Source organism: Perca flavescens, chromosome 12 (assembly GCF_004354835.1).
Source record: "Perca flavescens isolate YP-PL-M2 chromosome 12, PFLA_1.0, whole genome shotgun sequence".
Classification (NCBI taxonomy): Eukaryota; Metazoa; Chordata; class Actinopteri; order Perciformes; family Percidae; genus Perca; species Perca flavescens.
In genome coordinates this window covers 2,174,445-2,246,533 of record NC_041342.1, presented here as the reverse complement: position 1 = coordinate 2,246,533, position 72,089 = coordinate 2,174,445, and the positions used below count along the sequence as shown (strand labels likewise).

General features: G+C 41.8%; 2 protein-coding genes across 4 annotated transcripts in view; one reads left to right on the top strand and one right to left on the bottom strand.

The window, feature by feature from the left end:
• LOC114565286 (arylsulfatase I) overlaps positions 1-7,353 on the top strand; it is a 19,833-nt gene extending 12,480 nt beyond the window's left edge. Inside the window, exons 8-11 of the mRNA XM_028593236.1 lie at positions 248-394; positions 3,423-3,570; positions 4,939-5,543; positions 6,478-7,353. Of these exons, the coding sequence (XP_028449037.1) occupies positions 248-394; positions 3,423-3,570; positions 4,939-5,543; positions 6,478-6,897 (1,320 nt within the window). The 3' untranslated portion in view covers positions 6,898-7,353. The remainder of the gene's footprint in view (positions 1-247; positions 395-3,422; positions 3,571-4,938; positions 5,544-6,477) is intronic.
• Positions 7,354-27,115: 19,762 nt separating this feature from the next.
• LOC114565112 (enhancer of polycomb homolog 1) lies at positions 27,116-70,218 on the bottom strand. 3 transcript variants are annotated; one of them, XM_028592969.1, is made up of 15 exons: positions 69,890-70,218; positions 66,197-66,286; positions 53,330-53,489; positions 42,800-42,954; positions 42,078-42,284; positions 39,706-39,854; positions 39,115-39,250; positions 37,496-37,660; positions 36,366-36,455; positions 35,557-35,705; positions 34,908-35,344; positions 30,927-31,048; positions 30,271-30,409; positions 28,957-29,344; positions 27,116-27,495 (listed from the first exon to the last, which is right to left on the bottom strand). In XM_028592969.1, the coding sequence occupies exons 3-15, from the start codon at positions 53,427-53,429 to the stop codon at positions 27,423-27,425; spliced, it is 2,310 nt and encodes a 769-aa protein (XP_028448770.1). In that variant the 5' UTR covers positions 53,430-53,489; positions 66,197-66,286; positions 69,890-70,218; the 3' UTR covers positions 27,116-27,422. The 3 variants fall into 3 exon arrangements, with proteins under 3 accessions (XP_028448770.1, XP_028448768.1, XP_028448769.1); XM_028592967.1 differs by lacking the exons at positions 66,197-66,286; positions 69,890-70,218 and adding an exon at positions 64,648-65,159; XM_028592968.1 differs by lacking the exons at positions 66,197-66,286; positions 69,890-70,218 and adding an exon at positions 64,648-65,159 and having other exon boundaries at positions 42,809-42,954.
• Positions 70,219-72,089: the final 1,871 nt, after the last annotated feature.

Here is a 72,089-nt window from a genome sequence, read left to right as displayed (position 1 = left end):
TTTTACAGTTAAAGAAACATGTATGCAGTCCTTCTTATGCCAAATTATTAGGAGTTTACCTATTAGTGTGAGATGTTTAAATAACATTTATCTTGGATTCCCCCCCAAAAAATAAAGTAATATTCATCACATTATCCTCAAGTGCCTGCAGATATTCACATGATGGGATATATGCATTAAGCGATCTTGGCCAACAAACGGGACTGGCTTTGCCAACTGTAGCTGAACTTCCTGCCTGTGTTTCCAGGGTACGTATTGGGAAGGTGGAGTCCGTGGCGTGGCGTTTGTTCACAGCCCCCTGTTGAGACGCAGGAGACGGGTTTCCAAAGCTCTGCTCCACATCACCGACTGGTTCCCCACACTGGTGGGCCTGGCCGGGGGAAACACCAGCCAGGTCAGTGCAACTCACTACCTTTACTCGAACATTGTAGCAGGACTCGAAGCCATCGTGGGTTACCCTCGGCATAGTGTCGCATTGCCGGACCTCCACAGTGCTGTGGAGGAAGGGTGGCTAGTCCACACAGCATTCTGGGATGGGAGAAAAACCTGCTCTGGTTTATTGGCATTTCTGTAAACCAATCACAATCACCTTGGGCGGTGCTAAGCACCGGACGGAGCCACGGGGCCTCTGCTAAACAGCCTCGGGAAGGAACTTGTTTTGGTGGAACATGTGGACGTTCAACTCAGATTGGACAGATAGTCTAGCTATCTGTCTGGGTTTACCCTGCAGAGATCTGAGGAGCCGTTAACCATAGTCCTCACAAATCCACCGGAGGTTAGAACGCCAACACAAAGAAAGCCCAAAGCAATGGATATCCGGCCTAAATGAGTGAAATCTGGTGGAATTTCTGTCGGCAACGGAGCAATCTTGGAAGTGGAACGTTGTGGATATAGACTACACTCAGCTCAGATCACAGCCAAGACAGACGATTTCTGAGCAACAGTATTTATTTCGACTGTTCACACACTTTAAACATAACTTTCCAACCATAAACGGTGCGCCCCCGTCTGCCCGGATATTGCCCATTGCTCATAACTTTATAACAAAGAAGAAACAAAACAATATCTCACAGTCCAGTGTCCTGTCATCTGAAGGGCCAGCACGCTACTCCATTTAAAGAGAGAGTGTAATTAGTACAACAACAATCAGCTGAGACAATTAACTCACCTGGCACTGCTCTCATCACCTGTTTCCACTGCAGCTGAGTGCAGACCACGCCCACCTTTACAAACATATGTAGCTAATACGCTATTTGCTCCCATTTTTAGCACTTTTGAACGCTTCTGTCTTTGTACTTAGTTTTTTGCTTGTAACTTGTATGTTTGTCATTAATGCTTTCTTAGCCAGGTCTCTTTTGTATCAGGATATTAAAGGTAAGGTAAGGGAAAGGTACTCTCACTGAGTGCATTAGGCCCCATTCAGACTGCCTGCGTCGGCCGTCGGACGGCTCGGCAAAAAAGCAGGTCTTTCCATTCATGTTGAATGGGGGTAGTGCGTTTAGGTTGCGGTGGGGGTTGGAGGGGGGCACGCTAAAATAAACACAGCGGGCCTGCAGCGAAAAGTTGAGATGGTTTCAACTTTTAGAGAAACGCAACCCAACATCACGCAGTGGTGGCCATGTCATGTAACCGGAGATGAGACTGGTCGGTGAGTTTTGAGAGTCCCGTACAGGAAACAGGAAACATCACTGCCTCTATCGCTGCCACAAGAACGTGTCAGAACACTATAAGGGTAAAAAAAATAACTAAAATGAAACCCGAGAACTGAATCACTCGGGAGTTTGTGTAATAGCTGGATGTTTCCTGCAACAACAAAGCACTCACTATATCTCGCTGCGGCAAATCGCCAGATCGCTGTTTCTGAGGCAGCCTTACCCCCATTTTCCACTGAGAGCATCTGTGCTGCGTTCCGTTTTCGTTCCAACCTCCGCCATGCGCCATACCACACTGGGAGAGTCTCAGAAGCGCAGAGTCTTGCTGCCTGACTCGCAGATTATATTGTCTATATCGTCTCGTGTTTATTGAGCTAGTATCTACCTTCCACTCCAAGCTCTCCTACAGTTAAACTCCAAGCCTTCTCTTTTCTGGTGTTGTCTTTATAAAAAAGATCTGTGATGTCTATTGTGTTTTTCCACCTCCAAGCTGAATCTCTCGTCGTCCGTGGTGTTATACAGGAGACATAAATGATATTTGGGGGGTGTATTTTGGTAAACTGACTGGATACTCCCACTGTTTCCTGCCCGGCTGTCTGAACGCCCCGCAGCTCGTCTGAAAATAGACCTGGCGCGTATCTTTAGCGGAGCGGAGAGCCGCTTCCCACTCTGGGACGCGCCGTGACGCAGCTGCTGGAATATCACGCATTGACGTGAATGGCCGCGATTGCTCGCGGGGGCCGCGGCGCCTCCTGAACCTGAAGGGGTAACTGACCATTTGATAGTGCTGTAAAAGATTTAGTGGCAAGTGGCAGCAGATCAAGCATCAATCATCACATCCATACATACAGTATATTAAATAGATCCATCAAGACAATACAGTAATAAAAAAAAATATATTAAGATTGGCATCTGAACCATTTTTTCAGTGCCTGCTTAAAACCTAAATTACCTAAATTAATCTTAACTCTAGGAGGTACAAAATCAGTGGAGCTGCCCCTGGTGAAGTAGCTGTGAACATCTCTCACTCTGTTAAAATAACTGATTAAATATTTGGGGACAGCCCCATGCACAGTCCTATGTACCATGCACAGGTGAATCAGAGAGACTCAATCTTCTACTTGTAACCACGCAATAGTCTCAAATGAGAAATGTGAAGACGAGATCTCATGGGGAGGTTCAGAATAAGCCTCATAACCTTATGACATTATTCATTGTCACGGTTAGAGCTGAATGTGAACCTCCGTCTACGTTAACCGTCATTTTGGCCTCAGACTTTACCAGATTAGAGCGCTACTGTAAAACTGTCCATCTACTATCATGTAGATACATTTGCTCTTGACCTATTATGATAAGTGCACAACTGGCCACATATCCACTTTGTGTTTTAGTCCATGAATTACTTGTATTGGCAAGTCAGTGCAGTCTGTGTACAGCTCCCAAAGAGCTTTTTTGGCATAGTATGCAAGTAGGTTTGCATTGCCAAAGCAGATAAACAAGGATAAACAAGTCTATCTTGGCTACAATCAACAGTACCTGACTAATCCAGAAGCTCAATAGCCACTATTACCAAATAAATTCATTATTATTTCTGTGTGGTAAATTAATGAATTCATTATATTAGAGTATTTCTTCTGGCACCATTAATGCAGGGAACACGTGGACTGTAATCAGAGTTTCAGAGTTCCTGCTGGCACACATAAGAGCTTCTCATCACTCTCCAGAGGACCTTTCCTGTCTATTCTCTGAGTGTATTTGTGTCCCTGTCAGAGTCCCGGCCTGGATGGTTTCGATGTTTGGCCCACCATCAGCGAGGGGAAGGAGTCACCTCGTCAGGAGATCCTTCACAACATCGACCCTCTGCACAAACCCCCCGCTCACACCATGAAGTGGGACGTCAGCCCAGAGCAGCCATCAGGTGACTACCAAAATAAAATGTCAAAAGGTGGCGTACTAAAAGCTACTTCAGTCAGGGCATCACAACATTTCACTTGTGAGATAAATTACAAATCTGCCCATGCATGGCAACAGGCTGGTAACCGGGGGTACATGTAGGATTCATCGTACTGTGTTTTTTGGTGGAAACCACATGGTGAGTGATAAGCAGGGTCGTTCAAAGGCATCGTTACATTTAACTTGTTCTTGCATTGTTATGGCACTGAAAAGTACAGTTTGATTGTTAAGCGTGAATTCAGATTAGGGTTTGCACGATATTGACAAAATGTGATATTGCGATATCGATTATGAATTTGGCGATATCTGTATTAATTACAATATTTTTAAGTTATGGGAAAACATATCAAAATAGATTCATAACAAATTAAACAAGTTTTCTTACAACACAAGGTTTATTTCAACTGACCGTCATATTGGTCTGCTACAACATGAATAAATAAATAACAAACATGTCTAAGATAAGATAATAAGATAAGATAGACTTTATTAATCCCACACGGGAAATTCCTGAAAGAAATACAAATATGAGAAATACAAAAAGCAAATACAACAAAGCTCAGAGCTGCTGCAACAGGCTACCACTCACACGGCAGCATCTTGCTTCAAGCTACAGAACAGGACATATTAGAAACAATACAAATAAATGTAAAAAGATATTGCATACTTATCGCGACACTTTCGACATAATATTGCGCAGCGTGATATCGCGATAACGATATTGAGTCGATATATCATGCACCCCTAATTCAGATCAAGCTTTTCACCGCATCTCACGGTGTCATCATTGCTCAGTTGTCATGAATATTAGTGATATGTATTTATTGAAGTATATGTAATATTTGTATCAATTCTTACCTTGCACTTTTAATGTAGCGCCATCAGGTCAAATATTTAATGTCTCCAACACTTTATGTACAAATACCTGCAAAAACTAATGACATTAGTTCAAAAAGACACTCTAGAGATAAACAAACAATACATTTATATAAGCAACGAGAATTAATAGTTGTATAATAAATAAACAAACAGTTGTATTTAACGTTACAGTATTGCACAGTCAATTATTGCATGGTTTATCAGTCCTGGTGTGTGGGTTTAGTCCATCTTTCTCATGGAAGAGAGACATTTGGCGCCAAAGAAAGAAGGAGGACAGAAATTAAGATGAAAAGGGAATAAGGTAAGGAGGGATGTATGGAAGGAAGACATCTAAGTAGCAGCTCCTCTTACAGAGAACTAAGCAATATAAAAATGGAATAAAAGTAATTTGGCTAGTGTTGACTTTGTATTCCTCATTCGTCTAACTTGTGTATTTTCTTTGATTTGTCGGCAGGCAAACCCAAACGCCCAAAGAAGCCAAAGAAGAAGAAGATCCTGAAGCAGAAACCAAAGCAGAAGGCAGCGTTCAGGTTGAAGACCACCAAGAAACCTCGGACGTTTTCCCATCATGCTGCTAAGCCTAAAGCCAAGCCCCTTCCTAAAGCCAAGCTTAAGCCCGTCCCGAAATCCAAACTTAAACCCAAGACCAAAGTCTACCCTCAGAACCAGAGACCGTCCCATTATTATCCACATCTGAAGTCCCACTCCAGCAAGTCTCCGTCAGTGTCAGGAACATCCCGCCCTAAATCTCAGCCTCCCGTCCAATCACGTGTCAAGTCAAAATCCAGACGCAACACATCCCAGAACCTGTCCCGGGCAAGAACACCTCGACCAAAATCCAAGACAGAGCCCAAGCTACATTTAAAGTCAAAGTCCAGGCGGACATTACCCCAACACCAGAACATGTCCCAGCCGGGGACGCTGCAGCCAAACCCCCGTCCCACTCTCCAGCTCGGTCTCCAGCCGGTGTGGGACGCGTCGGTCCAGGCGGCCATCAGAGTCGGAGAATGGAAGCTGCTGACAGGAGACCCAGGACACGGAGACTGGGTCCCCCCACAGGTACTGCAACACATGAGGGCTGCTCCATTATAGAAAAAAATCAATATTAATATTTAGTTCAATATTAAAATCAGGATTATTTAACACAGTAACTTGTTGCATTTATTAAAGTTAAAAAACAGTTCAACAAATCAATAGGGAAACATTGTGACATGTCCCTTCATACTTTTCTGTAATCACCTTAAAATAAATAATAAAAAAATAAATAAAAATAACAAAATAATACAAATATAAAAGAAAAGCAAAAATAAATTAAATCACAATACATGTGTGTCATAAATTTGTGTAATTCAGCAAACAAGACAAAATAAGAGTTTACTTGCTAAACTTAATGTGCAAAATCATTGTTTTTGTGATCTTTCAGACTGATGTCATGAAGTGGCGTATGTATGACACACCAATTCGTATGCCATTATTGGCGTGTTATCAAAACACATACTTTTTAGCGTGTATATCAACGCCGTTTGGCCTCCATTGACTTACATTAACTTGCGATTGCGTGTGAATTTACGCTGTAGCGAGTAGTATGAAATCCACGTAGGGAGGTTGGTCGGGGTGGAGGATGGGTAAAACACAGGACTTTCACCCAGGAGAGCAAGAATCGTGTCCTGCGTGTGGCGTTTCCTTTCCACGTTTGTTCTTTTCCTAAACCCAACCGTAGCCTCGCGATAACACGTAGCCTCGCGATAACACGCCACGTGGCTTTAGAAAGTGGCGTGCATGTTTAAGCTGTGACGTTGAAGACTCAATAAAAATCAATAAAAGTTGTGATGGAGAGATGCAAAAAACCCTCAGAGGAGCTTAATCTGGGCACGCTCCAATGCATACTCCAATTAAAATAGAAAGATAACCTAAACTTGTTCTTACCATGTACTATATATATGCTAGCGTTCTCTGATGGTAAAGCATTCCATGTCATTTAAACCCTCCCCAGGTACTTCCCACTCTCCCGGGACGCTGGTGGAACCTGGAGCGCGCCGCCTCGGCGCTGCCCAAACCCTCCACCCTGAAAAACGTCTGGCTGTTCAACATCACGGCCGACCCGTGCGAGCGCCGGGACCTGGCCGACCAGAGACCAGACGTGGTCCAGCGGCTGATGGCCCGGCTCGCCCACTACAACCAAACCGCCGTGCCGGTTTATTTCCCGCCCGACGACCCTCGAGCCGATCCCAGCCGGCACAGGGGGGCCTGGGTGCCCTGGGTGCACGGAGACGAGGGCGAGGAGGGCAAGTACCACGGAGTGTACAAGAAAGGGAAGAACAAGAAGAAGAGGAAGAAGCCCAAGTGCCCACTGTGCAAGCTGCAGGCGTTCTTTCTGAAACTGAACACCAGGATGATGTCCAATCGGATCTGAGGCGTCGACTCCAGCCGTGAAACCATTGTGTCAAAGACGTTGCATCGTTGTTTTCCTAAAAACCAGGGAAAAGTGGTAGCCAGGGGAGTTAATTCCACTAAACATGTCCTTTCACTGGCTTCACTTTTCTACACGCTCCTCTAAAAATCAAGTCCAACCAGTTTACGTACTGTCACATATCTCATCTGAGGGGACACTGCCCAGATCAGTAAGAACCTCATGTGTAACATTTTCTTTCACTGACTTTTAAAGGTTCAGTTCCCTCAAACCAGAACATGTTCTCTGACTTATCCCTTGTGATATCTGGCCATGCAGTAGGGCTGAACGATTTGGGAAAAAAAAAAAAAATATCTGCCAGATATAGCCTTTTTCACAGTAGACATGTCTACATGTCATAGTAGGAAAAGCACAGGTGTATTCAAAACCATTACTGATGGCTGCATTCCACTTAGGAGAGGCCCTGGTATTAAACCATTAATGATGGCTGCATTCCACTTAGGAGAGGTCCTGGTATTAAACCATTACTGATGGCTGCATTCCACTTAGGAGAGGCCCTGGTATTAAACCATTAATGATGGCTGCATTCCACTTAGGAGAGGTCCTGGTATTAAACCATTACTGATGGCTGCATTCCACTTAGGAGAGGTCCTGGTATTGTGCATGCAATGCACACTTGATGGAACTGAGCCATCATTAAGGTTATCAATCTCAGCTGTGCTTTTCCTACTATGACAAGTCAACATGTCTACTGTGAAAAAGGTCCATTGCGATTACGATTCGATTTGTGATTATAATTTTTTAGCTACATATTGCACCTTCTACGGTCATGTTAAATAAAGTACAAAAAAATAGGACATTTCTGTAAACAATCATGTATATGTAGCATCATTCCAGCATTTATCTAATGAAAAAAACTGTAAGCATAATAATGAAAAGAGGAATAAAAAAATGTTAAACCAAATGTTACACCAAACATTCAACCAGGGATTAGTCGACTAATCTAACGATTAATTTTCCGATTGATCTAACGATTATTTCTTCAATTAGCGATTATTTTCCCATTGCTCAATTATTAACAATTTACACAAAAGAAATTTCAATAAGGTTCAAATCTCTTTATTAAAATTGTTTAACGCTACACTGTTCAAGTAAAATGAATTAGTAGTGCAACCTGAAGCCAGATGTAGGCTATCAATCCAACAACAAAATAAATTCACTTTCAGGAGGAATACAAAAATAAAAACTTGAAGTAAACAGCAAGTGCAAAAAGAGTAGCCTGTATTTGCTTTTTTTTAACAGTAGTAGGTGAAATAATGAATAAGCTCTTGTTTAACATCCAAGCCCTTCTCCCTTTAATCTTACAGTAAAAAAGTGCAATTTTAGCAACATATGAAATCAGATATATCAAATAAATCCAACAATAAAACAAATTAACATTTCAAGTCACTTTCAGGAGGAATACACAAATAAAAAACTTAAAAATAAAAAAAAACAGTAAAAAAGTGCAATTTCTCTCTCTCCTTTCTAAGGGAATTATGAGCCCGAGCCCGATTTAAACCCAACAGTTTTATTAATACGTGCGCCGTTATAACTGATGTTATAAAGGACTGGTGAGATATCTGAAACAACCTGGCCTGTTTGCGCAATTATGGAAGAGGCAAAAGTGAGCAGAGCTTACGGTGTTTTGCTGCTGTTATCCTGACTCAGGGATCATTTTACAAAGTCTACAGACTACCACGTTGTTGTTGGCATTGAGAGTAAAATACTCCCACACTTTAGAAAGACCGTGTGCGAGCCTTTGTCTCAACGTGTTGTGGATCTTGCGAGGAATCCATACTTGCGCTGTCGCTGGAGGCAGCCATGTTATTTTTAGATTTCTTCGCGTGACGCGTCGACGCAAATTATTTGTGTTTGTATGTCTGTAATGTTATTTTTGTTGTATTTTGTTCAGGACCCCCTCGAAAACGAGATGGTACATCTCAAGGGGTTATCCTAATAAAAGAATTTCAAAACATTTCAAAACATTTGTGCTGATGCATTTACATAATTGATGACGTTGACGAATCGTCCCAGCCCTTCATTAAACTAAATATTTCATTTTCGATTGATCGTGGTCTTCACGATTCAGCTAATCGCATTCTTTCAAATCGAACATGTGTAGAAAACAGTAGTGATGTGAAAGTATCTGCATGGCAAGATAGCACTTACAGTGAGCATGAAAACGTGTTTGCGATTTGGGTGATCTGATCCTTTGAATTCCTAGCTCAATTTTCATTTTCCTTCAGTACGTCGTCTGGGTTTGCGGTATATTCTTGGGTTTTCTCCGGTCAATTCTTTGGCGGTCCAATAGAGAGCCAAAGTCACGCCCCCTCCGGTGGACCTCATGGGACCTTAACTCGGAAAAAAATATGAACGGTAGTGAACAGGGACAGAGGCAAATTATTTTTTTATCCCCTTTGAATTGAGCCATAAATATGATGTTCGTCAATTTAAAAGATATTTTTTCAACCGTAGAAAGTCTCAGTTAGCCGTAGGTTTGTCATATGACCTCTTAGTTTAGTGTGAAACAGCTGAGTGAACTACATCTCTCGTCTTACACAATTTACGTCACCTAGCTTGATGCTCAACTTGCTCGCTAGCTAGCTAGCTTAGCTCTGTTCCACAACACATGTGATGTTATCTTACCTGATAAGTTTTATCCAGTGAAGGGTTTTCAGCAGATAAGCAAAAGAACAAGCGAGATCCTCTGCTCATTATGGTGTAGACACATATAGCCGACGGCCGACCGTTGACAGAAAACCCCGTCGACATGATGGGTTTGTTTTCTCCCCGGAAATTCAAAGCCAGACTGTCATGGCGGCCGTTCAGAATACGATCTTATATTGGACTAAAATAGTTCACTGAAACTTGTTTCTGAAAACATTTTAAGAGAGAAATGGGCCGTGCAGTTGCTGAATATGTCTTAATTTCAGCTCAACAAAAGTCAGTTTAAAAGATTTTCGTCAGATTTTGGGAGACTCTAGTCACCTCATCCCGCTCGTCATTTCCGGGTGAGTCCCGACGGCCCTGCTCCCCACGGGGTTCGGGAACAGTTTGATTTTCCAGCTCGCTCCGTTAGTGGTGAAGGAGTTGGCTAAGGCTAAACGCTAGCGATGCTAAGCCAATAGTTGTTGTCATCTCCCCTCTTGTTAGCCTAGTCCTACCCATAGGTCCTACCACACAGTATGTAGGAGGGCGGAGCCAGGCTACCAGAGTGGCTCTGGGCAGATCCAATAGTTTTAAACTTCAACAGAGTACCCGCCTTCAAGGAAGGTAACACTTGTCAATGAAGAGTGGCCAGACTCTCTGTACTAATGAAATGGACCAGCGTCTGGTAGGACCAGGCTAGTGTACCAGAGTCTGGTAGGACCAGGTTGGTGGTAAGGTGTTTTTTTCTTTACTAATGTGACCAATGTTACACTCCTCAGCACCTGATTGATTATGTGATTTTATTAATTGTGTGTCAACTGTTTTCTCATTATTACGTCTGTTATTCCTTTTGAATTGTTGTCACTCACAAACTGACAGAGTTCTTGACACAAGGACCGACGCTGTGTGGTAGTAAGATGTATGTACCGGTACACACTGTCACTGACTTCATTATGTTTCTTTAACTTGGAGCTAACTTTAGATATGGGTTTTGAAGCAAATGTGCAATTGTTTATATTTTACAGTGAAAGTGCATGATCGTGATCATTATTTCTATAATTCCGTAACTGTTTTTGTTTGTTGTCAATATATATGGAACAAAATAGGACGAGGTTTTAATATTTTCACATTTTAAGTTGCACATTCCAGTGAATACAGATGTGTTTCTAATATGTGTTGTCATATACTTGTATTGTGTTGGTTTCCCTTATGTGTTACTGTGGCTGAAACAGGCCTTTGGATACTGTGGTTTGAATGTATTGCCAGTGGCAAGCATATCTTGACTATGAATTTACAGTACGTGTTTTTATTTCACTACGTTCTACTGTGAACAGCAGAAACTGACATTGGAACATGTTATGTCACAACTTATTCAGCCTTATACAGAACTAACAGTAGAATTACTTCAACGTTTCTAAGCTTTTTTTTTAATACATTAAGAGACCCAATCCTACAAGAGAGACTTTCTTTAAATTCAAATATATTCAGTGGAAAGGTTACGTTATTTAAACTAGGTTTTCATTTGTTTTAAGGAGTAGTCAAAAGAAAAGGATTAAGATTAATCCCAGAAAGGGATGGTATAGGTTGACAGATAAATGTTTTAGGAAAAACCCCAAATACTAAAAGGACTGAAATGAACCTAGGGGTTAATAACGCGTGTGTACAGAGTCGACCGTCCTCTGGCATTTGTTTTCATGCTAATCGAATGTTCGACCAGTTTTGGGGCCAACCGCTCATTAGCTAATAACGCTAGTCGTACAGACCGTTTATTAAAAAGATAGTTTATAAAGACAGTACCATTCACTATACAGGCAGGCGCCATCTTTGGAAAACAGTCATGACCAGTCGAACCACGAACGCCGTGTTTGTTACTGGTTACTGGTTGCACAGCGTTCGTGGTTCGACTGGTCATGACTGTTTTCCAAAGATGGCGCCTGCCTGTATAGTGAATGGTACTGTCTTTATAAACTGTCTGTACACTTACAAAGTTCTAAATGCTTCAGCCTTGTTAGTGGTGTAGAAATAGAGATTTCTTTTTACTTTAGCTGTACCGTGACGACTAGCTTTATAAGCTAATTAGCGGTTTTCCCTAAAACTGGTCACATACGATTAGCATGAAAACATATACCAGACAACGGTCGAACTCGGTAAACATGTATTGTTAACCCCTAGGTTCATTTTGCGCCGGATTTGTCCTTTAACATAAACCAGCTGCCTTTCTCTCCTGCTATCACAGACACTTCACAGCCAAAGTCCTAATATTTGTAAGTTGTAACATTTTTTTTTTACAAATTAAGAGAAGGTAATTATAATTTAAGATGGTTCTCTATTTTCGGAAAATGGTAAAGTTAGGGACTAATGTATAATATAGACGTGTTTCAGTTTTGGGGGTTCAATTATGGAATGAACTTGAGTTGAAAATGTGTGCGTCTCTGTTGAGTTTCAAAAAAGCTTTAAAATCTAAAATAATAAAGGGTTATGAAGTGATTTGATCTAGGAGTGTACTCAAGTGTGTAGTTTCATTTAGTTTTGTTGGATTTCTGGCAGATTGTATGGGGGATATGTTATAGGATAAGCAAAAATAAGCCTTGGCTTCAGCCTATATCTTTTTCGGTTAGCTATGGTGGCAAATTGTGGAAATTAATAGTTTCTTTCATGTATGTTAAACAAAATAAAGTTATTCATCATCATCATCATCATCATCATCATCATCATCAATTGTCAATAAAAGCTTGTGTGTTCAGAAAACAGGAGGAAGTAAAAAGGTTTTGCCAGCATTAGAAACCTCTTTGAAGTAAGATGTTGGTTTTCTACCCTTGAGCAAGACACCTAACGTCTAAATAGTTCAGTGTATTTGCACACTTTCTAACAAAGGGCGCCTGTGGCTGCCGTGCCACACCGCGGCGGCCGCCAGAGTGAGAAACCCTTCCAATGAGAGGGACGCTTGATGTCTCCACCCTGAGCAAATAAAGGTGAAATAAGATGACCCATGACTCTGTCCTTTTATGTTTACTGGGAACAGCGTACCAGTCATCGTGGGTGTTTTAGTTCAGTGTTTTAATGTTTTTTAGGGAACGCCCAGGCCAAGTCACAAGTCTTCATAAGCAAACTGCAAGTCTTTCATGTCTCTGAATGTTCTTCATTAAAATGGCGCAGCACTGGAACACTTTATTTTAAAACTTGTAACAAATAAGTCTTTTCAGTGCACATGCCTAATAAATAACACATGCATATGCACATATGGCTGTAGAAAGCCTGCATGTTACTGTGTAATTTAGTTTTTATTGTACTGGGATTTTTCCAGGTCCAAACTTAAGATAAGTCAAGTCTCACGCCCCTCTTTTTGTGACCGAAGTCTGACTTAAAGTCCCAAGTCTACAGCTCTGATACAAACTCTGACCATTGTTATCAATGGATATATATACTGTATTTCATCCTAATTGTTTCAGATACATGTTTGTCATACATAATTGAAGATATAGAATTTCCTTCTTTCATATCAGAATGCACACAACAGTTTTAACCACTAGGTGGGGCCAGATGTCTACAATCACTGCAGATTGGCAGTCCTGAGTCTACGGAGCCTGTTGCCATTTGAAACACACACACATACACACACACAAACACACACAATCCAGGAGAATATGAGATCTACAGACCAGGAGCATGGGAACTCATCAAGAACTCAGAACTGAGTTCTGTTCTCTGGTCATGTTAACACAACCGTCGGTTCATAGGCCTACTCTGAGAGTAGATCCAAAACACACACACACACACACACACACACACACACACACACACACAAGTCAAAAGGCAGAATGTTCCCAATGGCACGCTGAATAATGATCAGGACTGAATACACATTGATGGGACGTTACAGCATGACACGTGCTGCAGGAGTTCAGTAATGTTCTAGTCAGACCAGTCTGACATTAAAGCATCAGAAGTCAACATGCGACTCCACACTGGGAACATTCTGCCTTTTTTTCCCCTCGTGTTTCATTTTTTAAAGCCCCTTGAGGCAAATTGTTATTTGTGATACTAGGCTATATCAGCGGTCAGTAACCTCTACTATCACAAGAGCCATTTTTGGCAAAAAAAACAAAAACAGAATCAAATCTGTCTGGAGCCGCAAAACTCATTTACAGTTTATTTTTGATTGCTAGACGACAGCGGGCGCAACTGGAGCAGCAGTTCATGTGGACCAAACTAGTTCTTTTTTTCATTGCTTGAACACATTTTTCAAAACTCTACACACTTATCCCATGGCTTTAACCGTAGGATTGGCCATCGAGAACCGATTCCTACTTGGAATCGTTTCAAAAATTACGATTTTATAGGCATATGACCCGTTTCAACTAGCCTGACGTGGTCATACTCAGATTCTAGTCAGAATGACCTCGAATTTTGTGGCCGGGGCTAAGTTCGGCTGGCATCCAGGCTACGTTTCAACTCCACCCCTCAAAGAATCAATAAGAACCAGAATTGAGGGGCAGCCTCTAGCTCACCCAGTAAGAGCGTGCACCCCATGTAGGCTGAGTCTTCTACAGCAGCCTGGGTTCGAATCTGACCTGCAGCCCCTTTGCTGGGTGTCATCTCCTCTCTTTCTCTCCCCCTTTCCTGTCTGTCCACTGTCAATTAAAGGGAAAACCCCCAAAAAATAATCTTAAAAAAAAAGGAAGAATCTGAATTGTTAAAATGCAAACGATGCCCAACCCTACTTAACCACAAAAAAATTGCATTTATAGTTTCCTTTTCCACTTGTTTGGTGTAACAAACAAGTAGATTTAATTCACAATCCAGAGCACGCAAGCCTGCATGATGAATGCTTCACTTTGAACTCAAAGAACAAAGACGGAGACACTTTGACCGGGGCTCAGAAAGCAGACAGATATTTGGGCAACGTGATCAGGTGTTCTCAGACAACCTTGATCATCCCTGTTTGCCCCCCCTGACTCATCAGCCCTAATGAGGCTGCCAGTCCAGCCGCCGAGTGGCCTGCTTCTGCTGTTCATTAGGGCTCTCTAACGGTAATTAAAAGCAGCGTCTGCAGATGGAGATATGAAGGCGTCTGGGAGAGATAAAGTCCGTGTACACGCAAAGCAAAAAGCAGCAGCTAATGAGGCCGGGGTGTGAGAGCGTCTTTGGGATTCACTCTCTTTGGCTTTTGATCGAGCCCTATAGAGATTAACCTCGCTCAAAGCGCCGAGCAGCGTCCCAAAACGCTTCTTTGACTACAGCGGCAGCCGGGCTTCCACAGCAACAAACATGACTGACAAAACTGACCATTTTTTCAAAGTTTTTGTCGCCTTTTGAACTTTAGGACGGGTGTTTTTTCCCCGATAATTTATTCAAGGTTTTTGTCACTTTTTCAAGTTTTTTTTTTTTAAACAATCTTTTGGATGTTTTTGTCACTTTTTTTAATACACGATCTCAACACCCCCACTAATGTTGAAACCAAAGTTACGCCCTTGAGTGCATTCATAAGGTACTTGTAGCCTGGGAAAACCCTGACCAACTTCTGGCAAATTTGAGATTTGCTCTGCAAGTCAGTCTGGCTAAGAGCCCATTCAAGCCCATTTCCAATTTTTCCAAATCGAGGCACCAATCACAACCGAGGCAGGCTTTACACGATGACGACAGCGCAGCGACGGCGAGCAGCTTTTTGTTTACATTCAACATGGCGGCCACCGAAGCGCAGCAACCGTTGATGCCAAGGGGTTCAACTCTCTCCACAACACGTACCTCCTATGGCGCCATTTTGATGCTACCAAGCCATCACCTCCCGTTAGCATCCCATTGACTGCCATTCATTTTGACGTCACTTTGACAGAGAATAATTTTACATCTGATGCGTTTAAAGACTCTATTTGTCCGTTGTTTATTTCTAAAGAAACACGACAATGTATAAAAGGTTACATTACCTTGTATCTCACGTTGTGGCTCCGTAGCAGACGCTTTTATAAAAATAGACTAATGATTGTGTCATAACCACGAGACTTACTGTCACACAGTAGAGGAATTACCGCATAGTACAGGAGAAGCTCACAGGCAGTTTCGACTTTAGCTGTTTAAGTTTAATTACTAATGTTAACTAGCATGTTAGTGATCAGTAATTAGCCTGTGTCTATGTTATCTCCTTACATATACCTACACTATCCGTCTCTGTGAGATGGGAATGATTGAGATTTCTCTCAGCACAGCTACCAGAAGACTTCACACTTTCAGACACGTTGCTCACATCACATCTACGTCTTCAAGCTCAGTTGGAGGCTGCTCAGTAACACTCAGCCAGCACCGGGAAAGAGACTTCTGATATCCTTCACTGGTCTCAGACCAGAGACACAGGATCCTTTGGAAATGGGCTGCGAATGAACCAGACCCACTCTCAGTTACATCTGAGAAGGATCTGGTGTCTACTTTACTCGGGTATTTCCATTTTATTTGACTTTATCAGGGTACCCGCGGGGCCTTTAAAGTCTTTAAAAAAAAAATCTTAAATATTATTTTCGTTAAAGAGGGCCTTAAAAGTCTTACATTTGCTTCACAAAGGTTTGTATTGTCCTTTCATAAGTTTATATAACTCCTTCATTATTTCGTCACAAAGCATTATTCAAGTACTTGGTAAACAATTATTTTCATAGCCTAAAACCCTTTCTGATATTCCATTATATCCTACATACTTTTGCCAGTATGTTCATGTAGTTGGTATTACATTTCATTCTAAATGGTATTAAAACAGTCTTAAAAAGTCTTCAATTTAACCTGGGGGCACCTTGTTTATACTTGTTACTCCACGGCATTCATTTGGCAGCTTTAGTTACTTTGCAGATTCAGATTATGAATACAAAATATAAATCAACTAATAAATGATGATGTATTATCAGAGTTTGAGTTACCCAGCAGAATGAGCTCCACCGTCACCAGCTGCAACATTAAAGTGATGAACACATTAATGCATCACTAATTATAATCCAGTAATATTATATATAGGATTCTATGGTGGGCCAATCTGCATAATGACAAGTACTTGTACTTGTGGTACTTTACATATATTTTGATGCTCATACTTTAGAATATTTACTAAATGACTAAAAATGGGAAATGCAGGGCTTTTAATTGTAACAGAGTATTTCTACACTGTAGTATTGTTACTTTTACTTAAGTAAACTATTCGAATACTTCTTCCACTGCTGCAATGTTGGAAATATTTGCTAATTAGCACTTGTTTGGTCATAAACTAAAGTATCACAGAAGGCTTGAATCATGTGGATGCGCCAACAGTGTTGTCATTACTTAGAATTCCTCACGACAGAAACTACACACTATAGCTTTAATGCAGCCCCGTCAGTTATATTTTTAAACCGAAATAATCTTTTTTTAATTTATTTTTTTAACAGTGTTATAAAGCACTTGACAAAGATATTAATAGCTTCAAACAAACTTCCAAACTGCTTTCCTTTCAGAAGGCTATTTCATCATTTCTCTGCTAAAACGTGCATTAGCTTTGCTGTAGTATATCACCACATTCAAACTGCAGCCAGATTGCTTTCAGACTATTTCACACCAGTCTTGCACACTTTCCTAAAGAACCTGATATCAGCTTCTCTTACATCCCTAAAAACTTTTTGCACTGACAGTTTTCCTCTTTATCTTTTTTGGAACGAGCAATTACAGGCAAAGATCCAAATATGATGGAGTCAGACGCGCGGTTAAGGCAATCTCTCTCTCTGGGAGTCAGACTGCGGCTCTCCTCGTATTTTCCAGCTCTTATCGACTTTCCTCTTTTCCTCCTCGGAGAAGCACAATTTACATTTAAATGTCCTCCCTTATCCTACCCAATGTGTGTTTACCTCAATGAATACGAGCCACAGGTAAACAGCTACGGTGTTCCTGACTGACCTCTTTCTATACTCTCTACTGCAGTGCAGCAGTGTGCAATAAAAGCTCAAGATTCTTTAGTCGTTCTTCTTTTCTACATCGGCACACACTCTTGAACCACCTTGATGTCGTCAAAGTGTGCATCCAACCAGCAAGTTGTAAACAATCTGTGCCAAACTTTTGTTGAGCTCTCTGAAGGAGCTCAACATTACAAAAACGAAGGAGCTATGCTGTGGGGGGCAGAGACAAGGCATCACCAACACAGAGGACCCCTCTCACCCCCTCCATCACTCCTTCCAGCTATTACCATCAGGCAGCCTTTTTAAGGTACCACTGGCCCGAAAAAAACATCTACAACAAATCCTTCATCCCCTCTGCCATAGCCATACTGAACAGCACGACATGAACACCACAGCCAGCTGATACCTCAACACCCCCATGTCTTGTTTTGAATATGTCTGTGTGAATGTCTCTTTGTGACTGGAGCCTTGTCAAAGACCTTGGTCAGTAACCCTTGTGTAAAAGACAATAAAGTATTATCTTATCTTATTACAGAAAAACCTGTGAATTATACACTCAGTTGTTTCATTGATGTCATTGTCCTACAGTCACTACTTACATTAACCAGTTTCAAAGGTCACCTTTTGAACACTTGTGTTTTACTATCTTAGATACCTTGTATATTTTGTATATAGTTTGTCTGTGTTTGTTCTGTTTATTCAATTTTTGTATGCACACTGCTGAACAGATTGTCATTGTACTCTGAGCACAAAGATTGATCTATCTTATCTATGTATCTACACACTGCTTAATCCATGTATGTACATGTATGTGTAAGTAGGGATAGACTGATTATGGACAGGCCGTTTTGTTGGCAGTTTGCAGATGATCTGTATCAGCGTTTTATTTGCCTGATAACAGATAAAGTTAATGAACTAAAAAGTGTTCTACTTTGGCTCAGCTACAGCTCTGTGTCTGTCCCTCTGCTTCGGTTACACTCACTACTACTACTACTACTACTACTACTACTTCTACTACTATTACTCACACTACAGTTGGAATTGATGGTGGTGGTAAATAGTCATGAAAAAGGACAAGTTTGTGAACGGGCAAAACAGATTTAGATAATGAATAACTAAACACGTTACACACTTGGTCATTAACTACTAATAATCGGTATCGGCCTTGAAAAACAAACAGTATCGGTCGATCCCTAGTGTGTAGAGATTATATTTAATCAAAGGACAAATGTGGGCACAGAATTATTTTTTTCACAGAAAATTAGGCCCTATGTTCCCACAGTTCTAAAATGTTTTCAAAATCTGGCCCTATATTCCCACATTTCTAAGATTTTTTTAGGCCTATGTTCCCACATTTACTTTTTCATAAATTTGTATCAGATTGCAATCCCCTAACCCTAACCCTAACTTCACAGTCTAACCCCCCCAACCCCCAGACTTTCTTCTACTCACCTACTGTGCAATATTTAATACTATTGATAATACTGTGCAATTCCATTACTGTGCACTATCTACAGTATATACTGTGCAATATCATTACTCTCATTGTCCAATATCTATTACTCATTGAATATGATCACCAATATCATATGATCATCAAATTATGTGCAGTAACCCACACTGCATATCACACTGTACATAAAACCATTTTTTTTTTATATGTATAGTCTGTGTGACTGTGCATGTTACCCCCCTTTTTTGCACTACTTATTTTATTCCATGTTGTTATATTTATTTTACGTACATGTCACTGGAAAAGGAGTTGCTTTTAATCTCATTGTACATGTGTATAGTGACAATAAAAGCAATCTATTCCAATCTAACCCTAACCCTAAAAAATGCTGTGGGAGGATAGGGCTTGACACTGTTGCACCTTTGAGATTTAAATGTCAAAAAAATAAATCTGAACCTTGGCTGAATAGCAACACTCGCCACCTAAGACAACTTTGCAGAAGAGCGGAGCGCAGATTGAAAAAGGACAGGCTGCAGGTGTCCGATGAGATTTTACGGGAATCCTTGATGGCATACCAAAAAGCTGTGAAAACAGCTAAGTCTCAATATTTTTGTGATATTTTAGCTAAAAACTCAAATAATCCTAAGATCCTGTTTAAGGTCTTAAACTCTGTTTTTAACCATGTAAGTAATAATCATCTCACTGAATCTGCTTCTACGTGTGAGAATTTTCATAATTATGCCTTCGACTACTCACCCTGTAGATACTCCCTTGGCCATCAGGTTCTTAAACTCTTTTGAGCTAATTACCATAACCGGTCTAACAGATATAGTTGCTAAGTTGAAGCCTACTGTCTCATCTCTTGATACTGTTCCTACATGGTTCTTCAAACTGATTTTTTATAATGTGGGGCATTGGGTTTTGTCTATTATAAACAGATGCCTTCTCTCAGGTTTTGTCCCTGCTCTTTGCAAACATGCCATAGTGAAACCTATATTGAAAAAGCAAAATGTGTATTACTGATTTATCAAATTTTAGACCCATCTCAAATTTATCTTTTATTTCTAAGATCCTTGAGAAAACTGTGTTATTGCAGTTACAGAGTTTCCTTGATGAGAATAGTATCATAGAAAAATTCCAGTCTGGTTTTAAGACTAATCATAGTACTGAATCTGCTTTATTGAGAGTTTTAAATTATATTTTGTTGTCTCTTGATTCTGGGGACGCTGTCATTTTAATTCTCCTGGATCTGAGCGCAGCGTTTGACACTGTTGACCACAGGATTTTACTTTCACGCCTCAAAAAGTTAGTGGGCATCCGAGGAAATGCTCTTAACTGGTTTAAGTCTTATCTTACAAATAGAACCTTTTCAGTTGGTATTGGAGATTCAGTTTCGTCCGTAGCTCCACTTACCTATGGCGTTCCACAAGGTTCCATTTTGGCTCCTACTTTGTTTTCTTTATATATGCTACCGTTAGGATCAATCTTTAGGAAACACGGAGTGTCTTTCCACTTATACGCAGATGATACTCAAATCTATCTGCCTTTTAAGCACACTGACACAAAGGGCCTGGAAACCCTATCTGTGTGTTTAAACGACGTAAAATCCTGGATGTCCTTGAATTTTTTACATTTAAACGCAAGCTAAACCGAGGCTATTGTGTTTGGCCCTGTTCTAGGAGATGGAAAAAAAATACTTTCAATACTGCAGACCTGTACTGTGATATTAAACCTACTGTCAGGAGTCTGGGAGTGGTTTTGGATTCCACTTTAAAGCTAGATAAACACATAAACACAGTGGTGAAATCAAGATTTCATCATTTGAAGCTGTTATCCAGAGTTAAGCATTTCCTATCACCAATAGAGCTTGAAAAAGTGATTCATGCTTTCGTTCTATCCCATCTGGATTATTGTAATTCTTTATATGCAGGACTGCCCCAGTTCTCTATTACAAGGCTTCAAATGGTCCAAAATGCAGCTGCCAGATTCCTGACTGGGGTTTGCAAACATGAACATATCACTCCTATTTTATTGTCTCTTAACTGGCTGCCGGTGCTTTACAGAGTTGATATGAAAATCCTGTTGTTTGTTTTTAAATCCTTAAATGGTCTTGCACCAGCTTACTTATCCAAACTGTTAAATCTGAATGTACCTGGTAGGTGTCTACGGTCCACGAGCAACTATAATCTGTCCCAGCTACGCTCGTGTCTAAAGTCAAGAGGGGACCGTGCCTTCGCTGCTCTTGGTCCTAAGCTGTGGAATAGCCTCCCCGTCTCCTTGAGATCGCTGTCCTCTTTATATGAGTTTAAACTCAAACTAAAGTTGTATCTCTTGGAGCGTGCATTTCTCTAATTTCTTATTTTTATTTATGTTTTCTGCTGTATGAAGGATGTTTTATTCTATTATCTTTCCTGACTCTTGTCATGTGAAGCACAGTGGTCAACTTCTGTTGTGCTATACAAATAAATGAAATGAAATGAAATGAAAGGGCTTAAATTGAAAGGAAATGTAGGAACACAAGACCTCATTTTGATAATGTCCAAGAAATGTGGGAACATAGGGCTGTGGGACCATTGGGCTGTGGGACCACATTGGGCTGTGGGACCATATTGGGCTGTGGGACCATATTGGGCTGTGGGACCATAGGGCTGTGGGACCATATTGGGATGTGGGACCATAGGGCTGTGGCACAATATTGGGCTGTGGGACCATTGGGCTGTGGGACCATAGGGCTGTGGGACCATTGGGCTGTGGGACCATATTGGGCTGTGGGACCATATTGGGCTGTGGGACCATATTGGGCTGTGGGACCATAGGGCTGTGGGACCATATTGGGATGTGGGACCATAGGGCTGTGGCACAATATTGGGCTGTGGGACCATTGGGCTGTGGGACCATAGGGCTGTGGGACCATTGGGCTGTGGGACCATAGGGCTGTGGGACCATATTGGGCTGTGGGAACATAGGGCTGTGGGACCATTGGGCTGTGGGACCATAGGGCTGTGGGACCATATTGGGCTGTGGGAACATAGGGCTGTGGGAACATAGGGCTGTGGGACCATTGGGCTGTGGGACCATAGGGCTGTGGGACCATTGGGCTGTGGGACCATTGGGCTGTGGGACCATATTGGGCTGTGGGAACATAGGGCTGTGGGACCATTGGGCTGTGGGACCATTGGGCTGTGGGACCATTGGGCTGTGGGACCATCGGGCTGTGGAACCATATTGGGCTGTGGGACCATCGGGTTGTGGAACCATATTGGGCTGTGGGACCATAGGGCTGTGCAAACATAGGCCCCCCCATGAACTATTTTAATTTATGCTAACAGCTAAAACATTAGCACTAACAACCTGCATGAAATATATCCATATAGACACCCAATAAACATGATTTAAGTTTGTTGAGTAACAAACTTAAACTACAGAATAGAGAGTAACTACAAAGCTGGCACTGCTATCTCAAAACTAAATTATGTTTTTAAAAAATACTTTCCTACCTTAAAATTAGTTTTTTCTTTCTAAAATTCTTTCTTCACATGTGTAATACAGATTAAACAGAGCATGTTTAGAGTGAATCATGTGATTCCAAACGTATTCCTGATTGGAGCAATTGGAAGTGTTACAACTGACCCTGGTCTCCCCTAACGTTATTACAAAATCAAATCAAACTAAAAAACAGGTTTGGCGAATCATTGCTCATGGATAGACCTTTATCACGGCAGACATGTCGACATGTCATAGTACAGGTGTATTCAAACCATTACTGATGGCTGCATTCCACTTAGGAGAGGTCCTGGTATTAAACCATTAATGATGGCTGCATTCCACTTAGGAGAGGTCCTGGTATTAAACCATTACTGATGGCTGCATTCCACTTAGGAGAGGTCCTGGTATTAAACCATTAATGATGGCTGCATTCCACTTAGGAGAGGTCCTGGTATTAAACCATTAATGATGGCTGCATTCCACTTAGGAGAGGTCCTGGTATTGTGCATGCTGACTCACTGAAATATCTTACTGGGACACCTGATGGAACTGAGCCATCGTTAAGGTTATTAATTTCAGCTGTGCTCTTCCTACTATGACAAGTCAACATGTCTGCTGTGAAAAAGGTCCATTGCCAAAACTAAAGAAAGAGAGAAAGAAGCATAATAACAGAGCATCATGGAAGCACCTGCAGCAGGCTCTGTCGCCATGGTAACAGATGAACATACACACCTGTGGTGAAAAACATGTCGTGGTTTTCTCTCTGCTGTAGTCAGCTCTCTCAAAATACTCTGTGTTGGGTCCTTGAACCTGAGGAAAGTCCTTAGAAAGACTTTATAATAAAGTTCATGATCTAAGTTTTTTTTCCTTTCACTTCCTATAATTAAGTCCATATAATATCAAAAAATACCTTTGATACTTCAGTACAGTAAGTATCAGATTCTTTAAAGGAACACGCCGACTTATTGTGAATTTATCTTATTCACCGTAACCCCCAGAGTTAGACTAGTCCATACATACCCTTCTCATCTCCGTGCGTGCTGTAATGCTGTCTGACGGCTCCAGCGGCATCAGGCCAGCACAGAACATGTAGGTGAATGGTTCCAGTAATCCTCCTGCTCCGAATAAGTGACAAAATAACACCAACATGTTCCTATTTACATGTTGTGATTTATAGAGTCACAGCGTGTACAAAAAACAACGTAACATGAGACACAGCCGTCTTCTAACTGTAAACAAACCGGGAACTATATTCTCAGGCGGAAGAATATAGTACTTGGTATGTTACCTTGTTTTTTGTACATGCTGTGACTCTACAAATCACAACATGGAAATAGGAACATGTTGGCGTTATTTTGTCACAATTCTGTTTTTTCTGCAATTGTACTGCACATTGCTGCAGCTCCTCTTTTCACCCTGTGTCAGGTCTCTGTTTTAGCTACAGTGAGACATCTCACTTCTGTAACATCTTTGTTGTCAGTTGCACATGCCCAGTAGCTAGGTAAGGACTACATGAGCTAGCTAGCTGTTTCTCCAACTTCGGCCTGTACGAGGCAGGATTAGACCGGCTGCACACTGGCTGCGTGGCGTGTCCGTTTTTATTCCAGCTTCCATGGTAACACGCACGTCCCAGGTGTGGCTCGGGCCGTGCCGAAAACACGTGCCTGCTAGAAATAGAACCGACGCCTATTTTTCACGCGACACGCAAGCGTGTTGGAAAAATAGAATAGGAGATGTTTAAATGGCATTTTGACATGAATACATATTAATAAATGACGTTTGAAAGTGTCTAGGTTTTGATATAAATGCAGATATATAAATGTAATAAAAAAAAAAAATAGATTTTCTAATATTGCACCTGTCAATACAGAAGGAAATATTCTGGAGCCTATTTTGCCATCAGTACTGCTGACGTTGTCTTTGCTGTAATCAGATCAGAATATATTTATGTTTAACATGGCATTTCATTTTATCAATGGGAAACATCCATGTGTCCAGACAAGGCTAGCAGCAGCAGCAGCGCCGCGTCAGACGTTTCTGGTGTGTAAAGACGTAGAAAACGCCACGCAGCCGCCATGCAACAGAAACACCACGCTCACGCTACGCAGCCAGTGTGTAACCAGCCTTAACCGGGAGACTTCTTCTACGAGGGACTTTGCGTGGAATACCTGCAGAACAGGGACATTTAAGGAGTTCTTATGTAAATTAGGGTGAACTAGTGTGTGTTGTAGCAGTGTTCTGCCATTGAGAATGAGCTAGTATGCTAGCGGTTAGCCCCCTCGTTTCAGCTAGTGACGTAGAAAGCTGTTCCGATTTTGACCAGCTCACCCGGAGACTGAAGGCAGGACACATTCAGAAACCGGATCTCACTCAGAACACCATGGATGGGCTTTTATCAAAGTTTGTATGTGTGTGGAAGCACCAGAGACACAAAATAACACCCCAAATCCCAGAAAGTCTTTTTTTCATAATATGGGACCTTTAACTTCTACCAAAGTTATATTCTGGTTGGATACCTTTACTCAAGTATTACCTTTAAGTACTTTACAAAAAAACTGCACGTACACAGTGGACTCGAACCTTCACCATCTGACAATGAGCTGCACTGGTCTCTCTCCATTACTCTGGGCTGCCCTGTACAAGGTGATGGCTCAGGGAAACCGAACCAGGCATTTCACCCACTCAAAGGTTGACCGAGTACTGGTCATTGATGCGTTTTGTGGAGATCAATAGTGGGACTTAGTTGGAGCTAAATATTATGGATGTTATTTTCTCGTGTATGGATTGGAAACACGTTTACAATTCCTGATCCCATTTTGTTTTTAATATTTTTGAGCCAAATGCTGAAATATGTTTTAATTTCTTTTTTTTTTTTTTTAAAGGTCTAGCAGCCACCAATGTCCCTCGACTGACACCTTCCACTGCAGATGGTCTTAATCTAAACATCTCCGCTAGGATTTTAGAGGCGTTTTAACAAACAAATTGAGTGGCTGATGTTCAGCCTTTTTTTAAATAGAAGACAAACCTTCTGCTTTGAACACTGGGACTTGTTAGATCCCAGGAGCTACTTAAGCTTTGACATTTTAAGGCAGACTTTCAAATTAAACATGATGTTCTGCTGCAGACTTTAATTGTGCACACACTCAACATGATGTTCTGCTGCAGACTTTAATTGTGCACACACTCAACATTCAGCACTCATCCATGTCTTTACCTGAATATAGACACACACTGCAGGTGGCTGGCCACACAGGGACCGAAACACATTGTTGGCAGCCAAGGTCTTGTTATTGCCCACAGAGACTCTCAGTACTACAAGCTTGTTCACTTCAGGTCACATTAAAGACAAAGACGGCAAAAATAATTAAAGAAAATGAGACAAGCTGGTCAAAACACATAATGCCCTGGATTTTTATTTCATTTTGTGACAATTCAAGAGGATTCTTAGAGGGGGGTGTGTGTGTGAATAGGGTCTACAAAAACAAAAACTCATGAATTAACTGGGCCACTGGAATGGGCATTGAGATTGTGGTACAGACAAAGAAAAACTACAAGTAGCCTTGTTCAGTACCAAACTCTTCACAGAAGAGAGCAATTTCTTTTTTTTTTTTTATATATAGTTTTTTTTTTTTTTTTTTTTTCCCAAATGAAGGCACCCGATAACTTGTGGTTCATGGCCTTTCAGCCTTCTGGAGAGTTTTTAAAAGTAGAGAAAATCGTTTTTCTTCTTTGTTTTCAATTAATACATGTCTTTTTTTTTCTTCTTTTTTTAAATGTAGAAGCTGGAATGATAATAAATGTCAGATACTGCTTTTTTTTTTACACCCTTCCCTTATAGGATTTTATTTTTAGATCAACAAGTAACAAAAGAATGTTTGTTCTGAGAATTAAAAAGTGGGAGATACAAAAATATTTATTTTGAAAAATGATAAGGGGAGATGGGGGAATAATCCTTTAAAGAAAAAGTAAATAAGACCACCTGGCGCGAACCAGAGGCCAAAAATCATACAAAAGCAGCATCAATCAACAGACAAATTATATAGTGCTTAGATAAGTCAGAAGCAGCAAAGTCTTCTGGGAAAGAGTCATCATCCCCATTGTTTTGTTACTTGTCTCAGGAATATTATACGTATGGAAGAGCTTTGTGGAAACTGACAAACTGATGCCTACGACAAACAAACTGCCACCTGTCTCCTCCTACTGCCCCGCGCCTCACTCTGGATGAATGCATGTCTCCGTGGATTCAACAGGACACGTGGGAACATGGTGGAAGAAGGCCTAACAAAAACGGGCTAGCTCCCGGCCATGTTCACAACATCCAAAACAAAATGACAGTTTTTTTATTCTAGCTAAACACGGACTACAGCACGGGGAACCGGTGACGCGTACAGTGTTTATAAAAAAAAAAAAAAAAAAAAAAAAAAAAAAAAAAAAAAACATGACCGAAAAAATAAAACCCTGTGTAAACACTGCACAATAAATAGATCAAACAGCAGGTTCCGCACCATGCATGTAATGACACAGTTTTCTGTGGTACAACTTTCACACCTCATACTCGCACCAGTTGCAGTTTGTCCTTTTCTTTTTAATTTGATTTTTTTTTCCTCTTTTTTTTTTAGTATCGAGTGCAAAACATCACAAATGAACAATTCTGTATTCAAGTAATGTTATATACATGAACAGGGTGGGGGGGGGGGGGGCGGGTGGGGAGGTATTACAAATATGCAGTACTGTACATATAATTGCCATATTAAGAATTTACAGATGATCTCTTATTAACGGTAACAAATAGGGAAATGAGGGGAGAGAAAAAGAATTGTACGAGACGAGCATTGCAATTAAGTCCCAAAACAGTTGCCATGGAAACCCAGCCTTGCCGTGCTCATTCCGCCACCAATTTGCTTTCACCACTAACGAATGATGCATAGCACCTAAAAAAAAAAAAAAAAACATCAAAAAGGAGTTTGAACGCTGGGGGCCGTGCTGCCGATGGGAGGCTACGTAACCTCCATGGCCACTGTGTTCTCTGATAGACTGTTCAGTGCTGGCTTGTCTTGTTCGTGGTTCTCCCTGTGGACAAAAGACAGCAAGACACATTTAGCTGCAAGTAGTTAGCATGATGTCTAGCATAAACTGGTGAATCTGGTGAAATGTGCCTTAGCACAAAAGCACAGCAGTAAGAGAAATATAGTGCTCAACATATTGTCTTTGTGATATTGTGTCAATCAGACTGATTACATCTGCAGAAGGGATGGGCCCAAAACTGAAAACTGGACCAAGAGAATCACATCTTCCAGGCTAAATGGGAAACAGATTTATCTTTTTACGGAATTCAAAGGGCAAACATATGTGCTTAGTGCGCCTAGAAACAAAATCAGAAAACAGTTGTACCATTACTGAAAGATGATTTTTGTCACTGGACTGAAATCATTGAGGGCCTCCATCACTCAGGAATGTGGAGGTTTTGTTTCGGTGTTAAGTTCATTAAATGAATAGAAGCATTACTAAATGCATTTGAATATGAAAAACAGAAGCTGGTTAAATCAACTTTAATTAGCGGTATTTATTTACCGTTTATAGCTATACTTGTCTAATTGAATGATAAGAGTTAGTGTTCTACATCTACGATGTTCCACTTCTAGGATTGCTCCTGTGTCGTAGGAAATTCGGCCAGATGCATGTCTTTGCGCCGATGTCCTTCCTCTTCCTTTGTGTTGGCGTTCTAACCTCCAGTGGATTTGTGAGGACTATGGTTAACTGCGGCTCAGATCTCTGCAGGGTAAATCCAGACAGAACCTACAAGTGTTCCACCAAAACAAGTTCCTTCCCGAGGCTGTTTTACAGCAGCTCCGTGCGGAGCTTAGCTCCGCCAGAGACGATTGTGATTGGTTTAAAGAAATGCCAATAAACCAGAGCACGTTTTTCTCCCATCCAGGAATGCTGTGTGGACTAGCCAGACCCTCCTCCGCAGTGCTGTGGAGGAAGGTCTGGTACCGTGAGACTAGGGTTACAGTCTGGCCCTCAGGTAGTCAGGATCAACATTTTTGTGGCCTTCTCTATTATCTACGTTGCCCATCCCAGATCTGTAGTAGGGTGGCATAATTAATCAAAATGTAATCATGATTATGATTTTGGCTCCCAATGATCACAAAAACAGAATGATAAGAGAAAAACTATTATTTAGCTCATTACGTAAACTCTTATTTTCTCTTGTGTTCTGAATGAAAAAATAAAGTTAAATAGGAAAAGTATTAAGGTAAATTTCAGAGTTGTTTTTTTTACTGGTATTTATGTAACTTCTTCCACTGTTTTAAGTTCAATAACTGCAACATCTTTCCAGAAGTCACCGAGTAATGTTAAATTATTGTGATTTCAATATTGACTGAAATAATCGTGATTATATTTCCCCCCATAATCGAGCAGCCCTAATCTGTAGTACTACACAGTGATGAACTCCAAATATTCATTCATCGCTACAAAGTCTGGACCCATCATCTTTTTACCGCCCATCACTTGGATTTGTTTTCTCACCTGGGCACTATGTCCAGCGCCGAGGCCGTTGCCGTAGTGACCTTGGGTTTCTGACAGTTGGCGGTTGCGGCGGCCACGTGGGCAAGCTTTAAGGCGGATGTTGACATGGCGGTGCTCAGCGTCCGGGGGGCGTGGACACGCTTGCCGGGTGGGACGCCCAGACGGAGGCTGTTGTTTCCCAGCAGGACCTGAGTGGCGGCGGCGGTAGTGGTGGGGGTGGGGGTGTTGGCAGGGTGGGTGGTGCCGTTGTTGTTGTTACTGGTGGCCAAGGTGGAGCTGGTGGTGGTGCAGGGGTGGAGCAAGGCAGGGGTCGGGGCAGAGGTGGGTGGAGCCGGGGCAGCGGGGGAAGGAGACGCTGTGCTCGAGAGGTGCAAGCCCTTGTAGACACCTGGGGGGGTCAAAAGAAGGCGGGGGAGGGGGTTTGAAAATAGGTTTTAATTTTCAACTGTTCTTTCAAGGAAGAAACCAGTTCTTTCTATTGGAAACTCGAAGCAGTGAATATGCAGTATACTGTACTCTTTCTGTAACTTTAATGTGTGCTCAGGTATAAAGGATGTCGAATCAGCTCCTTAACTTCAGTGTCAAATATCTCCCGCAAGGCAGAAGGTCATGTTTCAGCTGGATGTATTCCTTTTCACCAGAATCACAAAGAAAACTATTACGTCTGTCAAAGGACAGATCCAGCACCGGTTTCTTCATCTGCAGATGAATCTCAAATGGAATTTACATCTCGTCACTTTGTCAGTTATCTACTAATTCCTGCTGGCTGACAGTGGGGGCTTTGCAGGTTTTGTTCAGCTTGCTTTGTGTGGTTATCAGCTCTGTCAGTGCACTCTATTATGGGTTGTAGGACTGTAATTACTTCACCCTCATTGTTTGCTTTGTCTGTTCAGGGGATTGCAACACTTGGGTTAAGTGCACGTCACACTTTAATTGCGTTTAGTTTTTATTACTTTGCAGTTGCATTATTTTTGAAAACACACTTTGGGAATGTTTTATTACGTATATGCCAGCATGTATCCCAACTTGTGGTTATTTGTAGCTTCCATTGGTCATCAGAAAACGTAAAATGCGGTTAATAATCAAGACCAATGACCACCTTACTAAATGAGCAGTTACTGTGACGGCAAATGGGGTTTTATCTTTATTATGTTGACTAACTGTGAGAAATGAGGGTCACACTCAACAACAACCACAACAACAGGTCACTTTATTTACAAAGGGCCAAACGCTGTCAGCCGTCTGGTCGTCGTCGAGTGCGACCCCCCTCTGTCATCACCTGGCGCCCAGCGGCGCTACCAACGGCGCTCATACCTGAGGGGGAGAGGATGCCGTTGACTCCACCTCCCAGGGCCAGCTCCTCCTTGGTTTTTAGAGCCAGCAGTTTGTCAGCGGTGACCAGGGCCGAGGCGGCGAACTGGGCGCTGGCCTGGTCCAACGTATTCGCTAGGCTCTGAGGGGGGGAGGGAGGGGGAAGAAAACTGTTAAAGTCACAGATGAGGAAGAAAGGTGGAAAAAAATAAATAAGAGTTCAGTTTGCGATCCGAACCCGGGGGGGGGGGGTGACAACGCACGACAGTTTTGGTTTGCGCACAGTAAAGGCAAAGAGTGTGTGACAGAAATCAGCTATTTCTGACAATTTGATAAACAAAAATGTTGAATATGCTTGAGTAAATAAAACCCCAATCAATAAAACTACTTAAAATAAAAAAATAAAAAATATATCAATATTTAAATACCACCGGTAGAGTTCACTACAGCCAGACTCTTGACAGTAAAACTGAGATAAGCGCTACTATTCAAGTTCATGCTCTGCTTTTCAACAGTTATTTTGGTAAATTGCTATTAAACACAGTCAGAGAGGATTTGAATTGTTATTTTTTCTCAAGTATTATCATTTTGGCACTGATTTTCCTTTGTTGCTGGGGTGGGGGGGACCCCTGAGAAGCGACTTGTGTTGGGATACTGACCTTTGTGCTGTTTGTAGTGGCGGTGCTGTTGGCTTGCTGTTGCAGCTGGATCTGCTCCAGCTGCTGTTTCTGCATCAGGGCCAGCTGCTCCTGATGCTGCTGGTACTGTTCGGCTGTGAAAGCTGAGAGAGAACAGTTTTGTTACAAATCTGGAAATGCGATCCATAGCGTCATATACAGGTTTAAAACACTACTTTGACACATGGTTTTCAAAAAGAAGAAGACGATACATGCAGACAAAGTCAGCTCTATGAAATCATGCAGAAGTGTGGGAAGAACAGCTGCTGCCACGGATGTGCTTAGTTTGAACAAAGTGAACGCGTTTAACGTATACACAGTCTTTTGTTGGAAACCACAAAAGATTTTTTTGGGGCATTTCCGCCTTTAATGGATAAGACCGCTAGACATGAAAGGGGGAGAGAGAGGGGAAAGACCTGCAGGAAATCACAGGTCACAGGTTGAACTCGAACCCTGGACCTCCTGCGTTGAGGGATACACCTCTATGTGTGCGCCTGCTCTACCAACTGAGCTAACCTGGCCACGGAAACCCATTCTTAAGTACCAGACAACTTTTGGAAAGACTTCTTCTGCTCAGAAACATGACGGTGTAGAGGTGAAGGCAATTTGGCAACCCCCGTGGCATCAGCTTCATGAAAGTCCTCAGTGATAATGATACTGATTATTAGAAGTTAACGAAACAGATATGCATTTACAGTAAAAATGCATACATTTAGGATTTTGGCCTGTTAAACTCCAACAAGTAGCCATGCCGCAGTGTAAAAATAATCTGATACAAGTATGAGTCTTGCAAAAGATGTGTCTTGGAAAAAACAAAATCTTTAGTAAATGTTATTTATCCGGCAGGGGAGAGTTCAAAGCCCGAACAGGCTACCTTTCCTTATGTCCTGTCTCTCTTAGTTACGCTGTTATAGTTTTAGAATGCCGGGGGACTTCCTTCCTTCCTTTGACACACTGAGCTGTTCTCTCCTCTCCCTTTCTATTACCATTTGTGTGCATCCCGTCCCAGAAATGCTTGTTATTAATCCTAGCTTCTGGGGAGTTTGCTCCCCGGAGTCCTTATGTTTTTTCCCCCCAGCGTATTTCCTTGGAGAACGTTGGCACCAAGATCCTGGTTGCAGCTGTCGCCGTGGTCCTGCTGCACTCCCTGCTGATCTCAGCGGTGCCCTGCAATGTCATGCTGCTTCCTGCTGAACCCTGCAGCTTCCTGCTACGTCCATCCATGCTCTGCTGGGCCACGCTACATCCTGGAACGCCCTGTAGCGTCCTGATATGACATGAACTACTACGACTACCATTTGAAGTCACTGTTCCATTATTAATTTGACTATTATCCCCACTGTTCATCATATCCCCAACCAGCCCGTCAGACACCGCCAACCAAGAGCCTGGGTCTGTCCGAGGTTTCTTCCCAAGAGGGAGTTTTTCCTCGCCACTGTCACACTGCTTGATCTTGAGGGAATTACTGGAATTGTTGGGGCTTTGTAAATTATAGAGTGTGGTCTAGAACTACTCTGTGAAGTGTCTCAAGATAACTTATGATTTGATACTATAAATAAAATTTAATTATTGTAACAAAAAAAAAAATTACTATAGTAAATGTCCATTTCAAAATATGAGTGAAACCAGATCAGAGGGGAAAGACACAGAGCTGTAGCAGTAGAACACTATTCATTTAATTAACTTAAATCGGTTATCGGTTTAAAAAACAAAAACAAAAAAAAAAAATCTAAAAAAAAAAAAAAAAAAAAAAAAATGGCCCAATAATCAGACAGAGCCCGATAGGGCCATCCCTAATCAGTGATGCATGAGGTCGTCACCGGTTTCCTCTAACTTTATCTTGACAGGGTAATAATGCAATACTAACATGGACATACATTTGAAATCAAGTTTCCCTATACAACCAAGTGTCTCATTCCTCCCTGCTCTCTCTCTTGGTGGTTCTATGGCTGTGTGTCCGTTTGTAATCCACAGGGAGCACATTCAAATCAAGACACACACCCAGTACTGCCTTCATTGATAAAAAAAAAAAAAGGCAGCCAATTCAGACTAGAGGCGTTCTACTGCAGAGTGTGCTGACAAGTGATAGTTTGAGAAATACATTGCTACTGTATATTGAACAGTTTTGACAGAAAAGCTTGTAGTTTTCTCTTTTATCGGAACTAATACGACGATAGTATCATCAAGCCTGTGGTCTGAAAATGATCAAGTGCGTTCGGACCTGGTTTTAAAAAGGTGCTTCTTCAACCTTACCAAAAGTCATATTGTGCGTTCACATGCACTTTAGTAACCAGGTTGGCTTTTGTGGTACACATATGCCAGCTTTGGCTCAAATATCATACTGGAAGAAATCTGATTACTGAGCTGCATGTAAACACCTTTGTTTGACAGTAACCAGGTTGCTCCAGTAAATCAAATGTTCTACCATAACCTGGTTAATAGAAGAGAGACCTGGTTTCTTGTATGCATGTTTAAGTTGGTTGTATAAGCGCCCCAGTTATTCATCCTGTAAATAACACCGTCTCAAGTGTTTATATCGATCATGAAGTCCTATTTCCACATTTGGGGCTATTAGTGTGGCCTTGTGCCTCAGTGCAATATTGATTTTCATATTCCCCAAGAGCCATTCACTTCCCCACTTCACAGGATCCAGGACTCCTCAGCATCTGAAAGTCACAGCTCGTCCTCTGGGCCTGGCTCCATGTGGAACACCCTTCATGTTCAGTTCATGCAATCTGACAGTGTCTCATTTCATCAAAATAATGCACCTATAAACTCAGCAACCTGCCTTTACGGCTGCTGTGTGCGGACTCAACCACTATGGTAGCAAAAAAAAAAAAAAAAAAAACCTTGTGTTCATTACATCTGTATGCTTCGGTTTCTTTACGCTACTTTACAAGCAGACCAATTTTCTAAGAATAAAAATCAGAACTCATGCACATCAAAAACAGTCACAACTCCTGTAAACGGAGCGTAGCGACATTAAGACCAAGACTGCCTGACTGCCCTCACAGTAACACCACCAGGGTCCTGTGGCATTTAGTTTGTATTCAACGCACCACGCCTCTTTGTCCACACACCCCATCAAATCCTTTGCATCTCATGAATTTATTTATCAAACTACGTTTTAAATTGACACCTTGTGGACCGAGTGGGGTGTGAGGTGAGACACTGAATGCAAAGCAACAGCTGCACTCAATGAACACATACAAACACGTTTACAATGCAGCTAGCGGGCAATCACCGCAATCAAGGTAGAAACGAGGAAATCAGCGATGATTGTGCATCCTAAAAAATGTCATTGATAGTTACTAATTATCTCTCTGAACTCGCATGCCTCCAAGGGTCAATTTAACAAAAACGCACACATTTCTCTACTCAGAGTGGTGTCCTGTCACGCTGATAGTTTTTGGTTTGACATCTCTAACTCAATTGAATGTAAAAAAAAACTAAAAAAAACAAAACAACCTCAAAAACAACTAGGGTTTCCATAATCCACACAGTATGCCAACAGTTTCTACAAATCTCAGTAGCAAATATCTCACCACCTGGACAATAAAAACCAAACTAATGGCGTGACTAGGCTGAGTGATTACATGTTTGTATAACTGAGGCAACTGACCCTTTAAAACAAGGTAGAAGTTGTGCGTAGTGGTATGTGTGGGTGTACACGCGTACACACCTGTTTTCAGTAGGGTTGGGCATCATTTTGTTTTTAACAATTCTGATTCTTTCTTTGGACTCCGGTTCTTATCGACTCTCTATTCCAATTCTTTGAGGGGTGGAGTTGAAACGGGGCACATGCTTGTTTCACGGATTAGAGGAACATTTTACTGGGCTTTCTCAACGTAAAGCTGCCGCTTACTGTGCTCCTGCAACACAATGAGTGTCTCCAAGTACAGCGGTCGCTATGGAAACCTAAACCTTAATGTGTTAAATTTTGAAGGCAGCCAATTCACTTACCAGCAGTGGGTGCGGGTGCGGGGACAACCCTCAGCGGGCGCTGAGAGCCAAAGGGCTGTCCCCCAGCTGTGGAGGCGGAGACGGGCCGCTTCAGGCTTCGACTCAACTTCCTGAATAGCGGGTGGGCGTGGTCCAGTTCATGTAGTGGTAGTGTCCGTGGTCTAAAGTGCCTCCACCGGCACAACTTTATATTAAACAGTATCTGACTGAGGTCCGTGGAAGAGGGAGATGTAGAGGAAAGGGAGGAGTTGAAGGAGGAGGAACTTCTGTCCGAGGTATTTGTTTCTGAGGTACTGGCAAACTTGTCGGTGGCCGGCGAGCGTGAAGTAGTTGTAGGAGGAGGAGAAGAAGAGGTGGGGAGAGGCAGGTTGAGCATTTCGGGATCCAGTCCGTGGAAAACGCTGTCATAGTCCGTGTGTGCCCTGTCCAGCAGCACCCTGGGAGACAGTGGAACATGTCAATAAAGACAACTAGATTCATTTGTCAGGCATTCTTTCTGGGGCTCATTTACCAAAGCCCTCTTATTACAATTCTTATTGTTAAAAGCAAGTTTTCTACCAAATTATTCAAGTAGTTGCATAAGAATGCTTCCAAGTATGTCTTATACAAAAGGAGCAGGAGTAAATGAGAAAGCTGAACTTGAACTGACCTGCCGCCTCGTCCCACGCGTCGTCGAGCCATGCCGAGGCAGCGCCGCGGCACGGTGAGCGTGGTGAGACTGTAGCGAAAGCGAGCTTCTGCTAAACCGCCATCCCAGGGACCGCACCATGGCCAGCTACCCACACGGTCCTGACGAGCCTGAAAACAAGACAGGATGCTGAACTTCACCCATTTCATTCGGATTGTCTGAGTACAACACCTCCGATCTTTGCAATCTGGGACTAGTCTTTTAGTGACTTCGTAAAGACATCCCATAAAAGACATATAAAGACATATTATCGCATTCTGTCTCCATCTTAAAAAAAACTAACCTGAAGGAAAAACTGTTTATAACATATGTTTGTTATTAGTGTTGTACTGGGATGGTCTGTTTTTGTGGTATTTGTCGGTGTTGTGTCTATCGTCAATTGAGTTTTAGTATCTGTATATTCTCTGTTTTAGGTTTAATGTTATTGGGCCCCCTCTAAAAGTTTTAAGTAGCTTATTTGGGGTTCCCCATTTCAGGCGTCCTGCATTTGATCATTGTACTGTCTGAAATTGTGTTTTAATGATATGACGTGTAAATAAAAACTGAATCAAACTTAAAATCTGTAAACTCCGCTATAAAGATGGAATTCTAAAAAACATTAGCATTCGAAAGCCCCTACAATCTGAGGGCATCACTGCTGGGACATTATGGCCAAACCCACCCATGTGGGTTTAAGGGGCCATGTAATTGTAATGTAATTTACCCATGTAAAAGTAAACTCCAATATGCTTTTTTTTTTTATAAACCGTGTGGATGACCACAGTACTTACAGCGTAGTACTGACAGCCTGCCTTCCTGCGAAAGGCGTAGGCACCATCTGGGTCGTTCTCCTCCTCTGCTTCTGATGAGCCTGAGTGTAGCTGTGGACACAGAGGTTAAGGTCAGTGGAAGAGCAGAATTTATAACACTGAAGCCCACCCACTCATCTCATGTGGTTTTGCAATTCTGAGTGGAATTATCAGGACAAAAAGGGCAGAGTGCAGCGGAGGGGAGCTACGGAAAGAGCTTGGGTAGGTTGCTGTGCTCACAAGTTTGTTATTTCATTTCCTGTTATTTCATCACAATATGCAGCCATGGAAAAAAAACTGTTTTAAAAGTTACATTTGCTTCGGTCATATTACAGTCACATCATCACGGTCATGTCGTGTTTTAGGAAAAATTGGGAGATATTGCATCCGTTTCTACTGAACTCTGCTGGTTTCACCAAGTCAAATTTAAGACTTTTTAAGACCATTATGAATGATATTTAAGACCTTTATCACAACATCAACTAAGCCCTAAATTCAAGCCAAATTCAAGTTTTTTTTCAAGCCAAGTATGGCTAAACCTGCACTTCCCCCTAGCTGAAGAATAAAATCCCTTTATGGTCTGTGGTACGATCTGAAAGAGACTCGCGCCAATGACACGAAAGCTGATATAAGTAGCATGTTGGTCTCATTTGTAGTCCCAATACAGTGAATTATATTTGGACTAGTGAAAGAAATAACTACAACACCACGGAACTTAAAAAAGAAGAAAAAAATCATTAGCAGTAGCGTGCATTGACGCAGGAAAGGAAGACCTAGAATACAATACTTTAGCTAATTTTGGACTTTTTAAGGCCTAACATTTTTATCTTGAAATTTGAGACTTTAAGAACCAGCGGAATCCCTGAAACACATCTATGTCAGCCTACAAAGTTGGAGACTAACTAATGCATGCAGAAACGTGGCTGTTTGTTTTGTTCAAAAACCTTGAAACGCTCCTGTATGAGGATTAATATTAGAGATTCACTTCAACACATCCAACTAAATCATCTACAAACAACCAATTTTGTGAGTCAAGCGATCATGCTCGGTCTCCATAGCGTGCTTGGCTTTGCATGAATGAGTGCCCGTGTTTGTACGAGTGGCGCATGTACCTGGGAGAAGGGCTCGTCATCCGAGCTGGGGAAGTCATACTGGTTGAGGTCCTTGGCATTGAAGACAACGGGACCCGGATGGTGGGGGGCGCCCGACGACAGAGGCACCGCCTTCTGCTTCTTCTCATACTTCCTCTTCTGTCGGGGAACTTCTGTCTTCTCGGGCTGAATGGGGGAGAAGAGATAACTCATGAGACTTTAGGGCACCTTCAAAACCTACATTTAAAGACTTCGGGCAAACTTTAGTCGTGCATACGGCTCCCTGAAAATACAACCAATATTACCATTTCAAAATGCCTCATTTTAAAAAGGAACACGCCGACTTATTGTGAATTTAGCTTATTCACCGTAACCCCCAGAGTTAGACAAGTCGATACATACCCTTCTCATCACTGTGCGTGCTGTAATGCTGTCTGACGGCTCCAGCGGCATCAGGCCAGCACAGAACATGCAGGTGAATGGTTCCAGTAATCCTACTGCTCCCAATAAGTGACAAAATAACACCAACATGTTGTTATTTACATGTTGTGATTTATAGAGTCACAGCGTGTACAAAAAACAACGTAACATGAGACACAGCCGTCTTCTAACTGTAAACAAACCAGGAACTATATTCTTAGGTTGAAGAATATAGTACTTGGGCGGAGTGATATGCTCGCAACAAACCTGTCTGAGAATATAGTTCCCGGTTTGTTTACGGTTAGAAGATGGCGGTGTCTCATGTTACCTTGTTTTGTGTACACGCTGTGACTCTACAAATCACAACATGTAAATAGGAACATGTTGGTGTTATTTTGTTACTTTTGTCACAATTGGGAGCAGCAGGCTAGTTGGAACCAGTTACCTGCAGGATCTGTGCTGGGCTAAGCTAATGCTGGAACCGTCAGGCAGCGTTACAGCACGCACGGAGATGAGAAGGGTATGTATCAACTTGTCTAACTCTGGGGGTTACGGTGAATAAGCTAAATTCCCAATAAGTCGGCGTGTTCCTTTAATGTTAGAGCTCAAATACACATGGACTTAGAATTGTTTTTTACAATATACATAAAAACAATGTGACCATTTTATAATAATGAATAACACTATTCACACAGGTAGTAGGGCTGCCCGATATAAGGAAAATATGAATTATGTGATTACGTTGTTGAATATCACAACAACAATATAACTTGTGATAAATAAAGATATTAGAGTGTACTCATTTCCATATTCCTGCTGCTTTCAGTATTCTGCTAAAATACAACAAATTGCTTGAATTTAAAACAAGGAAAAGGAAATAATTTCCATCACTCTTTTATTGAACAAATTGAATATAAAAAGGCAACACTTAAAAAGAATGATTATACATTTTAAAGTGCAGTTTTCTACTGATATTCTCTTTCAACTAACACAAAAAGAGGGTCTTTCACAATATGCCGCAGCATTTTGCAATGCGTTTATTGCGCCAGTTGATATTGCCGTGACGATAAAAAAAAAAAAAAAAAAAAAGACATATTGTGCAGCCCTAACGGGCAGTGTATTAAATGTGTAATCAGACATTTATATGGACAACATCTTGACCCTTTCCTTTAAATGATCCAGTCCAGTGGTAGAACCCTGTTCCTAACAGTGAGCCTTACCTTGGACTTGTAGTCCTTGGGATCCAGGTGGTACTGGTTGGTGACCGGGACCAGGGGAATGATCTGCGGCCTCACCAGCGCCCGCTCAGCCAACACCTCTGCCATCACCTCACCACCATAGTCTGACATGACGTTTCTGGGAAAGAAAAAGGGAGGGGAAAAAAAGTTTAGCCAACTGATCAACTGTCTACACCAGGGATCATCAACGGGGGTGGGGGGCTGCCCACATGTTATTGTAGGCCCAGTTTAATACGAAACTTCATTTTATACAACATATATAGTAGGGGGTCCCTGCTCTGTCTCTCTCAGTTAAGGGGTCCTTGGCTTTAAAAATGTTGAAAAACATTTCAAACCACGTTATTTGGCAAAGTGGTTTTCCCTCAAACTACAGAAATGAAAATTCATTTGGAAACGTTGCCCAATAGCACAGTACTCAAACAGACAAACAGTAGCTTTAACTATTCCTTTATCTCAGTTTTACATTGAGCGGTCATCCAACATCTTCCTTCCTAACGTCACCATGCCGTCTCCACCATGCCAGTTTATTTCTGTACTACTAGATTGTGTGTGCAGGCCCAGGGGCAGGCTCACCTCTTCTCAAAGATCTCCAGTGTGAGGTGCAGCAGCTCTCTCTTGCTCTTCTCCCTCCTTTTGATCATCTCCAGGATGGTGACGGCTCGGCTCAGATCCCTGCGGAGCTTCAGCATCTTCTCGTAGGACGCCTCGTCATTCTTACGGTTCTGAGTGTTGGAGTGAAGAAAATGGAATGCAACATATAAGCTATCACAAGATGTAAACTTTATGAACAGCACATTATTAGTGCTATGAGCCTGACATTAAGACACAAAACATTTATTAAAAAAGGTCAGATAAAAAGGAAACTGGTTACTAAGATCACAAAATTCTTCAAATGACCACTTGGTGGCATATACATCCTCCAAAAGAGGGGTTGAGAGGAAACTACAACTTCATGGAGTTCGTGTTCAGTGCTGTAGCATCACTAATTAAACTAAATCTACTGGGCTCAATGTAAAAGTTAAAGTATCTGGTCACTGTGGTGGGTTGGGAGAATGGTTTTACCTGACTTATCTTAGGTACATCACAGTACGTTCATAGCCAATAGACTTGATTTATTTAGATGTATGTATTCAAACTTATCTGATCAGGGAATTTAGCCTCCTTCTAAATGGACCATAAGCGGTTGAACAAGTTTGCCTTCATCATTCCCAATTTTACAGAGAAGCTCAGCTTGTAGAGCGGACAAAGAGAATTTATAGGCTGACCAAATCTCACACTTGTGCCTTTAATTCATTCCGTCAGGAGAGACCCAGCATCAGTAAAGCTGTTCCGACTGTCTCACACACAGCTACGTGCGGAAACAATACGTTCTCTAAGTGTAGCTGGATGCGGTTCATTGAACGTGGTTGGCGGTGCCTGATAGCATTCTTCTTTAGAATCTTCTGTCAACATGACAGGTTAGGCATGTTTACAACACTACAAACTGGAAGCTAATCTGGCCAAGCTAGACAAAAGGCTGACAGTAAAATTTGATCACAGTGAGAAAATGATCGCATGCGAGGAGGAAGCCTGTCTAACGGGATGAAATATTTGCTGCAACGAGGTATAAGAATGCATCATTTTCTTTGTCCCCAGTTGACGTATTGCCACTGAAGCATGTCCAACTAGACAACAGGATATTTAGATTTGAACAAAAAATATTCAACAGACGCTAGATCTGGTGTGAAGTTAAGAATGAATGGGACATCCCTAGCTGTGATCAATCAGCTTTTTTGACCACCCCTAACTTCATTTAACTTAAATCTTCTCTCTCTCATCACCAAAACAGTTCTCTTTAGGATCCCAGCAAACCCCCAGTTCCCCGCTGGACAACGAAAACTAAATTTGGTGAGCCTCTGGCACTTAACAGTCAATCTCTGATTTTCTTCTCCTGTTTAACGATATCTCCAGGAAATAACAGCCTGACAGCTGGTTTCCTGGTGGAGTCATGAAGAAGTGTGGAGAACTCAAGTTATACGCTTATGTACAAACAGGTGACCTAAGGGACACTTTGCCTGCGTAGTCGCGGTGATCTGTGGAGTCTACTACGTTCCTCATGTGAACCGCGATTAAACGCCAGACGATCAATGTGTGGTAACCATGGAGATTCTGTGCACTACTGTATCCCTGCCTTACAACTGAATGACATTAGCTGACTGTAGTATCGTATATCCCTAATCACAGGTCCATTTATACCAAATGGTGGCAGTCCTAATCTTTCCTAACCACAGACGGTTGTTGTTAGCTAAATTAGCATAGTCATAACTAAGAACGTTACCCGATAAATCCAGTCTCGTGCTGATGCTCAGACAAGCAGAAGCCCCGCTGTCCTGATAACGGTTTAGAAAACAGGTTTATATTTTAGAGAACTAAAACAGCAAGAATCTGTCTCTCGTTCAGTGATTTGCACGGCGCGTCACACGCGTAGGCAAAAGTTCAACAATTCAACTCTTGCAGCCACCAGGCGCGTGTGTGACGAGCGCGACAGTTTCCCGGTATTGCTCCCGCTTGTCACAACGCCTGTCAAACTGCTCGCCTCTCATTGAAAATGAATTACGAGGCGCGACAATCGCTCCCCGTGTGAAAAGCCCTTAAGGGAGGCAGACTTTTTGTACTTGTTGCCAAGGGCTGGCAAGCTACGAGACACACTCTGGACTGACACTGGAGAGTGGCCGCGAGCCATGTTGGTTTGAAAGTGCCGTCATCCAGGCGGTGCGTTTGTGGCACAGGGCATGTGTGATTAAAGGAGGTGATCGCTACAAGCTGACGTACATGATCAGAGTAAGGTAAATGGGGTGAATGCCGATCCCCATCAGTTAAAAAAAAAAAAATCGGCTCAGATCAGATAGTGTGCTCGGGACATCCCCAATTACAGCCACGTACAAACTGCCAATAGGACAACGGACCTTCCTGGTTTGCATCTTCTCGGTGCGCCGTCGGAAGGCCACGTAGGGGTCACTGGTGCTGGAGCCGTCCCGTTTCTCCTGCTTGACGGTGGGGATCAGACAGTTGGCCCGGCTGTTTTTCCTCTTGCGGCTCCAGTAGTCGAAGACCTCCTTGATGAGCTCATCGTCCTCCTTCAGCAGCAGTTTGGCCTCCGAAAGGCTCACCGGCTGGAAAGATACAAACAGGAGATACATTTGGATAAATAAAAGAGTCATTTACACAGCGGTGAGGGTGACAAATCTGTTATGCAGGGCTTTTTTGGTGATGGTTTCAAATTTGTGTTACCAACCATTTAATGTGGGTATTAGGGATAGACCGATTATGGACGCTGGCTGATTATCGGGCCGTTTTTTTGGCAGTTTGCAGATGATCTGTATCAGCGTTTTAGTTGCCTGATAACTGATAAAAGGTAATGAATTAAAAATTAAAATTAACCCCCCCTCCATTAAATAACTGCTTAAAGCATTTAAACAATGTTTTGTGTTGGAGTTTGTAACATTCCAAAATCTTAATTTTGTGCTCTAATATCGTCTATCGGTTTCATTAACTACTAATAAACAGTATCGGCCTGGGGGGCAATGATGACAGATTTATTTGAGCACATTTTGCTATGGTCTGGAAGATATTTCATAAGTTTTTCTTTACAGCTGGCTGTGTTTTAGGGCCAGATAAAGACACTAACAGTGCCAACCTGCTGTCCACTGCCTTTCTCCAGCCGGTCAATCATCTCCTCAAATTGGAGGAAGCTGATCTCCATCTTCTTTTTCAGCTTGTTGACAAACGCATCGTCTTCCAAGTCCAGGTCGTAGTCGGGCTGCTCTGTGTCCAAGCTGAAAGCTGCAGGGAGGACCAGGAAAGGAAAGGAAACAGACTTTAGACATGGACAGATGAGTTTCTGGCCTAATCAAATATTGCAGATTTGTAATAACCTGTCCTACAAACCTTATTTTTTGTTTATGCATTTAAGTAGTGGATGAGGAAGATTCTGATGTTAAAGATGAATAAAATAACTCCTACACCTGTGTGCGTTGCCTTTTTAAAATGCAATGCCACACTTGCTTGTTTCTACATTTTATTGGTGTTTATGCACTCTTCTTCCTTTTTACATACCATACCTCTCTACTCTTGACTCCACAGCAAACTGTCAAAAGTCAAACTTTCGTAATAAATGAAAAACTGAAGCACTGAATGCAGGATTTCAAAAACACTATCAAGCCTCTTTTTAGCCAAGTTCAATTAACGTCACTGCTGAACAATCCCTTTGAAATACCAAATGCAGAGTTTCTATGAACCCTAACTTTTAGTTGTTGGAGCTGCAGCAAAGCACATTACAGGACAACAAAGTATCATTTGTGTGTGCAGCCTACAGTGGCTGACAAACCTGGGAAACTCACAATTCACTTTACGATAAGTTTTCAAGGGATGTATACAGTGCATCCTTAACACCAACACAGAAGCAAAGTTTCCACCTACACAGTAGCTGTTTTTCCCAAACAATGTCATTATATAGCGTACGCAGACCAATAGAGTTAACTGGAGCTAACCACTAACAGGAGCTAAGCGGTCCTAACAGAGCCTGTTCCCGTTCTCTCCGTCTCCGTGCCCATTAGCTATGGACTTGAGCCTGAATAAAAACTGATATTTTATTAAGTTGGCTGTTATAAGTTTTAAACTACAATTTGGAGTCGTTTGAATTAGAGCTTGGCAATATGGAGATCACTATTTTGGACCAAATACCTCAATATTGATATTGCGGCGATATTGTAGTGTTGGCTAATGGTGCTTTCACAAAATATTTACACAATGAGATTGATAAATAATCATCAGTAATGTAAATATAATGACTAAGTGGTTAAAAGCAAATAATAGAACCGCTAGAACAGATTAGTAAATTCAGAAAATACCATCACTTAACTGTAATCTAACCTTTAAAACCAGGAGAGACCACACTTGTTTCATGTCACAATATTATGGTATCTAAAATCTAAGACAATATTTAGTCTCATATATCGATACAATATCTATATATGGCCAGCCCTAGTGTGAATGACAGAAATCCGTTCAGGTGAGATCTTAATGAGTGCAACACGGACATGTATATGTTTACTAGGATCCCAAAAAAAACAGATTAAAACCAACAATGATATATGAACAATAATTAACTTTAGATAGACAGTGTTGAGATTTATAACATGTAACGGTGTTGCATATTTGCCTCAGTGGCAAAGTTGGCAGCCTTGCTGTGTGCATTTGACTTTTCTTTGCTTTTGGAAAAATAACTCCAAGGCTCGGTTATAGGGGAATTCAGAAAGAGGTGGCCCATTAATGCTGAGTAGCATACATGCTGCTAGATGGTCCCCTGTGGCCTGGACAGTCATTTTGACCGTTTTGAAATTTATATGTGTAATAACTTTGCTAAATAAAAAAATACAATCCTGCTAGTACCTGACTTTTCCTAAAATAGTCTGTATTTTCATTTAAAATGTTTTTAGGCTATATAGATTACACAAAAGGCAAAGAAAATACAATTACTTTTACCTATTTTGGCCATTTTTGTTTTCATCTTTTGCGTGGTTGAAGATGCATCTTGGTTGCTTAGTAATAATCAAAGTCTCTGTCAGAGAAACGTAACTAGCAGTCTTGAGTAACAAGTGTGGGCATTAAGGTGGTAGCCTAAGTGGGCAGAAGAGAGATAGAGAAAGAGGAAGCATACGTGTTGTAGATGCAACCGGAGCAGAGTTAGTGGTTATTCATTTTATAACGTCGGCCCTGGAGGTATCCAGTCTCCGCTGGTTTTCTGATCATGGTCGGAAACAAAGCGATCAGGAGAGGTTAACACATTGAACATTTTAACAGCTTATTAACGTGCGCTTGTTTCCCCATGCGCTGATCTGTTGACATTTCTGAATGCCTTCCTACAGTTGCTTAATAAAAAAGGGCTTTCCACTAGTGATGCACCAATGTGAAAATTGTGGCCGATACCGATAACAGATATTAATATTGCTGTTATGGCCGATACCGATGTCTATATCTCTGTATAGAACACATTTTTTATGATAATCAAATAAGGAACTATTTTCCAAAAGGCATTTTTTTACTTTTGTGATTTAATTTTCAGAAATCACTGATATTGGGCACCTTTACCTGTGTGCAAAATATGACTGTCATCAGATTTTCAGAAGAAAATCTAAATATTTATATAAAAATACATTTTTAAAAGGATACAAGTGTGTCCTGAATTCACACTATGAATAAGCCAACCCCGAGTATTCACAATAAACATCTAACTCACTTGAGACCAAGTCACTGTATTCTGTAAACATTGTACAACAGTTCAAAACTTTAAAGTACAGTAGTAGGCCTTAAATGGCCAAAGCCAAAAGTATTGAAAGAAGTAAAATGTGAAAATGGAGCCACAAAAAACTGGACTGAGCAGACACTGGCTTTTGCAGTCTGAACTGGAAGTACAGTAACTGCCAAGTACTTAAAGGTTAGGCCTAACCCTTGAAATTATAGAAATTGGTGCCTTCTAGGCCGAGATAAGCCAGAAAATGCGTTTTTTGCTCATATGGATGAAAGACACCAAATCCCAGAATGCACTTGCTTCGCTGCTTAGACTACTCCCAAGCCACGCCTACCTACAGGCCGACAGTGAGGCAGCATTCAACTCAACCCAAATGTGTTTTATTGTCATTTCAACCATATAGACGAAACAACATTTCACCGTGGCTGTAATGGTTACACATTTAAAATATATAAAAACGACATACGAAACAGGTGTTCACAGTCAACCAAGCGCTAATGCTAGTATGCATTAGCTGAACTTTACGTGTGTGTGCAATAGCTACATGTAGCAGATTATAAACACAGTTGTAAATTTGCGTGAAATGTAGAACGTTGGGCATTTACTAGTCACAAACTTCCCCAGCAGTTAGCATTTAGTTGGATACAAGCAGCTAATTTCTGCACAAGTCCGTGTTAACAAAATCTCCACTCTTACCCGGCGACATGTTTCCACAACAAGAAAAACACAGTAGTCTCTGAACTCGCGATTGGAGATTCGTTTAAGTTGGATGTACTCCAGTTTGTTGTCTAATGAGCAGACACTTGCAAACAGGATTGATGGAACAGGTGGCTGGCTAGCGTTAGCTTTCCACCTAGCTAGGTCCAGTTTGCGTTTCACCGCTGAGAATGTCCCCCCATGATAGCCACCGCCGCTGCCCACTCCGGCCGCCGCCGCTGCCCACTCCGGCCGCCGCCGCTGCCCACTCCGGCCGCCGCCGCTGCCCACTCCGGCCGCCGCCGCCGCCCACTCCGGCCGCCGCCGCCGCCCGCTGGTCAAACTAACCTGTACGGCGGGCTGCAGCAACCGAACAGCAACCTCTTACTTCAGAACATTCATCTCTCCCCCGCCCACCGAGAGCCGGTGGTCTACTAAAGTTTCCAGTGTCCCACTTCGCCGCAGATTCCGTCTGCAAAAACCAACATCCCCGCCCACATTTTTTCTTCTTCTTCTGATTTCAGCAGTATAGACGCTGTTAAGCGTATTACTGCCCTCCACAGGTCAGATTTAAATCTAAATTCTCATACACTCAAATCTAAGCCTACACACGTCAAATACACAGGAAGGATTCACATCGGCTCTATTCATCGGCCCTATTTTGACATCGGAACGATACCGATGTGTAAAAAAAATGACCATATCGGCCGATATTATATCGGCGGCCGATATATTGTGCACCACTACTTTCCACACAAACAAACGTAGCCTACGTGTGTCATTAGTATGAGGGAAAAAAAAGGAGATTTTAACTGTGTTGGGCTCGGACCCAAATTTCTTAATGCCTGGGTTCGGTCACGGCTCTGTTGGACACGGGCCGGCTTGGACAGAAAAAAGGCAAAGCCAGAGTCGGTAACGCAGGCTACGGCGTAGATGGACTCTGTTCTGAATCAGAAGAAAAGCACCGGGCGCTTGCTCTGTGAAAGGCGCCGTAGGCCTACACGTAGCCTAGATGGCCGGTAGCTGTCTACGTGTTCATATAACTTTATACATGCTACAACTGGCTGGAATCATTACACACATCCTCTCCAAGGAGTGCACCAGCTGTAAAATGTCCCAGAGGAAGTTCATGCAGCAACTGGCAGAAGAGTGAGAGCGGAGTTTATGGAGAGAGAAAAAAAAAAAAAAGGAAGCGGCGCACGGTCCGAGCTGCACTGCGCACCGCAGCAGACACCAAAACGGAGGCAGTGCCAGTTAGGTTAGGTTATAAGTTCAAATAACATAGCCTACTTTTAATTGTTATATGGCTGGAATTATGTTGAATGAATTTCCCCCAATATGTTTCGGGACATGAATGTATGAAATAATCATGGTTTAGCCTACTATGCCATGATATGATATCAAGGGCGTTGTATTGAATCAACAGCCACATGCAATTTAGCTAGCAGGTGAAACAAAAAATGTGCAAGCACTATAGACTAATACAGGCTTAAATGAACTGACAATATAAGTTAGGCTATACAACTTACAGTTCTCAAGGATGCACACATGCCATCTCAACCGGGTCCTCCGGACAGCCTGTCTCTTTTTTCTTTCTCCCTTTTCTCTGAGTGGCACACGTGCCCACTCGCGTTGTGAAGCGCGTGTCCACGCTATTCTGCAACTAACAATCACTGCTTATAGACGGTTTTTTTCTGATACCGTGGCAGGAGAAATCTAACCGTGGCTGACCGCCACTTGCCAATCAACATAGAGGAAACACTAACTTTTCTGTATGGTTTTAAGGTTAAGCTGTTAACATTTGGGCTCTGAGTAATTAGGCATTTTATTTGCTAAACCTTAACATTTATTTGACAAACCAACCAGATTTAATTGGAAAAGCACATCATAGTCTACACTAAAACTTTAGTGTCACCGATGAACAATTAACCTTAGTGTAGTTGATTAGTGAACCCAGCTGTCACATCCTGCGCCTCCCACCACCAGTAAACCATCAACCTGTGGGAAACACTGCTCACCATCATTTAATGAGTATTTAAGTATTTTAATGTCAAGACTCTCAGCACTGTTGCATATCTAAGATTAAAATGCAGCCCGACGTATGAAAAGAAAATTGACTGTCCATCTAATAGACACAATGAATCTGAGACTTTACATATGCATTTCAAATAGCAAAGCGACATCAGTCATATCATAGACTATGTCAACAAACCAAACCGCAGCGACCAACGTGGACAAAGAACTTGACCAAGCCACCCAGCAATTGAATTGTTGTTGGCAGAATCCCAAGCCAAAACAGAGTGTAGTTTTACCCTCTAAACTCGTATAAAGCTGATGCAGTTCCTTTCTGCTCAACATATAACATTCATTAAAGCCTCTGAACAGCCATACAGGTGATTTCAGTTGTTCCGACTGATTAGAAGGTGGGTCAGAGCTTAGATGGGAATTTATTACGTCGCAAATCTTTTCTACCAATAAGAACAATAAAGCTGTCATCTGTCCTGCCCTAACAGGTGCAACAACGCTAACAGGAGGCTCAGGAAGAGGTCAATCAAATCAGTCTAGACACCCCCACACAGTCCTGGGAAAGGTCCAATCAGCTAGATTAACTGAAAACAAATGTGGGTGTTCAGGGCCTTAAAACTGCACAGGACTACTTGCCCACACTGAACTGGAATACATTTAGAGTAGAGCCTACTAGAGCTGTAACAGTTCCAAATGTTGCTGCACAATTGTCTCAGAAATAACTGTGATTAACAATATAATTGTCTCTTTGTCAAATTTGAAAATATTTAGGCCTATGGATTACATTTTCAGACAAATTAAAAACTTCAAAGTAGAGCTGCAACGAACTTATTTTCATAGTTGATTAATCTGTTGATTGTTTTCTTGATTAATCGATTAGTTGTTTGGGCTATAAAATGGTGAAAAATGTGGATCAGTGTTCCCCAAAGCCCAAAATGACATCCTCCAATGTCTTGTTTTGTCCACAACTCACAATTTACTGTCACAGAGGAGAGAAGAAACTAGAACATATTCACATTTAAGAGGCTGGGATCAGAGAATTTTGACTTTTGTCTTAAAAAAAAAAAAAAAAAAAACATTACTCAAACCGACTAGTCCATTATCAAAATAGTTGGAGATTAATTTAAAAGTTCATAACTAACCGATTAATCTTTCCAGCTCTAGTTGAAAGTTGAAAATGAATTCCAGGAAACATCTTCTGGTTACATCACAGTTAAGTGACCCAGATAAGCACACAGCCCATGCAGTCCTCTGGAAAAAAGGTCAAGGGTGGTGATGGTTATTTAATCAGCAGTTTCTCTGGCTTGAAGCAGCTACAGCCCAGGATGTTCGGAGTTGCTATGGCAACAAGTGACAGCTGCCACTAGCATAGCTTTAGCTCAACAGTCCGTCCAATAATTACCAATTTGGCATGCCTAAACAAAATAAACAATTACCATTAACAGTCTTAGGAGCTTGGCTAATGTTAGCAAATAATTGCAGTTAAATGGCAAAAAATATTGAAAGACAATTATGTAATAATTGTTACAGGCCTACACCCCTCCCAGCATCTGTTGAATGAGGTTAGAGACACACTAGATGATGATCAGGCATAATAACACCAGATTTGCCCTTCCAGACAACTGAAAGCATATGGACAGAACAATATAGAATAGCTGTTTTGTTGTGTGGCGTATAGTACGTTGAGTCACATCCAAACCCTAACACTGACACAACACTTTAATGGAGTCACCATTATATGAAAGCTTAATGATGCACACGGAACATTTCTGCAGGTCAAAAGATACATCAGTATAATTTTAGTTGAAGCAAAAAAATAAATAAATCAGACTCTCTGCCCTTTCCTAATGGGCTCGAGTGTGAGCATATTTCTGACTCAAAAGATTAAAAAAATGTAAAAGCATTCCACTCATTGTGCTTTGGCGTTTCAAGTCCTCTAGTTTGTCTCAAGCCTCAGTGACCGGCTGTGAGACCGACATGTCAATCAACGTCAGGCCAATTCAAACCAACTCATTTTCTCACAGCAGGAACACAGCATCATCTACCCAAATCAAATCAAACTAGCTTCAATCAGACATGCACGGCTACTGTATTTACAATTAGAGAGCAAAGGATATATGTTATTGACCAGACAAACAGCAAGCTCTGTGGCCAGGCCAATTACATCACAATGAAGAGTTTTCCCCATTTTAAATCTCAATATTTGTGTGCACTCATTTCTTCGCTGGATTTCTCAACGGTCACCTTGTAAAATGACAGTACATGTGACAGATTTGTTAATTTATTTTTGATGTTTTGAAGCAAACACTAAACTTTCACGACCTGGAAATGAACAATGAATTCTCTTTCAGAACGTCAGAACTCTGCAGAAACCTGGAAATTAGCCCGACAGCAATTTGACAGGACAAAACAGGTGTCATTTCAGCTTTCAACTGATAACAGTGTTTGTGTAGGCTACAGCAAATTGCTTTCCTTTTAAGAAACCATCACTTGTGACACAGACATGGTTACTGAACTAAGCAATCTAGTAAACTAATTGTCTTTGATAGGATTATTGAACCAGGCAATCTCACAAACATGTGACAACGCCGTAAAATCTCATAAAAAACACATGGCTGGTGCCATTAAAGTGCTCATATTATGCTTTTGGGCTTTTTCCCTTTCCTTTATTGTGTTATATATCTTTTTTGTGCATGTTATAGGTTTACAAAGTGAAAAAGCCCAAAGTCCACCCCAAAGGGACTAACCATCTCCAACAGAAAACACTGTTCACAAACTGCTCCAAACAGCTCTATTGTAGTCCAGCCTTTACTTAAGAGACCAACGTGGTCACTTTGGAACACACGTTATAATGCTCACCTAGCTGCTAGAATGGCACGCCCTCATACTCTGCTCCTGACTGGCTAGTAGTCCTTACCTAGCTACTGTCTGGGCACGCCCTCATACTCTGCTTCTGACTGGCTAGTAGTCCTTACCTAGCTACTGAGCATGTGCAACTCCCAACAAAGATTGAACAGAAGTGAGATGTCTCACTCAGTAGCTAAAACAGAGAGCTCAACACACAGGGTGAAAATAGGAGTAGCAGCAATGTGCAGTAGAACAAATGTTTTTTGAAAATTAAACCATGTAAACCTATTCTGATATAAATAATGATCTAAATACAATTATGAACCTGAAAATGAGCATAATGAGCTGTCTGTGCAGAGTTTAGCACCGCCCATTACGACTGATTGGTTTAAAGAAATGCCATTAAACCAGAGCACGTTTTTCTTCCATCCCTGAATGCTGTGTGGTGTAGCCAGACTCTCCTTCAGCGCGCTTTGGAGGAGGGTCTGGCAAAGAGAGACTAGAAACAACAGACCCCCTTTACTACATGTGGGCTCGTGAGTCACTAAATGGACTTACCATTATATACGCCTTCAATTTAGCCAACTTTATACAGCCAGGAAACCTCTTGATCAACAGTTTCACTTGTAATGCCACCTTTGGCTTTCAGTCATAAGACTTCTGTGGAAAACTCTACACTCAAAAGCAGAGGTGTCAAGTAACGAAGTACAAATACTTCGTAGTAGTAGAAATTTTGGGTATCTATACTTTACTGGAGTAATTATTACTTTTTACTTCTACTCCTTACATTTTCACGCAATTATCTGTACTTTCTACTCCCTACATTTTAAAAATATCCTCGTTACTCATTTCAGTTCGGCTTGTTTTCATTCCAGCTCGTTAGTCATCGTTCAAAAAAAAAAAAAAAAAAAAAACACAAAAAACCCTATCCAAATCGCTCCATCCGGAGAGAGTGAATTTGATTGTGGTTGGATGAGAAATATAAACATAGCTATTCCGACACCCTATTGGTTTGTACGCGATCCATAACACCTGTACAGACCCGGTGCTAATACGCCACCGGTGCCTTAACGACCGTTATCTACCGGATCGAATAGCAACACGGATTTCGGTGCCTTAGGTGCCTGCGCGATGCTCCGAAAACGGACGTTAGAGGGAACTGAACATCGCCGCACGGGACGCTAGTCAACACTACAGTTGGAAGCAGGTTAGCCTAGCGTTAGCTAGAAGATGGAGTAAACATGATAAAATGCTGAGAGCTAAACGGTGTAAAAGTGTGTCTATATTTCACTGGAGAGGAGTCTGACACCAGACTGTAGCTGCCGTTGTCTGAAAAACACAGAAGAGATGTAGCCTACGTGTCACCTTTTTCAGCCCTTCTGAGTTTGCAGGTATGATTTTAATATACTGTAACATTATTATAGTCATATGATTTTGTCCCCGCGTTTTAGAGTTAAGCTGTTGTCCTTAATGGCATTTCCCCCCCTTACATCAGGGGTCTTGAACATTTAAGCCAAGGACCCCTTAACTTAAAGTGAGATGTAGCAGGGACCCCCTACATATTGTATGAAATTAAGTTGCATATTAAACTGGGCCTACAATAACTGTTAGGGTAACTTAAAGCCTTCTTACATACCTTTTTTCATAAGCTATTAAAATATTAATTGTTGGCATGATTTTATAAATCATATTTTAATGTTACATATGTGGCACAGTAAATCTAGGATTAACTGTATCTGTGGGCTGATATCTTAGTGACTACCTAACCTATAGGCCAGAAAGCCTATCATCAGTGGGAATTTATATTTGCTAATAATATGTTGGAATCATGTTAAAGCATTTTATTTTTATTTTTTTTTAAAGACTCAAAAATGTACAATAATTTGGAGCCCCCCCTGCAATGACTCTGAGGACCCCCTGTTGAAGATCTCTGCCTTACATTACTTTTATACTTTTAAGTAGTTTTGAAACCAGTACTTTTACACTTTTACTTAAGTAAAAAGCTTGAGTTGATACTTCAACTTCTACAAAAGTCTTTTCAAACCCTAGTATCTATACTTCTACTTGAGTAATGAATGTGAATACTTTTGACACCTCTGATCAAAAGTTAATCTACTGAAATCATACAGGTATAGGTGATGTTTACAAAAAAAAGGAAACTAATGCAGAATTTTCTACTCATTGCCAATCATAATATTGACCAACAGCCTCTAAGTGCCATTTAATGCATTCAAAATTGAAGGAAACACTAATGAAACAACCGAGGTCCCTAATCTGCTACATCAAACTCCTTTTCCCTGATTGCAGCATCACAGATTTGCCATTAGAAAGACCACTTACGCTGTATGTGAATTAGCTGCTTTGGCATCTTGAACTCCCCAGGGTAGAGGGATTCGTAGTAGGTGATGTTGCTCTCTGCCTCGGGAACCGGGATGACCATGTTGTCCCGCTTCTCGCCATACACCTGCTGTGCCGAGATGGCCCGCTGAAGATGATGTTCCTGCAGGTACAAGGATGGAGGTGAGAGACCTGGACCACTGGGGAGGGATGTGTTCGTACCAGAGATTATATACAAACTCTGGTCTTAAATACCATACACACAAAAGGGTTAACCAGTTGGATTTGTTGGAAAAGGCTCTGCTCTTTTAGGGAGCTCTTTAACAATAAACAACAAATGCAGTACAGAAATGCCAGCTTATTTTTCAACTGTAAAATATCCTGGTTAGTATGTCTCTGGTTAAAATAATTTAAAACAGGGATCAAAAGTTGCTCATTTACATTACGCGTTTGTTAAGAAATCACTAATCAGTCAATTAGTGATTTCATTATCCAACCTTTCAATCTCCCAAATATCGATATCAGCCTTAGAAATCCGTGATGGATGGGGCTATGCTGTATACCTGCATAGATATGATTGGATGTCACTAGTCAGCCAAAGCCACACAGCAGGAAATGAGCCAGTTTATTTATTCAGCGAATGCAAAGTCCTGGAGCCAAGCAGTTGCCTCCTGATCGGCTGTATGCAGGCTCTTATCCTCCTTTTAGTCATTGGAGAGGGCAAGCGTCAATGATGTTCCATTGTTTTTAGGCATGTCCCGATCCCAGTACCAGAGCTGATAATTTGGCATTTTTTAACTGATGGGGAATCAGCATTAAAATTAAGATTGACTATTGAGGTCGAGAGGCTCACTAAGTTTAGTTTCCGTTGTCCAGCGGGGAACTTGAAACTATTCTTTGGTTGGGGGTTTGCTGGGATCCTACAGAGAATGGTTTTGGTGTTGAGAGAGAGGACTCATTTGCTGTGGCCTGAATGGGTTAAGGGTTGACCACTGTCTCCCTGGGAGATTGGTCCCATGGGCTTGTTGAGTCGGGTCTGACACCAGATGTTTGTTTGGGACTCCCATTCCAAGCAGATAGGGTGATAAAGTCGGCTGGTAGGGTTTTCTTCCAAATTGATCATCTAGATGGGAGACGGGCAGTAGGTGATCTTTTCCTCTACTAGAAACACTGGCAGCAGTCATCTGGAACCTGTTCCTATTTCAACTGTAATGCAGTGAAAGCAAACACCAACCCCTATGACATTTAGACTTTGTTGTCACAATATCCACAATAACCAGTTCAACAAACTAATTCCAAGAAACCGTTCAAACAGGTCTTTGGTGCCAAAATGCGGCAAAATATTTCCCAACTGAAACAGGATATCAAGCCTGATAAACTGTGTCATGCTGGGGGTGTGGGGGGCTCATGAATCATGCAAGCCAAATGTACACCTGCAAAGAGTTGTGGGAGGAAACTGTTCATTACCAGTTACACATTGGGCAACATTTGTCATCCAGACCACATAATCTACAAAAACCGGACTGCCAGGTGAAAAAGAACCATTTAAAAATGGTTCATGCTAAATCTACACTGCCAGACAGGAGTTTGGAATATTGAAGCTTTAGGTTTTCGGGTTTAACTCTAAATATATGAAGCTCTTCATTTAAATATGTAAATACACCTGTAATTCTTATGATCAAACAAGATTACCAGTTGGGCCTAGAATGAAATAGAAACTGGACGGAGACAAATCTGAACCTTCCAACCAACAGGACAACTTGTTTTTGTCAGTTGGCCTTATCTACTTGCCAAAACTGGACAAGAGCCTGCCACTGCCAAGTCTATTGAGGGGTAATTAGCCGGAAGGAAGGGAGAAAGGCTGGACGGCTGACTGACTGGTTTGCTGGTGGGCTGCTCGTCTCAACAGTCCCAGTCAGCGGTAGCAGTAGAGCCTTTGGCCCAGAGCTGGGGGCTGAGCCACTGGCAGGCAGGCTGTCAACAAGGCAGCGTGCTGACGGCCGTGCGGGCACAGCAGCTCTCTGGGGAGGAGGTGTGTATTGTTTTCCCAGCGGCCATCAGAGTCACAGGGGTAAAAAGAGGGGGCAGCGAGAGAATATCTGTGCCTAGGGAGGGTACACCGAGTGAATGAGTCAAAAAGCAAGTGTGTGTGCTAAGATTAACCGAGTGTGACTGAGAGCAAATGACTTTGCCTGCTGCCAAACAACCACTGTAAGTCAGTTATGGCTAGGGCTGGGTACCGAACTTCGATACGATCGAAAAAATGCCTCGTCATTCGATAACAAATCTCAATACCAAAGGAGTAAACCTCATCTCAATGAGCCAATAACTAAGCTTCTACCAAGATCTATAAGTTGGTGATGGCTGTCTAAGCATCATAAGGCCGGGACACACAGGGCCGAAAATCGGCCGTTGGACAGTCTGGCGAGGTCGGTGACTCGAGTCTGTTCGGCGTGTCCCGTGCCGTCGTCAGTCTGGGGGGCTGTTGGCATTCATTTTGGCCGACCTGACATGTTCAGTCGGAGGCAGGACAGTCGGGACTCACCCGGAAAGGACGAGCAGAATGAGCTTGACTAGAGTCTCTTAAAATCTGACGAAAATCTTTTAAACTGACCTTTGTTGAGCTGAAATTAAGACAGATTCAGCAACTGCACGGCCTATTTCTCTCTTAAAATGTTTTCAGCTGCTGGTTTTCATTTCTTGGGCAACAATACAGAGTAGCGCCGCCTGCTGCTATGGAGACGTATTACGTTTCTCAAGTCTGTGTCGCCTCAGTGTGTTCCGAGGCAGTTTTTTGGACCTTGGGGACCCGAATGATCATCTCGACTGGCTTTTCTGTTAAGGGTCGGCCGTCTGGTTGGTGTGTACCGGCTAATAGAGGCATGCAGGAAAAACTATTTTTACACACAGAGACAGGGCCCAGTGTGTGTGTGTTGCATTTTGAGAGGCTTGACTACAGTGTGCATCACATAGGTGTAAAGGAGCTGGAGGAAAAGAAACATCGTACCGTAATGTCATTGTTAAAAAAAAAAAAAAAATTCTAAAATTCATATCTCGAAAAAAAGTAGCGCCTGCCAGTAGACAAGTATGCCTGTAGTTTTATTTTCTGGTGCATCACGTTCCACGTCACTAACGTACCGGAAAACCGGTGTAAACTGTTCCTGATACAGTGAACAAAACTGCAAACTCTGCTGTACAGTACTGCATAAACTCTGCTCAAAGTGATCACACACACACACACACACACACACACACACACACACACACACACACACACACACACACACACACACACACACACACACACACACACACACACACACACACACACACACACGGTGGTTACTTCTTTTTGTATCCGTTACTTATTCAGGCCCCCTTTCAAACTCTGTGCCGACTAAGTCGATGTTCGAGCGCAGCCTGTGGCAGAATTTCTGGCCTGAGACGATTGAAGCGACGCGTGTCACAGCACCGCGTCGAAAAACAGCCATGTCCAACCGGGTGTCCTGTCTTCATAACTGCCCATCGGGGCTGGAGCCCATGAATACCCCTGCCTGCTTACTGCAGAGTAATTTGCTGCTTGTTATTCACAGGTAAAGCAACAGTGCAATGGCTATGCTGCAAGCTCTAATGTCTGTATCTCAATCTCATATACAGCATGCATGGTTGGTGTGTATGTGTGTGTGTGTGTGTGTGTGTGTGTGTGTGTGTGTGTGTGTGTGTGTGTGTGTGCGCGTCTGTTTAGGCCAGCGTGTAGGTGGACCATCATGCAGCTCATGTGCGCAGAAGGCAGCGAGCAGACGCCACCAACAACTTGGGAGCGCTTGTGGCGGACGTCCATTTTTGGAACAAGAAAATCCCGTCTCGCTTCATGGGGTTATGCCACGTCCCGTGTCACATAGTTTGGACACCAGACATGCTGATTGGGGATTGATCCTGGTGAAAGACCTTGTAGTGTGTGGCCCCCTGTCTGCGCTCAGTCATGTAGTGTGAAAACTACATTGACCTCAAGACTCACGATTACAAGAAAGCAAGTAGTGTGAAGCTTGAAAGATCAAGGTGCCTCATCACATAGATACCTCTGTATAGGTATTGGCATCAAACGGTTGACACATTTTGGTCTGCTCACAGTTTATAGGAATCCTACTAAACAACCCTAACGCCAAGCCAACAGCACAAATAAGCAGAAAGAGGGAGACTTACTACTACACCCATATAGAAGGCTATGCTGTCTGTGGTTCAGTGGGAATTATAAAACTTGCAGTTGCCTATGTATTACCTAGATTTACATTATTGCATTTATTTATCAATCAAGAAATTTTAAAAAACAATTCAGAACTAGGGCTGCACACTTTTTTTTTTTTTTTTTTTAAATCATCTTTGCGATATCTACTGGCATAATAAACGCATCGCAAAAGGCTGCCGACATTAGGGATGGATGGATTATCGGACTGTTTTTTGGCAGTTTGCAGATTACCTGTATAGGTGTTGAGATTAATCAAATAATCAATGCATTGAATCGTGGACATGGACGATGCTTCATCGATAATCGTCAGGCTCATAATCGATTATTTCTGTTTACAATATAATGTAGGGCTAACAACATTTCTGTTTACATATTCTGTTAGGTTTTGCACATTCAGGAAGTGCCATGTGCTCAGTGCTGTATAGTTTTATGTATCCAATTTATTTAGTATTCGAGCATCGCAGGTTTTGTTTTTGAAGCTTGAAAAGCTATGAATTAAATATCCTACATGGCTTTAATAGAAAATGTATTTGACGCATCGCGATATCAAATCGAAGACATGATAATCGTAATTGAATTGAAAGATCAGTGAAGATTCACACCTCTAGATCTGTATCAGCGTATTTTTTGCCTGATAAAGTTAATGGATTAAAAAGTGTTCTACTTTGGCTCGGCTATAGCTCTGTCAGTCCCTCACCGCTGAGTCTGACTTAATGTCATTATAATCTAAGACGATATCTAGTCTTATATCACGATATCTATATAGATACATTGCCCAGCTCTACCTTATTTAAAAAAAAAAAAAAAAAATTCCTTTTCTTGGTTTTCAATTACACTTTAATATCAGTTTCACAAGTAATATCGCTATCACGATACTCATTATCGCACATTATCCTCTTATCGTACAGCCCTATTCAGAACCTACGTTAACAGAACAGCTCTGAAGTAGCACTGCATCCTGAGATCAGTCTAACATTATCATCATTTAACTGCCACTTCTGAACAATAAACAGTTAAGCGCAATAACGTCAATATTGAATTTTCTACTGTAACATTTATGTAAGCTGCTTTTATAGCCAATTTTCTACAGCCTAGTGCTTCATGTTAGTTGGATATTGTTTTAATGGCACCACATGATGGCCAGAAGAAAGATCGGGAACATAATGACAGCAAGAAGTTTTCACTGGGTTACATCAGGTAAGACACCCAGTAAAAGTGAAGTTTATCACCCACCCGCCCCCACACTTTATTTTGAGTTATTTAAAAACTAGAAATATAAATGTATTATATCCAATATGAATGTAGAGCTGGGTGATCAAATATCACAATATTTTTTTACCAAATACATCGATGTTGTAGGGTTGATTATTTGTGCTTTCACAAAATATTTACACAATGAGATTTTTGATAAATAATGATCAATAACTTGGACATAATGTCTAAGTGGGTAAAGTCAAATAAAAGAACAGCTAGAACAGTGTGCTAAGTTCAGAAACTGAACTCACTCTACTGTAATGCAGCCTTTAAAAGCAGGAGAGACAACACTTATATTGTGATGTTATGACATCCAAAATTTAAGATGATATCTAGCCTCACATATCGATATAATATCAATATATTGCCCAGCCCTACTTGAATGACATGTTGAATGATCAAAGTAATGCTCATTACAAAAAACAGCACTTTCTGGCAACATCTTCTAAATGAGCGTCCGTTTATGAATTTAAAAAAAGAAAAAAAAAAAAAAATCTTAAATATCAGTCTAACCAGATAAACGCGATTATGCGATCGCATAATTCAATACATTATCAGCCAAAGTCCACATATTTATGCGAGGGACGCATTTTTTTTCAAAATACGCCGCACTTGCGCTGCATTAATTGCAGATTTCCACGCAAAATATGCGATGCTTTAACGATGCAAAAAAGTCATATCTTAGCAGAAAGTTGAAAAATGTTGGATTTACTTCACACAAGAGTAGCCATTTTCCCATGTTGCCATGGGAACATTATGAAGTGACATAATTACGAGACGTGAACATCATCGAAAAGCATGGTGTTGGGGGAATCACTTTTGTCTCATCAAACCGCAATTTTTGCAAGTTCCCACATTGATTTCATTACATGAAATTCCCGCATATTCCAATTGCATTTTAAGAAAAAGTGACGCATAATCTAGGATTTTTGCATGCAACAATCACAAAAAACTATTCACAATATAATTAATTTTTGCTACTAGAAAAATTAATAACCCTAAAAAAGAAAAAGGGAAAAAAAAAAAAGAGGGGACCAAAGAGGCAGAAATGTTAACTTTAGAACGTGTGACTTTCAGTCGACAATCATGTTGTTTCTAGTCAACTACAACACTTTCATTTTATGATGACCCAGAGCATAGTGTTTAACGCCATTCACACACACACACACACACACACACACACACACACACACACACACACACACACTGTTACACCCGAGGCCAGTGATTGTATTTTATAGCGCCATGTGCGGTGGTGATCTGTTCAAGGATGTAGTTGGAGAAGCCCTTCGGTTTTATTTTCAGTGCTTCCATAAGGCATCTCAAAACTCGTACACATTCAACTGTAGCATTTACTGTGACCCCCTGTGTGCACGAACGCTTGCATAACCTTCACATTCCTATCCGATTCAAACTGAATCACCACCCACCCCACGCAAACGCCTAACCCTCCACATAAACGTCCTCAGGCCTTTCCACATTGAGGGGAAAACTCAACATATCAAAAGGCCTCAAGCTAAAAACTCGCTGGCTGCCAAACCTAATCATGCAATGTGTTTGTTTACTTTCCAAGCCTCGGCTAGCAGCCTGAGAATTAATAAACTTAGATTGAGGCGAACAGTCAGAATACAGAGCATTACCTGGTACACACACACACACACTCTTGCTTTCTAACACATACACATGCTTTCTCACATACACACAAGGTCTAGAAATAGCCTTCTAAAATGACCACATCGATCACTGTCAAGTCTGCTGAGGCAGCCAGAGCCTCCTCCACCTTCCCCAGTCTGGCCTCTGACAGCTACTGTCCCAGACACTGTAAACGCCACTTAACATGATGGACAGCTGCATGGGCTGGTAGGCTAGGGCTGTCAAAGGACAAATAGCTAACAGTACAGAGCAGTTTTATGCACCACGTGGAAGTGGGGTGGGAAATGAACGGCAGCCATCAGACTGCACGTTTGGCCGGGGCTGGTAGATTTTTCTTATTGCACAAATTAATATGGGTGGCAAAATTAAGATAAACAACATAAGTTATTCTACTTGAAGCGTAGGCTTACCATTGCATAATAATGAAGTGAAACCAATTACTCACAACTAGGGCATGGCATCGGTCAAAATATTTCAATACCGGTACCAATACCGTGACTTCGATACCGGTTCCTGAGCGATACTTTGATAGCAATTTTATAAAACAAAAAGATAAAATTGCTCAAATCTTATGTATTTTTCCATCTCCTACTACGTGAGCCCCAAATGTATGTGTAACAGTTTTTCCTGCATGTCTCTAAGACGCGTAACGTTAGACAGCCAATCACAAGCATTATAAGATCTTGGTAGAAGCAAGCTGCATGCTTATTGGCTCACTGGCTAATGAGATGTACTCCTTAGGGATTGAAATTGGGTGTTGAATGATGAGGCATTTCGATACTACCAGTTCAGTCAATGCCTAAAAAGTATTCAATTCGGTACTCGACCCTACTCACAAACAGAAGTTGCTCCTGCTGAGGACTGTCTAGCTAGCAAACTAGCAGTGAAATGAAGACTCAAGAACCTGCCAGTAGGCTGGTGTTAATTTCCCACGTTTCCCACATTCACATCAATACCAAACTGTCAACAGTAAAAGAAAAAGGGGGAAACAGCTGACAAAAGCAACTTTCAGTTTCAGAGCATACAGGCCGCAGAGACTTTGGACAGGTGACATGCCCCACATTCCCACCCAGCAAGGCTACACACTGAGAAACTGACGCACTGCCAGAATGTGAATGTGAATGTGTGTGTGTGTGTGTGTGTGTGTGTGTGTGTGTGTGTGTGTGTGTGAGAGAGAACACAAGAACTGTGCCTGGCAAAGAGGAAAACACAACAGATGCCTGTGGGTTCCCACCAGGGCGCAGACACTGACCTCACTTTCACCCAAACGTAAACACAAGACAAAGTGTCGGGCCCAAAACAAACAAGCCGCACGTGCTGAGGAAATTTCAGCGATGACAGCTCTTCAGTCAAGCCACGCTACATACACACACACACACCGCCTGTAAATTACAAAACCACATGCTGGACTTACTGAAAAAGGAACAAACGAGGGGTGCTAAACGTAGCATACAGAAAGGCCTAAACCTAAAGTTGCGCCGTGGTCCAAGTTCAACAGCTCTTTCGCAGGAGTACAAGGGACACCGCACAGTCATCCTGCAGACCACACAACATTGAGTGGGTAGTCTATGGTTGAGGCTCAGTGGGTCAAACATATCTCCAGGAATGCCTGGCACTACCCTCCCTGTGTAGCTCAATGAGTGAAGAATCAGGGACACAAAACTAAAACACATGCACTTGCAGTCTAGGGTCGGGTACGGAATTCTGTACTTTTTTGGGTACCGACCGAATTTACGTTGGTACTACCGAGGACCGATTGACATTAAATCAAACTGACAATTTCCGGTACCTGGGAGCGTGTAAGCAGGAGCTCATCTGTCCTCTCTGCATGTTGACAGAGACAGAGACAGAGAGAGAGGCTCCACACAAACGTAGAGGTGCGGACAGAGCAAAATTAATTTGTCTCGGCAAAGCGGTTGCAAGCGGGGTAACCGTTTTCAAAACTTCAACGAGACAGCATTCGCCGTAATATAATAGTGGCGAGGCGAAAGCGGTCCCGGTCCGGGTTAACACTTCCTCTGAGAGACACAACAGGGTTCTCTAATCCCTGGTGAGTGACTGACAGGCTGGAGGTTGTAAGGCAAGGTAACTATATATTTTTTATAGCACATTTTAGCAACAAGGCAATTCAAAGTGCTTTACGTGAAACATTAAAGAGCAGTTAAAAAGAGAGAAAACAAACAGGCTAAAATAGAATAAAGATACAAATACAAGAATAAAGTTACAGTGCAGTGTAAGAAATTAATTATTTGATTGAATAGGTTGTAGGGATGAGTTTGGGAGGAGTTGTATTATGTGTGGTGTGTAAAATCTAAATAACAATGTGCCAAGTAAATTGGGAAAATAGGTTTGGAATTATTTTTTACAATTGAAATTATGTTTTAATATTACAGGAGGAACAAAGTATGGAACAAAGGTACCGTTGGGTACCGGAACCTTAAGGAGTGAAGTAGACACGGGTCACATGCCTATTTCACATTTCCTCGTCTCTCCTCATGTCATGCTGCATTTTCTTTACCCAAGGTATGTTTGTATGTACCTTGTAAAGCACTTTGTTGGTTTCTTATCTGTGAAATGCGCTCTATAAATAAAATTGGATTGGATAATAACGCATGAGTTCAGTATCTAACACCTGACATAGTATTTTAAAATCACAGCTCCAAATGCAATGCAGGCGTGCAGCAGGCCTTGGCCTACCTCTTATGATAATATGACTGTTACATAACCAAGCACTCCAGCTGAGCAGAAAGCAGACTTTGAAGTGACAGCAGTGTGTCCCCCCCCGCCCCCCATCTCCTCCTGAGCACCACCACGTGCTGCTGGTCTGCCAGCCTGCTGTGCCATCTGACACACTGAACCCCTGACACCCAACCACCACAAAACAAGGGAGGCAGACTGGCTGCAACACACTTTTAGTGAATATTAAAATCGTATCCACCAGGGACGTCTGTAGTGACACTGCCCATTTACTTGCCCTTGTATTTAAAACATAAGCCAAGACTGCTGGGTCAGCTACAAAAAAAAAAAAAAAAAAAATACTCTGGAAGAAGGCATATCAGCTCAGAGGACCCAGAATGACAGTTGTCTAATAAATGGCATTTAAAAAATAAATAAAAATAACTTTCCCACAGGGGTGCATGTAGTTTATAAACAGCCCCCTACATCCTAAAGATGACCACAACACCCAACCCAACCAAGGGCAGGAAGCAGACTGTTTATTTAACCGTCTCCGTGGCTAGTACAGCCCTGAAACTCACCTGAAAATACCATAGTTTTTTCTAGCCAACTTAACTGTCATAACACAATAAAAGGTTCCATCAAAGGATAGCCAACTATCTGCCAAAATAGGGTGTAGAGCTTTTCAATTTGTTAATATACAAGCGCTGGAGAATTTGGTTTGAGGATGGGAGTTAATGTTCTCATCTGGAAAAATCAAATGTCAACACTGAAACCATAGACATTATGAGAAAACAAGAGTCTGGTTAACATCTGGAAAAATACATGACAACAGCTGCATTATATAAATACAGTGATCACAACCCACAGCCTCCATACAAACATTAAGGGCTGCATCATGTAAGACCATTCTATGACATGACAAAGTGCTAATAATAGCCAACCAACTGTGAGACTGCACTAAATATATTATGTCAACAGACAATGGGAGCAAAGACACACAAACCATGCACTCGTTCCTGTTCAAGATGACTAAGACTGAGCATTCCTCAATGCATGGCAGCAGTGTTGACATTTCTGTCTGGTAGTAGCACAGATGCCACATAATCTGAAAGCACTAGCTCCCCCTTGCCCTGCTCCTTTGCAATTACGCCAACACAAGGCCCGGTCCTGGCAGACGAGACAAAATGTCGGAATTGCTATAGTCACATGACTCCTTTGTACTCAGAAAATCACCTCACGCACAAATAAGCCGGTCAAACCGGGTAATTTTATCGTATAATGGCACAATGCATCCCCGCGTTACCCAAACATCAGACCCAGTCCCACATATACTCCATTTGCAACAGAATTCCGTCGTGTTTCTCCTGAGAAAAGTGGCCGCCATTTTGTGAAAGCTTGCGCAGAAAAATAAGGTGGGACGCCTCTGATCACATAAAAATAAATAAACCAAAGCATATATTTTCACAATTTTGGACGGTTAAAAGCATACCGATTCCTCTTCTTTCTCCATCCCCGTAGGCATCTGCGGCACGGCCCGGTTAATTGATGCATATTCGTGTAGGTCGGGTAAATCCTCACAACGGAAGACGGGTAGCGGCTTGGAAGCGTCCAACGCCCGTGCCCGAAACGACAATTTACTCATTTTTCACAATTCGAGATGCAATATAAATCTATCGGATCTCCTAATATTCAAAACGGTACCGAGTGGAGCTTTCATGGATGTTTCTGTGCGGTTATCTCTATTCTAACGTTCGAATGGTTGTAGCTTGTATTTAGGGCGTCGCCAACGGAGCCGGGGGAAGGCCCGGATCTTGGTCGCTCTCTCTCGGACTGTTTTTTTCCGACGCTCCGCTCCCTATCGTTGGTTCAGTGCGCCATGGACAACATGGCGGACATTTAAAACTCTTTTGCTCTGTTTCGCTCGGAGCGGTCCAACCCCCAGTTCGCGGACCGACCATTCCCACACGATCCCGAGCGCTTGCGCGGTGCGGGGGTGGGGGGAAGGGGGCATTTCTCGCAAACTACTCTCTACACATACACATCAATTATTGAAATTAACATTGGGCACGGCCGAAATAAATATATTTTTTAACAAAGAAATTAATAATATAAGCAAAAATAGATAACAGTGAATTTATAAATAAAAATAATTTGATTCACGTGCATAACAAAAAAAGTTATGACTAATGTCACGAAATTTTGTAAATGTTGCAGCAGTGATGAACAGCATAACTTTGGTTTAAAATCAAGGTTGCCAAATACATATTGACTGCAATCCATATTTGAATATTAAATATCCATATCCACATTTTTTTTTTACTGCCCTGACCACTCAGATAAAAAGGATATTTAAAGCTTATCTGTCCACATATTTTCCCTTTTTAAGTCATGCATTGATATTACAAACGGTTAATAAAATGGGTGTTGCCTGGTTTAATAATAAAAACTTACAGTACAAAATACAGTATCCCTCAACTTCTAGCAAAAAATAAATAAAAATAAAAGCCTCAAACAATTAAATCCTTCACAACAAGTTGCACATTTCACATCATCCTCTTCAGGCCAACGCCTAAACACCACAGAAGCAACTGTTCCTGCTAGGCAGACCCACTGAAGCTCATCTATCACTGGTGATCCTACAACAGCCCACTCTAGACAAAATGTTTATTCCAGGTGAAAGCATTGGGTGTGGGTGAAAACGCTTTCATGGCAACATGTTCACCACCTGGAAAGTGTCGCCCTCTTCTGGCCTGAAAAGCAAAGGATCGGACTGGCAGGACACCAACATGTCTGTTTGAACGCAGCACAAAGACACACCGCACACACCATTTGCTGAATATTTGTATCCAGAACACTGTGCAGCTCTGTGAGTGTGTGTATATTCATCGGTTTGAGGGACTCCAGCAGACCCCAGGGGCTTTGGGGAATTGAGAACTGATGTGCACTACACAACAAGAGCTAAAGGCATTACAAGTATTAATTAACAAAGTTCATCAAGGTCAAGAAGTCTATATTTACAAGTCATTAAAAGGCTTTACCTGTTGATGACATTGGGTTTAGCCAGGGTCCACCCAGGGGAACTGAGGTTCACTGTTCAGCAGTAGATCCACCGGCTGCATCATGACGACCTGAGAGCCAATCGACAAGGACATTTAGACAAAACTCTGGACTTTAAGACAGACAGTCTACGGGAACACAAAAGCTTTAAAAAGTAAAAGACACTGACAACTAAGTTACAGATAAAGATGAAACCAAGAGGCATGACAGTCAAGGTTTTAAAAAAAGAAACTCAAATTAGATTTTTCAAAAGGGGTTTAGGAGAGGGAGGGCTGTCTAGGGCGGAGCAAAGTGGAACACTAGTCCACCACCTGATTATAATTGTCAGCAGTACTGCCTGGTCTAACCCTCCAAGGACCGCACCTGGGGGCTGTTTCACAAAAGTGGAATTTATAAATCCAAGTTAACCGATAAAGTGAGGCTTGACCTAGTCTAACCTGTTTATCCTGGCTTGGTGCGTTTCACGACGGCCAAGCCAGGCTGAGGAGGAGAGACTAGGTCGAGGAAGGATGAAGTAATTCAGATAAATGTGCGTCCATGGCTGACCACTGCTCTGAATTGAAACAGTCATAATCGTAGGATTAGGGATTCATTCAAGGATTAGGCTACTAATCATTTGCACAAATTAACCGTTGTACTTTTTGCCTTAAAAGTGAGCAGAAGATAATGTTACTCAGGACATTTACCACGAAGATCAATTTTCTACAACACTAGAATATGACGCGTAAATAAACAATTCCAATAAAATGCTAATTCATTGGAATCTTCATTTTTTAAACACTTCCAAGTTGAAACCGGTTCTTGATACCACATCCTACTGGTGTGGCTGTAAACTCTTAACTTCTTGTAATGTTAGCGTGGCGGCTGAAAGCAGTCCCTCGCGGTAGCACTTTGTTGGACTGCTTAAAGCCGCAACATTAGTCAACAGAGAGGGTTCGCTCCCAGGCAGACCCCAAAAAACCCAGGTGAACAGGTGAAGCAAACTAATTTGTTATCAGTTTAGCTCAAACCACCATGAAAACGCCCACCACCTACAATATGATATAAGTGCACAATATAATAATCAAATAATATAAATGAGACTATAAAACAACATACAACATGTGGCTCCTACAGTTACCACTGGATCAAAAGACGTAACGTAAATGGGGTCACTCGTAGTGACATCCCCACGCTGCCAACACACGTCTCTGAGAATCAACCAAATTCACGGTGATCCATTAGCAGGAAGGCGTCCTGTTAGGCAAAGCAGCACTGTGATCGGAGCGCTGAGGCAAATGAAACCCCAGGATTCCAATAACAACTAGCCGTTTTCATTTAGGACAAAACTAGGGACATTTTTATCAATACTTTAGTCGTTATTTATGGATTCCTCAAAAATGTCTTATCATCCTGGTTCTGCTTGTGATACATCGTCAATACAGTGTCCGCAATATTGTGATGCACTCTATGGCAACGTTGTGATGTATGAACTACTTTCTTTAGACATTTACCCCGTTCGGTTTGGCAGTCCAGCCCACTGCCACGAGGTTATGACTGTTTGGAATTTGGAACATATGTGCATGAAAACTAAGAATCTAAGAGGTCTGCTTAATTCTGTATAATTGGAAGCACTGCAGTATGTAATACAGTAGCTATAATATTGAGGCCTGCTCTTTTTCCATTTGTTTTAGAGGATGGTTCTTCCCTTTAGTCAGCGTTTTCCCTGGGTTTGTGCAAGACGTAGATGCCAATATTTGGCGGATGGCTTTAGGGCTCCTCCCTCAAGAAAAAAAAAAAAAAAAAAAAAAAAATCATTTTGGACCATTTTTGTTATCATATATTTGTCTAAAATGTTGGAAAAGCTAGAGCAGATAATGAATAAATTCACAGAAAGACAAAACTTGCTAAAGAAGTCAACAGAGGACCGACTACAATCATTGGCTCTGAGTATTGGAGCATCGGTGTGTCAGTTAGGTAGTTTTGATGCTCACATTTACTGTATTTGGCTCAGGTGCTGCCAAAATACAGCTTGGGTGCTGCTCCTAAACTTTATAATGGTAGGGAAAACCCTGCCTTTAGTTACACTGATATTAAGCTAAATTGCAAAGGAATGCCTTGAAATACTCTTCAGGCAAGCATTTGGGTGTGAAGTCAGGGTTCTAGGTAGTCTAGATCCACGACGTTCTACTTCCAGGGTTGCTCCGTTGCAGTTTGTTCACTTTTTTCAGCTGGATGACCGTAACCTTCCATTTCCTTTGTGTTGGCATTCTAACCTCCGGTGGATTTGTGAGGACTATGGTTAACTGCTCCTCAGATCTCTGCAGGGTAAATCCAGACAGCTAGCTAGACTATCTGTCCAATCTGAGTTTTCTGTTGCACGACTAAAACTACTTTTGAACGTACACATGTTCCACCAAAACAAGTTCCTTCCCGAGGCTATTTAGCAGAGGCACCGTGGCTTTTATTGGAGTTTAGCATCTCCCAAGACGATTGCGATTGGTTTAAAGAAATGCCAATAAACCAGAGCCTGTTATTCTCCCATCCCAGAATACTGTGTGGACTCGTCAGACCTTCCTCCGCAGCGCTGTGGAAGAAGGCCTGGCAAAGCGAGACTAGGGCCCCAGTTTCCTATGATTACACGTGAAATGACAGGAGCTAGGGTGAAATAATTTACTCTTTCAAATTTGTGACCTTGACTAAGCTTCTTAAAAAGCACAGTAAAGTGTGTAAACATACTAATAAGCCGCCTCAGCCTAACAAATAGTGCTGTCATACCGCAAATACTTTTTGCTAGCCTACAAATACCCTGTGTGGGTGGGGTTTGTCCCACAGTACCCAGAGAGTTTACACAGGCAAGCCTTTTTATTGGAGTTTTCTGCTTAACAGCTTACCTGGTTGACCTGATAGTAGTGAACTCTACCCATCTGGTATTCTTAGCAGGCTTTCATACAGAATTATAAATTAAAGCCAGTGCTAGTCACCATAAGTGATCTCTATCCCTGACTAGGTGCAGCTCTTCCAAAACTTCATCTTTAAAAAAATAAGGGAGGTTTCTAAAGTCTTGCCCCCTTTTTTTGAGTCCATGTAAGGAGAGCTGGGATCTTCTGTGGGTTACAGTAGATAAAGCAGGGGGATGAGGGATTCAGACCCATGCAGGCCAGGGCCGAGCAGTTCCCTGGCACACCACAGACACTGCCTGGCACTGTTCAGCCACCCACCCTAAACCTCTGATCCAACAATGTCACATTTCCAACCAAGATGATGGAAACCCAGAATGTGCAATCATGTCCAAAAATGATCCTTTAAAGCCCTCATCGACTCTTCCCCTCCGCCTCCTGCTGCTGAGGCTCTCTCTCCCACCCCCGACAGCTAGATCAGGTTTCAGACATTTTAGTTTAGCCATTCATGTACATTAACAACTACTGAACTACATTTAGGTTTTATACATTCAAATTATCGGTTTCAGCCTTAATTGATCGATATCACAGCGTCCTCGCTTCTAGGGCCGGCAAAGTGCCGAGGAAACTTGATGTTTTTAGTGCTGAATTGCATCCAGCTGACCAGCCAGGAATTTGATTGCGTGTATGAAATCATCTGATGCCAGAAAACACTATTCACGGTGGGCCTTTCTGTGGCAACCGTCGATTCAACTTACAAAAAAAAAAAAAAACAATGACAAGAAAATTACTCACCAAGTCGAGCATTCGGGGGGTTAAACACAGATGGACATTTGTGCAAGTCAGAAGTTTAAAAAAAAAAAAAAAAAAAAAAAAAACGGCAACACGACGCAGCTAGCAAGAGAGAGACAACTAACATTAACGTTAGCCACAGCTATATCTTCAGGTTGGCTTTTTCGCCAAACGGCGAGCCGGTATCCTGGCACGAAGAGCCGCTGTCCGCTTTATGTCCACCTCGTCAAACAGCGTTTATCGGTCGATGAAAAGTCTGTTTTCCTGTCGATGCAAAGCAGGCTGAAACTAGAGAGGTGGACACCAAAGTGCTACTGTTGGGGGTTAACAACTTTGCTGTAAAACACGGCCTGTGATTGGACACCCGGAGCCTGTGGAGAGCCCTGGGCTCGTGGCGTCACATTCCACAGGGTAAGGAACGCAACGTGATTGGCTGACAATGTCACGATGAAGTCGCTTCGAGCTGCTCTTTATTTTTATCCATTAAAGTCATACTTTTACATCGATTTATGTAGCTCAGGCTTCGATTTAGACTTGTTCGTCGCTTTCTTGAGCTTATTTTGTTTTACTATGTTGTCTCTTTACATGAAAATACATATGTATTGTAACCATCCATTCAATATTTTTTTCTTTGCACTAATAATAGTGTCTACAACTTAACGTTACGGACACATTTTGAACACACTTTTTTTTTATAATTCAAATGACATTGCGGTTTAGCACAGGCTTAACATATCCCTACACAGTCACACTGTTCATTGGTCACGTCACGGAGCAGAACTAAAAACCACTACCATACAGCACCCTTTTCATATCTCATGTTAGTCTAATTCTATTGTGTAGTCAATAGGGGTATAATATAGGCGTAAGTTACAGGGGGGACAACACCCCCCAAATATTCAAAACTGGCCAGTGCACCCCCCCAAAAAAAAATATAATAATCATTTCCTTTACATACTTAAAGACATCTGCACCATAGATGCAGAAAAGGCACAAGTTTCTGCAGAAAAAAAATAATCACCAGAATGCAGGAAATGAAGTGTGAGTTTGATATGCTCAAAAGGATATCTCACCCCCCCAAATGTTGAACCCAAAGTTACACCCTCACATAACCAAAAAATGAGTCTACTTGATGTTTTCTCCAAGTTGTTTGTTATAAGAACCCACCCACCGTTCAACATTAAAACAGAGAGCTTTCCCATGTGTTCCTGTTCAGAGATGAACTACTTCTAGAAGACACCATGCTCTCTTTAAAATAGAAATATGTGTGTGAACATTTATCAAAGCTCAACTCTTCCAATAATTCATGTGGTTGACTCATTCACTCCCATTTGTCAGGAGGAGGACTGCCTTCATGGATCAACACCTGCTTTGTCCTTTGTCCTGGGTTTTTTGGGGAAAAGAGCAGATCCTTTGTTTCCATCCCAACCCAGATCTGTCCCATTAATAACACCAACAGGCCTGCTAGTGAGCAGTGTACAGTATGCGACGCACAAATTCACAAACTGGAATTGAACAATAACATTTTAACAATATAGAGGGAAATGGTTTTTCAATGTTTATTCAATAAATAACTTTAGAAATACAGAATTGCAAATGTGATTTGATGTGTTGAAATAAAAAAGGCACTTAAAAAAAAATAATGGTGACATGGGTAACCTTTTTTTCTTTACAAAAACCAAACCTTTCACAGATCTAGAAATCATTCCCTTACCACTGATCTTTAAAACTAAATATTATCGTCATTCCCATTTCTTTTCAATAAAAACATTGTTTGATCGAGGCACCATGAGAGGTGGGTGGAATTGCTGACATAGAAAAAAGTGAGACCCTCCCCCAATCCATATCCTACAAATAAAACAAGGCATTTTTGATAAAAGCAAATTCAGTTAGCAAATAAGGCAGGTTTGAGTGTATTTGGCATTGCTGTGAAAGAATTGAGGACCTGAGTTGACTTTAAATGAAGCAACTAAAAGCTGGAGCCAACACTTCATACTAGGGATGCACCGAATCCAGAATTTGGCTTCAGATTGGGCTGAATATTGGGCTTTTTGACGGGGTTGGGTTTCTGCCGAACCTTAGAATTTTTTCCACCGAACCAAACCCTACGCTTGCACTCGGCGCACTACGATGGTCGCCGTAATGACGGCGCTGTTGATTACGGGAAGGTAGTTCCGTAGGTGGAGCCTTCAATGCAGTAGGC

Bases quoted from the DNA above. Each gene is read 5' to 3' on its own strand.
- LOC114565112 (XM_028592967.1), bottom strand. From the start codon at position 64,800: ATGAGTAAATTGTCGTTTCGGGCACGGGCGTTGGACGCTTCCAAGCCG. The intron at 35,706-36,365 runs GTAAGTACTGTG...TCTTGTTTTCAG, and splicing joins CAGGCTGTCAGTACTACGCT to GCTCGTCAGGACCGTGTGGG. The intron at 35,345-35,556 runs GTCAGTTCAAGT...ACTGTCTCCCAG, and splicing joins CGCGTGGGACGAGGCGGCAG to GGTGCTGCTGGACAGGGCAC.